Below are 72,089 nucleotides of genomic sequence, written 5' to 3' on the forward strand. Positions count from 1 at the left end.
AAGAAAAAAAAAAAAACTTACATCAACTAAACTGCTTGTGTGTTCAAAAATTCATTTCAAATGGTTCACCCGTTTTTCCCTGATAATGAGACTGACAATCTCGGTGTCATTTCTATTATATATTGAGGGAAAAAAATACAAATTGCCTCTTTTCCAAGGACGCCGATCCTAAGTTGCCGGGGGGCCCGGGTCCCTCAAAGCTCATGTGGACTCCCATGTATTTTTTGTGAATATGTATTTTTTTATTGCTACATGTATTGTTATATGTATTTTTTAATGAATATATAATATTTGGCATAATTTGAACTCAATTTTTCTTAAAATACTCATATATGCTTTCTTAGATTCTTGTCTGCATATAAACACACATTCTGAATGCCCCCTCCCGCCAAAGCTACAGAGAAATCGACGCTTTTGCTCCCTTCCCTCGTTAAAAGCGGAATTTCCGGAAATGCTGTAGCAAATGCCTCTTCTTTTGAATAAGAATTTTATACACCAAGTTTCATATCTGTAATTTGTTTTTAATCTTAAGGGATTTCTATATATGGTCACTTTATTATAGCAATTGCCACCCTACCCTTTTTACTTCCCGCCTTTTCCCTCCCTTCTAAGGGAAACAAAACAAGCTGAAATGTGTCTTTAATTACTTAAAATTGAAAGCCTAAACACCAATAAGGACTTTTGAGATATAGCCATCTTATTTTATCCTTTTTTCCTTCCGCCTTTTTCTCCCTTTCCAGGAAATTATATCAAAAAACGCTGAAAAATGTGTCTAATTATTTTAAATGAGAAATCTATATACCAAATTTCATATTTCTGCTCTTCAGGGATTCGGAAATATTGACATTTTACTATGATTACTACGGCCAATCCTCCCCCTTTCCTTCTCTGTCGAATTTTCAAAAAGTTCTTCCGTAATAGTTCCTTATATCTCAAATCCTATCCCTAGTCAAAATTTCAAGTTCCTAGCTTAAACGGTTTGACTTGAGCGTTGTTCAGTCAGTCAGGACTTCTTTTATATACAGAGAGATTTCCTGCATATAACGAGAAACAAATGCGGAAGAAACATCATTAGTGACATAGAAGTATTGATATACATCGTTCATTTCTGTTTATGGGAAAACTGTCTTCTTTGTGCTTGTTTTATGTATGTCATTAAGTGAGCACGTTTCTAGCATTCTCTAAATGCAAAACAGCGTAAATGAGTTTTACTGGTGTGGGGATTATTCTTCTGAGCTTGTTAGTATTTACTTTCAAATGCTTGGTAAAAAAATAATCGAAAAATGGAACAAGAGGTCACTAGACAATATTATTTTGCATAAGGTACCGTTATCACGAGTCACCTAGTAGATTTCCGTTTGCAGTCATTTAGAAACGCGAAAATAAATGCCAATTTTCTAAATGGCTGGAAATCGAAAGCAGATAAGCGAGTCGTGATAACCGAATCTCATGTAAAATAATATTGTCTAGGGAGCTCTTGTTCCACTTTTCCATCATCTTTTTATCTATTTGAAGATGTCACATAACTAACTAACTAACTCTATGGCCTGTGGAGCCCGGAGGTTCAATACCGCGTTCACAAAAGCTCTCCACTGACTTCTATCCTTAGCTAACTACATCCAGTTTCTACTTTGTATTCCTATCTCTGAGAGATCCATCTTAATATTGTCCTCTCATCTGCGCCTAGATCTTCCTAATGGTCGTTTTCCGATTGGTCTACCAGTCAAGACTTTGAAAGCGTTTCTACTTTCTTCCATTCTAGCTACATGACCTACCCACCTAAGCCTCCTAGACTTGACGACCCTAACAATGTTGGGTAAACCGTAAAAAATATGTAATTCCTTGTTATGAAGTTTACGCCATTCCCCATTCCCGTTCATCTTGGGTCCGAATATTCGTCTCAGGATCTTGTTCTCAAATACTCTCAGTCTATGTTCTTCCCTCAGAGTAAGCGACCATGTTTCACAACCATACAGAACAACAGACATGATTATAGTTTTGTATATTTTAAGCTTCAAATTCCTCGACAGAATTCGCGACGACAAGAGATTTCGAACCGAATAGTAACACGAATTCCCTGCTTTTAGTCGACATTTAATTTCTTCGTGAATATGATTTTCATCTGTTAATATTGATCCTAAATATTTGAAAGTATCCACTTTATCAAAAGTATTATTTAATATTTTAACGCCCCCACAATTTGCCGTATTACGGTCCCGACGCACTTCCATGTATTTAGGTTTCTCTGCATCTACTTCTAAACCCATGTCCCTGCAAGCGTTTAATAAGATCTCTGCATTTCTTTCTATTGTTCTCCTATCATCCCCTATTAAACTTACATCATCAGCATATGCCATAACCTGGTGAATACCATTCAACTCTAGGCCCTGGTTGAGCTCTCTCGTGGCTAAGCGGTTAGCATACACGCCTTTGGCGTGGGAGATCCGGGTTTGATTACCGGCGGGAGCTCATGTGGTTCGGATTCCACGTTAATCAGTAGGTCCACGTCTCATATAGCCTCGCTGCTGAACGGGACGCTAAACTAAATCAAGTCAAGTCAAGTCAAGTCTAGGCCCTGGTTGCTATCTTTGATTTTCCTTATAGCATACTCCAGAACAAAGTTGAATAGCAATGGCGACAACGCATCTCCTTCTTTCAGGTGATTTTCGACGTGAAAGCTCGTGGACAAAAATTTTCCTACCCGGACTTTACTTTGGGATTCACTTAAACATATCTTAATTAATCTAATTAGCTTTCTCGGTATTCCAAGTTATGTAAGAACGTTGTATAATGTTTCTCTCCTAAACAAGTCGTACGCCTTTCTAAAATCAATAAATAATTGATGTACCGGGGTATTGTATTCCCACTTTTTTTCGAGTATTTGGCGAATGGTAAATATTTGGTCGATAGTTGATCGATTTCGTCTAAATCCGCACTGATAATCTCCAATAATTTCATCTGCGTATGGGTCAATCTTGCTAATAGAATATTTGAAAGGATTTTATAGGACGTTGACAGAAGAGAAATGCCTCGATAATTATTACAGTCAGTTTTGTCGCCTTTCTTGTGAATTGAAACAATGATTGATTCTTTCCACTCTTGTAGCAATTCTTCCTTGTTCCAGATAAGGAGAATGAGTTTGTGTATCTTGTTCCACAATTTTTCGCCTCCAGCTAAAATTAACTCAGCCCGAATTTCGTTTACATCCGGAGATTTGTGTTTCTTTAATTTCTTTATAGCGGTTTCTACTTCTATTCGGTTATGTTCCGGGATATACGGTTCTGCGGTGTGTATCTCCTTTTCTCCGCACATTAGTTTTTGGCTGCGTGTTCAGCAAATTGTCAAAGAAATCTTTCCATCTATTTAAGATGCTATCCGAATAAGTGAGAACTGTACCGTCAGCTTTCTTTTATATATAAGCACGAGGTTGATAGCCTTTCTTAAATTCGCTGATCCCCTTATACATGTCCCGAACATTTTTATTTTTACTATTATCTTCGAGTTCCTTAGTTTTACCTTTCAAAAAATCGTGTTTCTTTGTTCTAAATGTCTTGGAAGTTTCCCGCCTGATATCTGCGAAATTTTGTGTAGTTATTTCATTCGGATTTTGTAGCCAGCGTAATTTTGCCTGTTTTCTCTTCTCTGCTAGTTTAATGCATTCCTGGTCGAAGTATGGTTTGTTCCTACGTATTTCCGCATGTCCCAATTTTTCTATTGCTGAACTTTTAATGCTATCTCTAATTTTAATCCAAGTATCCTCAACACTAGTGCACTCCGAGTCTTCTAAAAACCGAAAATCTATTCGAAACTTCAATCTGGTATTCCTCTCTTACCTGGCTCTCTTCTAATTTCTTTAAATTGAATCTCTCCGTTTTCGGACATTGAATATTACCTTTATTGAACGATAATCTCTCTCATATTATCGCTATTATCAGGTAGTGATCAGTATCACAATCAGCCCCTCTAAACGACCGGACATCAATTATGCTAGATTGTTTTCTTCTATCTACTAAAATGTGATCAATTTGATTATGTGTTTTTCCGTCTGGTGATGTCCAAGTGTATTTATGAACGTTGCGATGTGGGAATTTTGTACTCTTCACGATTAGGTTTTTGGATGTTGCAAAGTTCACGAGTCTAACACCGTTGTCATTACTTTCCTTATGCAGAATTTCGTTCCCTATAATCAGTTTGAAAATATCCTTTCGTCCTATCTTCGCATTGAAATCCTCTATGGTATCGCGGGAATTGGTCAAATATTTGTTCCACTTCTTCGTAATAACTGTCTTTTATATCGTCACCCTTATCTTCAGTTGGAGCATGTACATTTAGAACAATAATATCACACCACCGTCCCTTAAGAGTAATAAAAGAAAGTCTGTCAGTGACAAATTCAACCCATTTAATTGCTGGTAATATTCGTTTGTGAACGAAAAACCCTGTTCCTAACTGGTGATTTTTATTTCCTTCCCCGTAAAAGAACGTAAAATTTCCCGAATTCACAGATCCATTTCCTTCCCACCTAACTTCCTGAACTCCTACTAGGTCCACCCTGTATTTCTCTAACTCACTCGTTAACGATTTTATCGCGCCTGTTCTATAAAGACTTCTAATATTCCATGTTCCAAATCTCATGTCCATTTTCTTTTGCTGAGGTCGTGCCAAGTTATCAGTCTTTGTCCGAGGCTTTTGTGAATATTTCTGAACAAGTGCTTTTTTTTTTTTTTTTTTTTTTTTTTTTTTTTTTACAGGATGAGGTTGTTAGCCTTACCCAAACCCCCAAGCTGGAGGACCACTCCTAGTCGGCTGTCCGCGACTGCTTATTCAGAATATTCGCAGCTAACCTCTATATCTAGAGGTCTTCTCCTCGATCCGCAACCTGAGGACGCGCCATGCCGTGGTGACAGGAGAAGATGTGACATGGTTACTGTAAAATTAGTGGTATTTTAATTTCGCCGTGATGGGGCCCCTTAAACGTGCAAACCAAAAGAATTCAGATTTGACTGTTTTAAAATCACAAATATATTAACTCATTAAAATCCTATATTATACATCTTCGAGAAACATTTTTATGATGCGCACTTCTTTTATACTAAACCCCTATCTAGTAAAAAAAAAAAAAAAAAAAAAATTAAGAAAAAAATTCTCAAGCAATTCGTTAAACAAGAGTCATAGTATACAGGGTGTACAAAAAATTGTCACAATATTTTGGGAATAGAATCTTGACATCAAAATAAGAAAAAAAAATCATAAGGACTTGTGGTCGAAAGTGTATAGTTTCGTAGTTAAATGTGCCGAAAATGTGAAAAATTTAACTTTAAAGATCTATCGTTCCACATTTTCGGACCAATCGTAGTCGAGTCAAGATATCATTAAGGAACTAGTATATGAACTATCCAAATATTCATCTTTCAGATCCTACGATATTTGCACAATCATTTTTAAAGAAGCTGTTTGGGAGTTCTTCATCATTCTCCATCTACCTGTCTACAAATTGGTGTGCAAGTACTGGAGCATTCTTAAAGATGGATATTTGGATAGTTCACATGCCAATTCCTCAGTGATGTCTTGACCCGACTACAATAGATCCCATAGTAGTGGACAGTGTTGCCACAGTCCTAGCTTTGAAGTGGGCTGAAAAATAGTACCAAATTGAAACAAAAAGGGCTGAATTTTATACCAGTGTAATATACGACTCTATAACACGAAACTGAAAGAGATAATGTTCTAGAACAACCCCCCCCTTTCCAAGAGTACAAATCAACGTGTCGATATAGATCTATAAAACGCAGAAATGTTCGGATATCTTTGTATTCGTCAATATGGCGTTACTAGTAAATAACATAGCCCGCTAAGCCAGTAATTATGTCAATGTATTTTTCGTGCTATTATCTTTTGCTGTAGAATCTTTGCAATGACATAAATTATAGACTTATTTGAGCACACGCTGGTCTTCTTCAGAATATTGAACACGAATCAACGTTTTTTTCTTTTTTTTTTTTTTTTAAAGATTTGAAGATAATATTTCCACCACACTGTTTCCTTCTTGTCTCCTTCATGCGCGGCGCGGATGCGCCCATCTAGCGTCATTTGTATGCCAGTATGGTTCGAATCTCGAATTTTCTACACAAAGTTCCTGGTGTTAAGCGGTCCAACGCCACAGAATGCAAGTTCAACAACATTTTTTAAGAGTCCATCACACAGTATAAATAACGTGAGATGTAGGAAAAATCTTACGGACACTTTTGAAAATATGACAAGTATCTGTTAAATGGTGCTGAATTGTGTAGAATTGTACCAACTTTTTCACAAAAGGGGCTGAAAATGCCAGCGTGGTACCAACGGGCCGATGAATGACTAAAAGGGCTGAATTTGGTACCATTGTACCAAGTGTGGCAACACTGGTAGTGGAGCTATGAATTTTTTAGTGTTCATTTGTTTCACGTTTTCGACACCCTATAACTCCGAAACTATCCATTTTCGAGCACAAGTCCATATGAACTTTTATTCTTATCTTGATGTGAAAAATCTGTTCCGAAAATATTGTGACATATTTTTGTAACACCCTGTATATGGAATGTGAGTACCGATGTTTTGTGTCTTTTATTTTGAACTACTCGTATGGGAGTATATTATAAATGAAATGTACCCTGTATAATATAATTATTCCTTAAGAGTCTTCATCCCGGCGAAATTAAAATACCGCTAATTTTACAGTAATTATGTGATATCTTCAAATAGATAAAAGATAATCGAAATATGGAACAAGAGCGCCCTAGACAATATTATTTTACATGAGAAACCGTTATCACGACTCACTTATCTGCTTTCTATTTCGAGCCATTTTGAAAATCGGCATTTATTTTCGCGTTTCTAAACAGTTGAAAACGGAAAGCCACTAGGTGACTTGTGATAACGGTACCTCACGCAAAATAATATTGTCTAGGGCACTCTTGTTCCATATTTCAATTATCTTTTATCTATTTGAAGATATCACATAATTACTGTAAAATTAACGGTATTTTAATTTCGCCGGGATGAAGACTCTTAAGCTGTGAGAAAAATACGTTTCTTAATTCCGGTAAATTTGAAAGCGATCATTAGCACCTCGTTGATTATTCCATTATCAGGTTTAGCTGGAAGCTGTTTTATTTACAATGGTGGCAGAACCATCAGGTTTTATGGCCACACTGATCACAATAATAATGATTGAAAGAAAGCAATATGACTCATACGTGTGTGAGGGAGAAACACATAAAATATAGGAGGCTTCCCTCCATCTCTTCACTTGTTAATTCATGTCAAAACGGCCATAAAGGTCACTTCAAACACGGATTCTTCTGCCATAAAGCTCAAATATGGAATGGCAGGGCGACTAATAAAATGATTACGCATTGTGATCCGATGAGGCGTCGTTTCTGAAACGTTAAACGTATTCCATATTGTAATTATGCGTACAGAAAAAGTGAAAGAACTGAATCATTTGTAACTAAAACCCAATGAGTCGTGTTTCACATTGTGAAACTACGGTATAGACTTGCAAACTTTGTGAGAAACAGTTAGTGACTTATCTTATATGAATGCAAATTAACGTTCGATTGCATATTGACAACATCATTAATGAAGGGCATAGAAATCTTGGATTGATACTTAACAACTGGGCCAGAATTAAAAAAAAAAAAAAAAAAAAAAAACCTGGAAACCTTCAAAGACTTTATGAAGTTTACGTTCGTTCCAAACTGGAATGGAAATATTATTTGGAATCCGCTCTTCAAAAGAAATATTGCCAAACTATATATATATACAGTGGCGTATTTACGATTTTGTTTCGGGAGGGGCTTTGCTAACTTTCGGGGGGGGGGGGCTTTGCCTGAAAATGTGAAAATTCTGCAAGATATTTCATATACTTGACTATAGTAAGTAAGATTTCGGGGGGGCTTAAGCCCGGAAGCCCCCCCTAAATACGCCACTGTATATATATATATATACCGGTATATATATATAAAACATTCAATCAAAATTTATAAGGCATCTAATGTACAAAGCAATACACATATACACTCATGTCCAAAATTATTGACGCATATCTATAACTGTCTTCTTGTAAGAATATAATTTGATAATGATTTTGCAGGGTACTTTTGATACTGATACTAAGCGTATAATTGGAAAATGTATATTTGTATTAAATTTCATAGGAAAAGAATTATAAATACAAAAATTAAAAGGATGTAAAACAAAATGTTGCTAAATGGAGAAGAAAGTTTTATTTTCGTTTTATTGTTCTTATTTACTGCTCTCTTGACATGAAATTTGCCACATACATGTCTTTGCCGATTATACACATAGTAACATTGTAAGAAATACCGGGCAAATTTGTTATCAAATTACATTCCTACAACAACATATTTATAGATATGCGACAATAATTTTGGACATGAGTGTACCCAAAGACAGATAACAATGACTCTCTAAATACTAATTTTGATATCATGAGTATACTACAAAGAAGAACTCTACTTGACATGGTATTCTTTATAAAATATTTAATGGTAAAAATCACTTATAACGAGCTTATTTCATCTTTTCGTATCCATATTCCACCTCGAAACACACGACAAACATAACTTTAATATATTTTATTCCAGAAAACCAAGGACTAATATACTCCAGAAGTCGCCAACATGGAGAATCAATACAATTTATAATAGTGTAAGTAAAAGGAAATTGATTTAGTTGTAAGATAGAAACATTTAAGAAAATATAGTAAAAGGAATTTGTAATAATGTATAATATATGTAAAAATGGTGTAAACAATGTATGAAGACTGTAAATGGGTTCTAATCTGTTGTGTTCAAAGCCAATAAAATAAAATATAATTAATAAGTATCCTGCCTGTTGGCAGGTCCTGAGAGCCTGGAAATGTTTCTTCAACGTTTCTCGATTTTTTCAGCTTCCTCTTTTAACTCCCAATATTTTCTTCTATTTTTCAAATCATCGATCAGTTGTGTTCTTCTTCTTCCTATTCCTCGCTTTCCTTCCATCTTTCCTTCTATGATGATATGAAGAAGACAATTTCTTCGCAAGATGTGTCCAATCGAGTTGGCCTTCCTAGGAAGGATGGTGGCTAGAAGCGTCCTCTTCTCTCCTATCCGTTTCAAAACACCTTTTTTTCTTAGTCTTTGTATCCAATTCATCTTCTCCATCTTCCACCAACACCACATTTCGAATCTCTTTAAATATTTCTTCTCTAACTTTCGTAATGTCCAAGTCTCTGAACCATAAAGTCCAATGCTCCATATATAGCACTCGACCAACTTTTCTTAGTCCAATGTTAAGGGTGTTAGTTAAGATTGATCTTTTCTCGTTGAATGTTCTTTGGCTGTGGCAATTCTTGGCCTGATCTCTTTGGTGCAATAAGTCAATAAGTGTCAGTGTTCGAAATAATTATGAAACCGGAAGAAGTAGATATATAACTTCCGGTTACAAAGTTGGAGATGAAACCCATTTCTGCGGTACTGAATTCATATCAAGAATCTGCATCTCGCTATAAATTACTGTTTGGTCATTATGGTGATCAGTGTTATAACCGGAAATCATAATTTTTCACCACTTCCGGTTTGAATAGAGAGACAAAGCTCCAAATGAAACTTATACCTGGGATCTTGAATCCATATCAGGAAGTCATTTCTCCCTATCTCTAACTATTTTAGATGCATGGAAATCCATATCGAAACCAGAAAGAGTAGTTGTTTTCTGCCATTTTCGGTTTCCGTAAAGAGATAAGGGTAGACATAAAATATATTCTTGAGACGTTAAAACAATTTGAAAGAAACGCTTCTATAGTGAATGCGACGACTTGTGAAGCCTAGTCTCTACACGAATCATAGAAATGCTTTCTCTCACCTGTGATACATCGGGAAAATTCGGTACGACTCGTGGAGCAGCCTTCCGAACGCACACTAGGGAATAAGTGAAGCAGCAGAAGTGCCCCAACAGCGTTGTCAAACTTAGAATACATGGCAAACGAGCGACAAAAAGCGAAGCTTAAGAGTCTTCATCCCGGCGAAATTAAAATACCGCTAATTTTACAGTAATTATGTGATATCTTCAAATAGATAAAAGATAATTGAAATATGGAACAAGAGCGCCCTAGACAACATTATTTTGCGTGAGGTACCGTTATCACAAGTCACCTAGCGGCTTTCCGTTTTCAGCTGTTTAGAAACGCGAAAATAAATGCAGATTTTCAAAATGGCTCGAAATCGAAAGCAGATAAGTGAGTCGTGATAACGGTTTCTCATGTAAAATAATATTGCCTAGGGCGCTCTTGTTCCACATTTCGATTATCTTTTATCTATTTGAAGATATCACATAATTACTGTAAAATTAGAGGTATTTTAATTTCGCCGGGATGAAGACTCTTAAAGAACTACATAACACGAACATTAATAAATATTCGAATTAAATAGTAGCAATAATAACAGCAAAAATATAAAACAATAATAACAATAACACGAAAGTTAGCGGCTTTCAGACAACACTTTACTGTCAGGAGATGTTCTCCGTATAGTGCGAGAGACCTCACTGGCAAAATTTTATACGCGAAGGTTTGACGATCTGGACACACTCTCGCAGTCTATTGGGTGATGAAATTAGTAAATCTAAGTCAAGCTTCACGACCCCTTGCGATCACTATAGCTATATATTACCGTTTTCGCTCTATGATGATCAATGTTGAAACTGGAAATGGTTGATTTCTATCATTTCTTGTTTGAATAGTGGATTAATGGAGGAGGCTCTGATATTTCGCCGTACTATAAAACTTCCTATGTATTTGAAAACATAGTTTGTAAATGCAAAAAAGGAAAGAAAGGTATGTGATGCATTCACCACAAATGGTATAAATGAACAATTTCCGGTTTTAATTTCGACCACTTTAAAGTAACAACGGTAATAGATAGCGAGAAGCGGTTTTCTACTATCGATTAAGCATCTCAAGAATGCATTTCATTTCCATTCCTAACTTTCTACTTGAGAGCCGGGGAAGCTCAGTGGGTGGGCATTCACCTCCGATGTTTGGGATCTCTGGTTCGATCCCAGCTTGAGCCAAGTGGCCTTTGTGGTGGATAAACATGGTGTGCATGAATCCTCTCAGGGTTCTCTTGCTTTCTTCAACCCACCATTTTATTCATTCTTATCATCACCGTCCCTTTAGACCTCAAGGCACAATGGCGGGACGTAAAACTGAAAAGATTTACTTTCGTTTCTCTATTAAAACTGACAGTGATAGAAATTCGCTACAAATCCCGGTTTCAATATTGATCTAAGCCCAATACAGTATGGCGCTAAATTCGTTGTATAAAAGCAGACGAGTGATTCCTACGAGTAAAACAAACAAAAAAGTACCAATAAACATAGGGCGAAAACCCCATCGTTTACGTGTTATAGGCTACCAAAATAATGAAAAAATGATTTTCAAAATTTCATAGCACCACAACTATGGGATCTACCTTGGTCGGGTCAAGACTTCACTTAGGAACTAGTATGTGCCCTATCCAAAAATGCGTGTTTCAGAATCCTGAGGTGCTTTCACAACAATTTTTATAGAGGGAGTTTGACTACGGGTCAATGATATAAAGTACTCTCCAACTACCTCCATAAAAATTGTTGCGTGAGTACCTTAGGATTCTAAAACATGTATTTTTGGATAGAGCACATACTAGTTCCTAAGTGAAGTCTTGACCCAATCAAGGTAGGTCCTATAGTTTTAGAGCCATGAACCTTTAAAATTCATTTTTTTTCATGTTTTCGGTAGCATATTACACGTAAACTATGAGGTTTTCGCCCAATGTTTATGGGAACTTTTTTTGTTTGTTTTACTCTCAGGAATCACTCCTCTGCTTTTGTACAACGAATTTAGCGCCATATTGTATAGAGAAGAAACAATAAGAGAAAGAGAGAAGCGTCTTTTAAAATCGATTTAGTGTTTTAAGAGGAGGTAGTGCCTTCTCTCTTAACCCTCTATTTAAGCTGGAAGTAGAGGGAATCAACTACTCCCGGTTTTAACGTTGATCCCTATGGAGTAAGAAAGATAATAGATAGCGAAAAAGCGGTTTTCGATACAGATTCAACCTTCGGATAACGAGTTTCATCTCTGATCTTATTATCCTATTGTAACCGGACGTGTTATGTCTACCACTTCCGGTTTTAATATTTAATTCAAATAGTAGTGCAGCACACGGTACGAGAAAATTTTCTAGAAGTCTTGTTTGCTCTGAATTTTCGACCCAAAATGAGACAGTAGTTGTTATATTTCTTGTCCTGTGTTGATTTTTTTTTTTTTAAAAAAGTGCTTCTAGTCTTACTTTCGAGACGAGGATAGAGACGAGACCAGAAATGTCTCGTCTCGTTATTTTCCCTATAGTTTGTAAGTCTGCGGTAGTCTCAAATTATCAAACGAAAGGCACTTTTCTGGCTTGGTAGTTCATGGCATAAACTTGACATAGCAATAACACATTCTAATCAGCAGAAACGAAAAAAAAATGTATATTCTAGCTTAGGATTTCTCAACGTGGGGGTCTCGAGAGGGTTTCATGGCGGTCGCGTAGATAAGCGGAAGAAACAAATATAATTAGAGTCTAATACTCTAGAGAAAATATTTTTCTAGAGTAATGCTCTAGAATAATACTCTAGAAACAAATATAATTAGAGAAAATATTTTTGAATATTATTTTGAATTTTGTTCTGATAGGCAATTTTTAAAAATTTTTATACATACTATTAAGAACAACAAAAATAGGCCTATTTAACATTTTCAACTAGGTTTTATATCATATGACCCAAATTAAGGGAAATGTGAAGTTTTAGAATTTTCAAATAGCCTTCATTTTGAAACAGTATGACGGATCGGATTCGATATTTGTAATTATGAATGAACTGACCAAATTTGGTTTTAACCCATTTGCTTTTAGGGAAGTTTTCTGTATCCACTATATACAAGAAATGGATTCTACTATTATAGAAATAGATGGATATAGTAAGATCTCTGTAATAGGTATACTAAAAATCCCACACAAGCTTATTACAAACCAGAAATTATAAGGGGGTCGCTGGCAAGAGGATGTGATAAAATAGGGTCGTGATAGAAATTAGGTTGAGAACCACTGTTGTAGATTTAGGGACATGACTCAGGGTAAAATGTTAACAAATACAGTTAATTTTTATAATTACGATTTTTTTTAAGAAAGTGAATTATGAGTTGGAAACCTTAGAAATGAGCTGGAGAAATTAAGGGAATATTCTGTAAGAGATTTGACCTTTGACCATTAACAAGGAAAATTGACTTCCAGCTAATCAGTAGATTTCCTCGAGCGAACAACCATAAAAAAATCAATCTATAGTAATTTGATTTATATTCTGCAGCAAATCGCAGGCGAATATTTGCTCTTCCTTTTTTCTTTTCTTTTTTTTTTTTTACTATATATACACACTTTGGACTCCCAACACCACGCTATCAAGTACGTCCATTAAGAAAAAAAGGAAGAAAAATGGAAAATGGCGCAAAAAGAACAGAAAGAGCCTAAGCAATTTGTATTTGAGACATGCTTAGCATTCTGCTAAAGAAGGGACAAATGGAATAGAGGAACAGAGAGAGAGAGAGAGAGAGAGAGAGAAAGGAATGTGAAAGAATCTTTGGAGAAAACATTCTCACTAATTAAATTGGATAACGGCCAAAAAAATCTTTTGTAGATAATGTGTACCCATTCTTCGTTATGTTTCTCTTTCAAGACATACAGCGTACGTTGCATAAATGACAATACCAACAAATGATCATAAACTGACTGTGCACGTATTCAAATTAGACATTTCCATGGTGGAAAAATCATGAAGGTTCATCGCCACAGAAGCAAAAATTCTAACAGTAAATTCAATTCATTAATACTCGAAATCAACCACAATAATTGCCTGTGGTTTAGAGTTGAGTTGAGTTGATTTTGAGTTTAACCGTCCCTTTCAGCAGCGAGGCTATATGAGATGGGACTTACTGATTAACGTGGAATTCGAACCACATGAGCTCCTCTCGGGAATCGAATGCCTGTGGTTTAGGAGCTATACGGAAGTGATACATAGATTTTTAAAAAAAGAATTTAGAGCATTTAGATAGTTATAATAATTTAGAATCTTTTACATTTTAATGTCCCACGTTTACACCCTTTAAGCCAAAGGAGATGGATGAATAATAAATGTTCGTGATTATGAAACAATTGGTGGAATGTGCGTGGGGAAGGAAACGGTAGGACTCCGAGAAAACTCAAAGACAGGGCGTTGTTCTCTATAAATTTACATGGTCTGGAATCAACTCGGTGATCCCTAGCACTCGAGATGAGCGCTCTATTACCAAGCTACCGTCCCCCACTTTTAGAATTAAAATTAGGTGTGCATTGAAAAATTGAGAGTGGAAACTGAATAATTGTGGCTCTATTACATACACATTCATTCATTTATGCACATCAACTAATATTTGTTCGACAATAGTGTAATGTACCACGTGCTTATGTTTATTAATATTACATATACGCCTGTTTGTAAACAACAACCACATGTATTTACGATGGAGTATTACACCTTACTTTGGATTACTACAGACGACCAGCACCACCTACAAATCACTGGCGACAAGGGAGCAGCAGCGCCACTGTCGCTCTGAGCGCCTATAAAACGAAAAGGATTCAACGGACAGTCACCGATCTGCGATTGTTTACTCGTCTTCTAGCTTGCTTGGAGCTCTAGGAGAAACCCAACCTAAAAGCCTCTGGTTTGCTGGGGAACTCGAGGCTTTCCTTCCTACCGCCTTAGCTTGTCCGAAGCTCTTTCGGGATCCCAACCTCAGTTGCTTAGCCTACTCCGGGGCTCTATGACTCTTAATCTTCTCAGTGCTTGCTTCGGAGCATTGGGATCCTGGCACTACACCACTCTACCTAGCTTGCCCGGAGCTCTATAGAGATCCTGTCTCAAGGCTGCATGATATTGGGCCACTCATTTTCTACCTTCTATTAGTGGAAGTTCTATTATAGTATTTTGTAAATACTGTTGTATTTTATTAAAAGATTTTTGTATAAACCGTAGTGGGCATTGATTCCGGACTCTGATTTTCTTAACCTAGCTCTACCCAACACTTCAAAGGGAGAGGTCATGATGGAGGCTCAGCTTAAGCGAAGGCAGGAGGACATTCATCCATGTTGGTCTAGTGGCTAGTGCGTGTCTTTGGTGTACGTGGTACCGAGTTCCATTCCCGGTAGGAAGTATTGAAATTTGAACCCATTATACTTAGTAGTTTGGATTCCACTTTAAACTGCAGGTCGACGTTCCACGTAGCATCGGTGCTGAAAGGAGACGCTTAATCAACCAACCAATGCGCAGATAAGAAATAAAAACTTGACCACTTAACAATTTAAAGAAGCTAATCCTTTGACCGTAATGCAAAATTACGCTAAATTCCCTGGCAAGAAGTTTCCTATGGTATAAAGCCGACTAGTGTGTAATTTTAAGTTGGAATGTATGGTCAGCACATTGCGAATCCCATCGGCGCTATTGGCAGTTTTCTCAATCTGAATATGCTTTTTCTTCTATTTAAGCCCATTGATGGTTGGGGAATGGCCACTCTGTGTGTGCAGTTACCCTCAGAGCATATTTTCGCTCTTCTTCAACGTGGGCTAGTAATGTTATCTTCACATTACTTCTTTCGCTTCGCATTTATTTAAAGTACCCTGCCCCAGGAGAAAATCACTACTGTTCAAGCCCTTCCCAAATGTGCTCACGACGCTGAGTTAACACTATACTTAACAAGAAAAGAAAATCGAACAGATGGAAATTTATGTTTTTTTTTTTTTTTTTGTAATGGTGTTGAGTGCAAACACTTTCCATGTTTTCTTTTACTGTCTCCCCTTTACTTTGTGTTGTATCTGCATTTTTTTCCCAGCCTCTCTTTGCCTTCTCTTTTGTCCGAACAAAGAATTCGTGTTGATGGGCGTGAATAACAAAAGAATGCTGACAGTGTTGCCAATGCATATATGATGGTTTTTTTTTTAAAAAAAGGTATTCTTTGTAATTGCGAGTAAACATAACCAGACGGTGTCTGCCAGCGTTCTCAACATTGGAGAGGGGGATGGAAGATGAAATAGAACATCGTACAGGTAAATTGTCGTATAGACTAAATAAAATAATGACGCAGAAATTGCTTAATTCACATACAATTTAAATAGGACTCAGGATCAAAAACAGCAAAGATATGTGTGATAATTAGCATTCGGATTTTTTTAAAAAAAAATCCATATGCGCATATGAAAATGCACGTTTTAAAGGCTCGTGAATATTTAAAGGGTATTCACATATTTTTTGCATATATTTGAGTTACTAATCACTCAACTGGTAGAGTGTTGGCTTCGCATTCAGAAGATCGTGGGTTCGAATCCCGCTGCCGACCATCCTGACTGAGGTTTTCCAGGGTTTCCCTCAGTCCTACCAGGCAAATGCCGGGATGGTACCTACTAAACAGGCCCTGGCCGATACCTTCCCAAATCCTTTCCATTGTTATTGTTGTTGGATATCCAGTGTAAAATGGCCTCTGAGCTGTATCTGGTGGTTGTTTAATAAATAAATAAATAAATAAATGAATAAATATCCTAAAGGGGGCACAATTGCTCAGTGGTATAGCGCTTACCTCTGGTGCGGGAGGTCCCTGATTGGATCCCATGCCAAGTAAATGTGTGGTGGACAACATCGTGTCCGTGGGTTTTCTCGAGGTACAACCGTTTCCTCCCACATTATTATACTACCAAGTTTTTCTATCATCTTTCACTTGTCGCAATCATCCGTCTCCTTTAGCCTAAAGGACATATTTATGGAATCAAGGGCGCCGATCTTGGAGGGGCGGGCGGCTTCCCAAAGCTCATGTGGCCCCCCTATTGTATTTATGAATATACAATATTTGGCATAATTTGAATGCAATTTGTCTTAGAAATCCTCATTAATTACTTTCTGCACCTGAATGCCCCCCCTCCAATTTACGGAGAAATCGGCGCCCTTGTATGGAACGTTAAACTGAAATATTTCATTTTATTTTGACATCCTGAATCGGTAGTTTCTTGTGTGTTGAATACCGCTTTATAAAGTATTTTTCTTACCTTTTTTCAGTAATAGAAAATGGTACTGTCTATCAAGATATTAACTTCATTTATGTACACTTTTCGACAATTGAAGCATTGGACCGAATAATGCGGTGTGACACATTTTGGAATGCTTTGCATTATGAGTGCAATTATGCTATACAGAATATGGCGTACATGTATCGAAAGGCTCGTTTTCTCATTGTCCACGATATGGCACTAGCACACTGGCAAACTGTGAGCGGAAGAATGCTGTATTTGGAAGCATACTCTAGTTTTCTTAGTTTTTTCCCCCCGAATTTACTGAAATAAGTCATGCAGTGTTATACAGTGGAATGCTTCAATTGTTGAATCAAGTATCTGGAATTTTAAGCTGCATCCCTCTATACAAGTTACTCGAACTTGTTGAAGTTTTTTTTCTTTTTACAGGTGAAACTGGATTAAAAGTTTAATAAAGAAGTTGGATTAGATGCTTAGTTCAAATTCAGTTTTAGGAAAAATTAAATGACTCAACCAGTATATGTGTAGGATCGATAAATCTTTGTTAGATGAATATTTCGAAGTTACTGTAGAAAGGTCATTTTCAGGCTATAATATTATTTTAATAGTCAATAGACAAAATTTGAAACCAGGAAATGTTCAGAGTCATAGTACCGCATTGTGAAAATTCATTGTGCAAGCAGCAAACATTCTAAATAAGAGAATCTGAAATGACTAAGGTATTTCTCAAGTTTATACGATTTGTATTTTATTTAGAGTGCATATTTTCAAACTTTTTTCTGTACATTTAGGTATATATTTTTAGCACCTTTATTTGCATATAAATCCAGGTAATAGTGATAATCTTACATCAACGAATAGAATATGTTTTAATAACAATAAAATAATATGTCTGTTTGCCTGTCAAGAGCTTTCCGCATAGAGAGAAGTCAACTAGAACCACCAAATTTTGTGATCATACAAACCTTTTCCAGATCTGATCCTGTAGGAGAAGGTTTTTTTTTTCAATTTTTAGAATGTCAACTAAAAGCAGCGAATTCGTGTTATCATTTAGTTCAAAATCTCTTGTCGTCGCGAATTCTGTCGAGAAATTTGAAACTTAAAACATATAAAACGATAATCATGCCTGTTGTTTTGTATGGTTGCGAAACATGGTCGCTTACTCGGAAGGAAGAACATATTTTGAAAGATCCTCAGACGAATATTCGGACCCAGGAGAAACGTGAATGGGGAATGACGGAAACTTCATAACGAGGAACTACATAAGTTACGGTTCATCAAACATTGCTAGGGTCACCAAGTCTAGGAGGCTCAGGTGGGCAGGCCATGTAGCCAGGATGGAAGAAACTAGGAACGCTTCCAAAAGCTTAACTGGAAGACCAACCGGAAAACGACCATTAGGAAGGCCTAGGCGCAGATAGGAGGACAATATTAAGAGGGATCTCGCAGAAATAGGAATAAAAATTAGAAACCGGATCTAATTGGCTAAGGATAGAAGTCAGTGGAGAGCTTTTGCGAACGCGGCATTGAACCTCTGGGTTCCATAAGCCATAGAGTTAGCTCAGAAGAAAGATGAAAATGTATGGACCTTTTCCGAGGTTTCTAAGAAAACCTTGCCTGTATGCAACCAAAATTTCATTTTGGTTATGCGGGCTTACATAACAGCAGGGGATAAGTATCCGAGTAATGGTATAAGGAGATTTTTTTTTTTTTTAATATCCAGGTTCTGAATGAAGACTCGGTAAAAACGGGTGCTTAATCTTGCATACGGTATAACTAAAAGTGTTTTGATCGCAGAATTCTCAGTTGATGTATTAATGACAAGGTAAGGAAAAAATTACAAGAAAGTAGAGCAGAACTAACATACTGTAATATCTTACACTTGGTTTATATTTACAAACATCAACATATGCTTTTATATTTAAAAACAAAACCACGTGTTCTTCTAATACAAGTTGGTACAAGGATCAGACGACAAGAATTCTCGTCACCATTTGGTCATGTGACAGAAGAGGAACACCAGCGCCATCACTGCTCAGAAGAAGGTATAAAGCTCTAAGCATTGCCTCAATCAACCTCAGTTTCAGCCGGTCAACTTCCCTCTCTTAGCTTGTCTGGAGCTTTTAGAGATCCTAACGTAACCCAAGCCTCCTAGCTTGCCTGGAGTTTTGTGGGAACTCAATCACCCTCCTAGCTTGTGTAGAGCTAAGAGAGATTCCTAACCGCAACCACCTAGCTTGCCTGGAACTTTGTGGTTTTCTTTCCCGCCTGACTTGCCTGGAACTTTGTGGGAATCCAATCTCTCTTTGCTTGCATGGACTCCATGGAGAACTGAGAAATCCTAAACTCCTTCCACTCAGCTTCTCTGGAGCTTTGTGGGAATCGTTTCTTTGGCTTCCTGGGCTTTGGAATACATATTTATCCTAACTACTTAGTGAATTTTGTATTGGTCTTACAACACACTTACAGTGATTCTGTGTTATGTTGTTTTATAACAGAAACTATAATAAGAAACGGTTGTGGGGAAAAAATACGTATTCCCTATGTAAATTTCTCTACCTTCTACCTTAACTAAATAATTTTAAAATATTAATGTACTATTCCAATTCCGGTATCAAAACTAAAGAAAATCCTGGAAAATGTCACTCAGCTAGGGTTACCTCAGGATTGAAACGTCAGACTTTGTGAGTGCGAAACGTCAATGTCAATCATCCAGCTGCCCTTACGTGATCAACAAAATTAAAACGTTTTTAAATCCTTGAAAGATAATGCTACGTAAATGAAAAAAAAAAAAAAAAGACATTCGGAAGTTATGTACTAGGTCACTGATTCTCAACAACCGTGCCGGACAGTCACATAGATTGTAACACGAAATTTTAGAGTTTAAAATTCATAAAGCATTGTTAATTTGTTGAAATCAATTTTCCGACTGAGTGTGTCAGTCAACGCCTCCCACGGTAGCAATAATGCCCAATACTATATAGTGTCTACTTTTTTCAAAGTTACAGCCTTACACTATTCTAATTTATATTTTTGTTATTATCTATCTATTAAAATGCTACAATAGCAATTAAAAGCGCTTTTTTTGTGTGAGTGACTAGCCGGTCCGGCTAGAACCCTGTTAGTGAGTTATGTCTTCTCTTAGGAAACTGAAGTATGGAAATAGTAGCTGTGTGTGACTTTGTGAGGGTCTCAGAGTTCTTATTAAGAGCGCCTGAGCTCCAACCTATAACTTTGGCTTTCAAATTTTTCATTTACGGTTATGTGTGATTTCACGTTTAACAGAGACAAACATTTTAAGTGTGTGTACTTTAAATAAAGTACTTAAATAGATCTTTTTCATAAAGTTTACGTTTTAAAATTATTGTTCAAAGCCTTTGTATTTTAGTAAACCTTCTCCAAAATCAATGCAAATGAATCGTGCTGCCATCTTGGGAGTTCTTTCAGACTATATGTTTGTGGACGTTTATATGTTTGTGGCCAATCCTTTCGACAATGAGATCTCGGAAACTACAGGCTCTAGAAAGGTTACGTTTTCACAGATCGATTACAAATATTGCGTGGATTGTCCAGTTCTAACTGAATATTTTAAAAACATGGTCATTATTTCTTTATTACATTTTTACGGGTCCACTGGAAGTGTTGAAATAATAATAATAATAATAATAAAACTAAGCATCATATCCTCTGCATTATATATTCCAACACCACATTTGTATATTGGAGTTGTATATGTCTCATGCGTTTGTTCCATGGCCAAATAATGGTGAAAAAGGAAGGATAACCATTTCTCGAGTCTAAGATAAATCTTTATTTTTTGAGTGTTTTGCCCAATGAACACCATATAAAACTGACATTATAATTAATTGTATATGTAATAATGTATTAGCTTATTACATACTTCATGCAAGAAGAAAGAAAACACTGCTCATACATGAATTAGAAACTCCAACTGGAAGTAGGCTCAAATCTTGCAAACGGTGCGAGATATTGAGAAAAAATAATCGAAAAAATCTCCCCTTTATGATAGCCCTTGCAGATTTTTTATTTTTTATTTTTTTAAATCAAGACGTCTTTCACTTGTGTCTGTAAAGAGACATGTACCTATGTTGTGAGGAATGAGAAGGAGATTCATGTTCATATGTGAATGATGCGCTGTGAAGAGAGAGCAGGTCCAGCTAGTTTAAAAAAAAAAGTCGCCGTGTCGTGGCTGTTCAGGTAAACGTGTCGTCATTCAAAAGAGGTTGGGAACCAGTGTGTTAGGCAATGTACTAATGATCAGAAATGCCCACTTTGACGTAACCTCACGCTCACGCCATCAATCTGACATCACGCTCACTCAACCTCACGCTTTCAGCCAGTACCACTGACATCACTCACTCTACAAATGTGAACAAAATCGTTGTAATGGTCTTTGTGATAATATTCTAAATAACTGTTTTTGATTTTTTTTTGTTTCCTGACCAGCAATACCCTTAACACTTTAAGGTTATGGCCTTTTTTAGGTAGCATCCCTATTTATTGTAGGATCATGGTTCATACCTCGTTTTTTCACAATAGAGCAGTCTTTAAAACAGTATCATTCACGTTTCTCTGTCATGTAACTGAGGCGGGAAATTTTGGGACAAATTGGGATTTTCCTCTGAAGTTTTTTTTTCTTTTCAAATTTTGCACCCCTCTAGACCTCCGTGTGCTAACGCAGAGATCTGAAAATCAACCGAAAAATACTAAGGCATGTACTAAATGTGTGTACAAAATGTCAAGCTTCTATCTTGAATAGTAAGGACGGGAAAAATATTTACAAATTATTCCCACACTGCACCAGATTTCCGCAAAAGACCCTCATCCCAGGTAAAAAAAATTCTGGGACATCCCTATTTATCCTAGGGTCATGTTTTGTATTTTATTCTCTTCAGAATAGAACATCCTTTCAAATGATACCATTCACATGTCTTCATCATGTATCTGAGGCGTAAAAATTCCCGAAAAAGAGATTTTTGGTACCTTTTTTTTTTTTTTTTTTTTTTTAGTTTTGCTCCTCTGGATCCTCCCTGTATTAACACAAAGATATGAAAAAAATCTGGTAAATACTATTTGGTGGACTGAATGTTTGTGCAAAATTTCAATCTTCTAGGTGCAAAAGTAAGCCCGCCAAAAATAATAAAAAAGGCCTAACGAAAAAATAATTTTTAAAAGTTATGACGTCATTATCCCTATGCCTCGACACAGGCGTGAAACCATACGTAACGTGTTCTACAATAACTTTATGCTTGAAAAAAAAAGTAAAAAGCTTTATTGGTACTTTTTTAATCAAATAATGAAGACACTACTTTAGTGCCTAAAAATAGGTACTAGAACCTAATATGGATTTTTCCCACCCACTCTCTTAAGAATTCCATGAAAACGTTAAGGTTAAAATCTGATCTTGATACTCTGAACGGTGCGGTGTCAATCATTCTGCGGACAGATAAACAAATCAACATATGAAGATAAAGAAAATAAACGTTGTAGTTTCTATACGGATGAGAAAACATGTAAGCTCGTATCTCGAATTCATTTCTTTCTTTCTTCTTTTGGTATTTCAAGATTTTCTTTTTCTAACTGTATCAAAAGGTATCAAGTATATTTTTGATGTCTTACGAAGTAGGAATTAAATTCGTGGGCTTTTAGCACCTATGCCCATATTTGCCCGTCACGTATGAGGGATAACGTCTCTTGGCGAGCACACTATCCGGGGAAAGGGAAGGAAAAAGACATTGGGAGAGGGAAGGAAGCGGCTTGGTACCACCCCGGCATTTGCCTGGTGTGAATGAGGAAAACTCAGTAAAATTTTATTCAGGCTGGCTGACCTGAAAAAAGTTTTATGCTTTTTCGACCGAGTGCTGCTACGAGGAATCGAACCCGGGACCGTTTGCATCAAGGCGAGAGCGTTAGCGACTACGCAACACGACGCCACATTTTTGATGTCTTAGTTCGCTCAAGTCGTCCTAAACCATCACATCGTAAGAGGTAGATTGATATTAACATTAAATGGGGGGAAAGTAATTGAAATCTTTCAGTTTTAAGTCCCGGCTAGGCTAAAGGAGATGGTGATGATGGGAAATGAATGAAATGATGGAATAAAGAAAGTAGGAAGAATGAGGAGAATCCCGAGAAAACCCACGCACACGGTGTTTGTCCACCCACTACAAAGCTCACTTGGCGCGAGCTGGGATCGAACTAAGAACCCAATGCATCATAGGTGAACACTCTACCATTGAGCCACCGCGGTCCAAAATTAGAAAGAGGGTTCGCGTTTAACTTAATATGAACACTCCTATATAGACCTATATTTGACAAGAGCGGGGAAGGATATTGCTAATTTATTTGAGTATCGAAACCATCTTATGGTGAATGAAAAATAATAGTGAAAAGTAACGGTTTGTACTGAGCTTTTTATAAGGATGGCAACACTGATGTGCAGAGAGCTGAATAGAAAATAAAACAACTAAAGCAAAGAGAGTTGAAAAAAAAAACAACAACTTCGAGAGATCTATCAATAAGAGGAAAAAAGATAGCCTATTAATAAATGACCATACGAAAGCAAACATAACGTCATTTTTTGCAGCGACGTTGCCATATTTAATTTAAAAAGCCATTAGGAAAATGCCACCAAAAAGTGCCTAAAGTTGTATATTATATACACTTTTTGAAACTAACGGAAATTTAAATATAATGCACTATATAAATAATTTTCAGTCGGTTTGTCGCGGAGCTTTCGAAGCACTGTGACAGTGATGGTGGGAAATAAATAATAGTATCATAATTCAGTATAAATTTGAAAGAAAAAGAAGAAGAATATTCCAAAGATTTATAAATATTACAGTGGTGCCCACCCCCCTTATGTCCATGATGCACCCCCCCCAATTGTCTACTCGTAGGTGTTCTTCCATGAAAAAATCTTCTTTTCGATTAATTTTTACACTCCCTCAAACATATTTATACAGATTTTTAACTCCCCCCAATATTTCAATGACGCACTTTGCGTCATAGCCCCCCCTTGTGGGCACCTCTAAATATCCACTTTTCAGAGATGTTCGAGAATGAGCACTGGTCATTGAGGAGAATCTACTGTAGTATTGCCAACACGTACACTCATGTCCAAAATTATTGTCGCATATCTATAAATATGCTGTTGTAGGAATATAATTTGATAAATTCGCCCGGTATTTTTTAAAAATAATGTTAGTATGTGTATAATCGGCAAAGACATGTATGTGGAAAATTTCATGTCAAAATAGCAGTAAATAAGAACGATAAAACGAAAATAAAACTTTCTCGTCCATTTAGCACCATTTTGTTTTACTCTTTCTAATTTTCATATTTATAATTCTTTTCCTACGAAATTTACCACAAATATACATTTCCCGATTATACACATAGTATCAGTATTAAAAGTACCCTGCAAAATCATTATCAAATTACATTCTTACAAGAAGACAGTTATAGATACGCGACAATCATTTTGGACATAAGTGTACATGCCGTATCTTTTATTTTGTGTGTTTTCCAATCAATTCTCCACATTTTATTGCAAAACTGAAAAGTCTATCTTTATTCTTTGAGAAAATACGCATGTTGAAAGACAACGTTGCAACTTCTGGTGGCAGCCATATTGATGACGTCATAACTCCAAGACCCGTCATCGGATTTTTGAGGACTTTTCAGGGAGAGATGAGAATTGACCAATGAACATCCACACAAAGTTTGAGTTTTATATAAATTACTTCAAGGTTAAACCATAATTTGACTGTACTATTATCTTCGCGACCGCCATGAAACAAAACCCTCTCGAGACCCCCACGTTGAGAAACCCTAAGCTAGAATATACATTTTTTTTTTTTTTTTTGTTTCTCTGATTAGAATGTGTTATTGCTATGTCAAGTTTATGCCATGGACTACGCAAGACACCAAAGTGCTTTTCGTTTGATAACACAGGTCTGCAAAAATAAAACAATGCTAAGCTGTTTCTGTTTAGTTAACTGATTCGTATGTGTTGTAGGGATGGCCCGATCCGGATCTGATTGGGTCCGGATTCTTTAGATATGCGACAATCATTTAGATATGCGACAATCATTTTGGACATGAGTGTGCGTTAGTGGTCCGCGGGTGCATTCAACAAAGAACACTTCCTCATGACCTAAAAAAAAAAAAAGCTGGGAACCACTGCACTAGACTTATGGAGGAAGAAAAGCGAAAGATTGATTTTTTAAAACTTGAGAAAATTTACATGCTTTTTCATAGCGAGGAGGGTCAGTGCACCAGTAATACAGTTCTTACTCTGTTGATTATGGTCTATGATTCGACCTCACTCACTGCATGTAAATTTTTTGATGAACAAATTATTTTTTCGGGAATTTTCTTTTATTTCTACATTTTCATTCCACTAATCCTTCTTCCATTTTAATTTATCATTATTTATCATCCATGCATCATTTTCAGTAGCAAAGCTATACACGACGGACCTACAGCTTATTGTAGGATCCAAATTACATGAGCTTTGGCCAGGAATCGAGTTCGAGTATCCCACGTTAAAGGCGCGTACGCCAACCACTTAGCCATGAGGGTGCTCAGGTAATCTTCCAGTCAAATTAAAGAGTTCTGTGTTGAAATTTTAGCCAAAGAATCCAAGGATAATTCCCTCATCAAATTTAAGAGGTGCATGTTCAAAGACCACTCATCAGAGGTTAATTTTTTTTTTAACTCATTATTAAGAGTATTTTACCTCACAAACTATTTTAAAACTGAACAAAACAAAACATATAAGTAGGGGTGTTCCAAAACCCCGAGTACAACCGTTTCTGGTCGGTTTGTAGTTTAAACCGAATCAGTCAGTTTGGACTTCAAACCGTTTAGGTTCGGTTTGGGAAGGGTTCAGGTCGGTTTGGGAAAGTTTCGGTTCAGTTTCGAAAAGGTTCAGTTCGGTTTGTAGAATGGTTCGGTTTGGTTTAAGAACTGTTGGACCCTGTTTGAGGAATGTTTTGTTCGGTTTCAGTTCAATATTCCGATAATAAATGAAACCATTATTCAAACCCTTTGGCTCGGTTTGACGACAGTTTAGTTCGGTTCAGTTTGGGAACGGTTCGGTTCAAATCGGTCTGTTAGCGCTTCGGTTCGGTTCGATTTGGGGAAAGTTCGGTTCGGTTTAGGAATGGTTGGGTTCGGTTCCGGTTAATTGTTTCAACCTGGTTTAAGTGGCAAACCGAAAGCGCGGATTACGTTTCAGGAATAGTTCACCTCTACATATAAGGAAATATTCTCTGATTATATTGATTTCTATGAGTTTGCACAAAACTTCAACGCTAATCTTTCAAATTTGACTGGATTATTGTGAATTTTGTCGGTCTATAAAAAGTAAATAAATATCTAATAAAACATTTAAAAAATACAGGAACAGTGCTGCCATCTGACAATTCGCGTGTCAAAAAAGGAAATCAAATTATGAGGTGAGACGGGGATTTTCATTGAACCTCACGCTGTAATCCGCAATCAACCTTAGGTTGACATTACCGTTTGACTCTCAGCAGGCGTACACCCAGCAATTTTTGTTGAGAGGGGTCTAAAGTTTGTAGGGGGCTCCAATACTGCAAAACGCTACGTCTGTGTTGTGCTGAATCGGTACATTCGAAAAGGCGGTAAGTAATTGTTAAGTCATCATAGATATTTTGCCATTATTGGCTGGTCACTTCTGCAACTGAGAAGCTTCCATGCTCCATGGTTTTTCACTAATCTCTTCGTGTTTATATACGACTTCTCTGATTCGATATCATTCATCAATTGAGGAGTTTGATGTAATAAAGGCAGTGGTGCCCAACCCCTTATGCCCATGACGCACCCCCCGCAATTGTCTATCCATAGGTGTTCTTCCATGAAAAAAAATATTTTCGATTAATTTTTACATCCCCTCAAACATATTTATATAGATTTTTAACCCCCCCAAATACTTCAATGACGCAGTTTGCGTCATAGCCCCCCCCCTTGTGGGCACTCCTGATAAAGGCGTAAGCGAGTTTACGCCCTTTTTGCATCAAACGCATTTGTGGTGTCTGCCATGCTTGTTTAGTCTCCTGGTAACGTTCAATTCAATATCGGAATAAAATGCTGCATATTACATTGTTTTATGCAAGAAAAGAAAAACACTACTTAAATTTTCAAGATCATTTTTCTCCAACTGCATGTTTCAGACTTACGCGCTTATTGCATCAAACTCCTCAATTGAAGTCTCCTTCGTCCTCTCCCTATCTTTCCTGCCACCATACTCTCTAGCACGTCCCTCATAATTAGAGATGCAAGGGCTCGGAAAAAAACCGGCTTTTTTGGAAAAAAACTCAGTTTTTTCTGCTTCGAATTTTTGCTTGGGAAATTTTGGGCTTTTTTGAAAATTTTGCTTTAAACTGATAGAACAGACTTTGTTTCGCTTCTCTACAACAAAAAAACTCATTTAAATAGTGGCTGATGCAGATAATAATATGAAACCTCGAAAATAAACCATGAATTTCAAAAAGATTTTTTAAAATTCTTAACATATTTACATTATGAATTCCGGGGGATTAACCAATATATGTAATAATATTTTAACCTCGTATATACTATAAGTACTTTAAAAAATGATACACAAATAACTAGCAAAATTGTATGTAGTATTTTTACTTTAAAATATCACACACCCTCTTTTTGCAGCAAAATAATGAAAAACATGAGAGAAATCTGCACATCAAGAGCTTCGTTTCGGGTGGTTCTGTACATGAATATGTATGAATATTTCGAACAAATTTTTCACTGATTGATCACATACGTAATAATCTGTTACCACCTATCAGTACTTTCGGATCAGCAAAATCGGTAAAGTTCCAAATTCTGTAATGCACTGACTGCTCCTTAAGCTTGTTCAGAATCGGGAAAGTATCGAATTTTCTGTTTATGCATGATATACGTAATACACGGTTCATCTGAGCGTATGGTTTCCTAGGCTGTAGAATATATAACCACCATCACGGTTTACCCAATGCTGAAGGTTTCTAAATTTTTAACGAGAAAATTCGATTAATTATATTTGCGATTTTTTTTTTTTACAAAAAGAAAAACTATGGAATACATTTAAAAAGAATGGAAAAATCAATCACTCTTCTAATTCACAAGAAAGACGACAAAATTGATTGTAATAATTATCGAGGCATTTCACTTAACATTCTATTAATAAGATTGACCCCATACGCAGATGAAATTATTGGAGATTATCAGTGTGAATTTAGTCGAAACCGACCAGATATTTACCATTTAACAAATACTCGAAAAGAAATGGGCATATATTACCCACTACATCAACTGTTTATTGAATTTAGAAAGGCTTACAACTCGGTAAGGAGGGAAACATTGTACATTCTTACAGAATTTGGAATACCGAAAGAGCTAGTTAGATTAATAAGTATTTAAATCAATTCCAGAGTAAAGTCCGAGTAGAAAAATGCGAGCTTCCACGTCTAGATTGGCCTGAAACAAGGATATGCGTTATCGCCGTTATTATTCAGCTTTGTTCCAGAGTACGCTATAAGAAAAATCAAAGATAGGAACCAGGGCCTAGAGTTGAATGGTATTCACCAGGTTATGGTGTATGCTGATGATGTAAATCTGATAGAACGATCGAAACAAATGCAGAGGCCTTATTAAACGCTTGCAGGGACATGAGTAAATGCAGAGAAATCTAAATACAAGGAAGTTACGGCAAATTATGAATGCGTTAAAATGTCAATTAATACTTTCGACACAGTGGATACTTTCAAATATCTTGGATGAGTATTACCAGACCAAAATCATACCCACAAAGAAATTAAATGCCGACTAAAATCAGGAAATTCTTGTTATTATTCAGTTCAAAATATTTTGTCGTCGCGAATTCTGTCAAGGAATTTAAAGCTTAAAATATATAAAATGATAATCATGCCTGTTATGCTTTATGTTTGTGAAACATGGTCGCTTACGCTGAAGGAAGAACGCAGACTGTAATTATATGAGAATAAAATTCTGAGACGAATATTTGGACCCAAGAGGAACGGGAATGGGGAATGGCGGAAACTTCATAAGCAGGAACTACATAATTTATACGGTTTACCAAACATCATTAGAGTCATAAAGTCTAGGAGGCTCAGGTGAGCAGGTCATGTAGCCAGAATGGAAGAAAATAGAAACGTTTTCAAAGTTTTAACTGGAAACCCAATCGGGAAATGTCCATTAGGAAATTCTAGGCCCTAGCAGAAATAGGAATACAGAGTAGATACTGGATTGAATTGGATAAGGACAGAAGTCAATGGAGAGCTTTTGTGGCCATTGAGAAAGAGAGAGAGAGAGAGAATACATTTAAATTAAGCACAAGTGCACAACAAACACGAGTGAGTGGTTATCTTTCGCGCTTCTATCGTGAAGTCCGGGATTCAACTCCGCATTCGACCATTTTGACAAAAGTTTTTCTTAATTCCATCTGTGAATGTAGAGATAGTGCGTGTACTGTGAATCCTGGCCGACTTACTTTCTAATCGTTTTTAAATCTTTGTTATTATTAATTAACAGCAGTGATCGATTTGCGAAGAGGGTTAGGGTGGGGATGTCTTTCGGATTGAAGCCTCTACCCCGAAATTACGGAATTTCTAAAACAAACTAAATATTTGTTTTGCCTGTATTCATGAACTTCAAGCTGTCCTCAAATAAAAAATTAGGAATTTTTAGAAAAACTAATCATTAAAAAGAAACCCTCCCAAAATACTTTTCTAAATCCGGCACTGATTATCAGTATAAAATGGTCTTCAAGGTTGTATCTGGAAGATTATAGTTGAATATATAAACGAAACGAAATATTTGTTATGCCTGTACTCATAAACTTAAGCTCCTCTTAAATAAAGTTAGAAATTTTTAGAAAAAACAAACATTATTGAGAAAAAAACCCTCCCAAATATTTTTCTAAGTCCGATACTGATTATTTCTATCAAACAGTATTCAAGGTTGTGTCCGGAAGATTATTATTAAATCGTTGCACAGCTACAGCATAACGAAATGTGGAAGTACGCTCTGACAGATATATTGAAAAACGCACGCTCTGATGTTTATATTGAAAACCATAAGTTTAATTATGTGATAGAAGCTAGAGTACTAAGCTCTAAGAAGTGAAACACGGATGACTAAAAAGAAATGATCTAGAGAAGAAAAAATGTCGATAATTCAGAAGTTAAAATCAAGTTAAATTGCTTCTAAAATTGTCCTCAAATACTACGTACTTTATTTTTACTTTAATTCATAAACCATGTGCTCCATCCATCCTGATGGTGAATTACAGAGCGAAATATGGCATTCAGGTCATTAATTCTTATTTAACTTTAGAGTATACTATAAGAAAGCTATTTAAACAGAAAAATCATGAAAATGAAAAAAAGCCAAAATTTCCAAAATTCTCGTTTTTTTTCCCAAAAAAGCCGGCTTTTTATGTGCAAAAAACCATCGATTCAAAAAAGCCTGCTTTTTTTGCATCTCTACTCATAATACATTCCCATTTTAGCCAATGTCTCAACCAGTTCCTCTTATCTAAAATTCTTCTTTCCTCCCCCATTTCTAACATCCTCTAATTCGTTCTCCTCTCGACTCAGCTAATACTCTCTATTCTTCTCCACACTCAGTAATTGTTAAGTGCTGTCACCTATATTCTTTAAAAAATATAATAATAGAACTCCATTGTTTTTATAAGAAAACAAATTGCACAGATAAAGTATAAGAACAAACCTTTATGCTACATAGTATTTTTTTTTTTTTTTTTGTAAAACAAGTAAAGTGTTATTACGAATGTGTACAATTGTATGTCGAGTTACGTAAAGTAGGGAGGGTTCAGTTGATTTTGAGTTAACGTCCCTTTCAGCAGCGAGGCTATATGAGACGGAACCTACTGATTCAAGGATCTTATAACATAGAGGACCTGCCCTTACAACCAAATCTTGAAGCCATACGTCACAGTTTCGCCACCCCTACTCTGCCCACTCCGCCTAATAGGATCGCAATGTTTTGAGCCAACAATCATGGCGGAAACGAAAGTAGCCAATCAGACGATGGCGGAAACGAGAATAACCAATCAGACTTGCCGATGTTCGGTTGTTTTTTTGGCTTCATCGATTTAATAGGATGACGATACATATGGGCAGATCCTCTATTTATAACGTCCTTGTACTGATTAACGTGGAATCCGAATCATAGGAGCTCCCGCCGCGAATCGAACCCGGGTCTCCCATAGAGTAGGGACGGGTCCGGACCCTGTGGACGTCCGCGTGGGTACACCCCTGACTCTCAGTACAACTCATATATGTCCTTTGAACCTCACGAACGTTGTAAGCCTCTTCTTCCCTAAAAGGAACTATTCGGAAGACCGTACAGCATATTTACATGTGAGAAAAATGGAATTCATTTAACGCATTACTGAAATAGCTGAGTGGGAAAAGCGTTTTTTCTCATTCTACCAGAGAAGAGAAGGAGAAAAAGAAAGATAAAAATACCGTCCATGTGTAGAACTAATGCGTACATGCAAGCTAGCGTGTTTACATCTGCACAGCCTTTGCATTAATAAGTTGGTTCTATATGATTCAAGCTTCGAAAGAAATGTGATTTTAAATTTATTCTATTTTTTTTCTTTCTTTGCGAGGGAATGAGGAGATGGATTTATGGTATTTCTGTCTTGTGAAACGTATACATAGCAATTTAATCTGTTCCTCATACATAATGCATATTTTACGTCTACAACACAGAAAATTCATTTTCCTTTAACTGGAATACACGGCGTAAATCTTAATTCACAAAAGACCATGCATGGAGCAAAGGGAAAGAAGACCAGGGTGGTTAGCGGTTTTTTTTTTAAACTCGTATTCTAAATATCGTCTGTTCAATCCTCGAAAACTGTGTTTCCGTTTCATGCAGATTTCCTGATGCAGTAACGTCAATGGTGCACGTTAACATTTCAATATTCTCCCATCGGGAATCGAGCCCAGGATCCCGTGTACCAAAGAAGCTCGTGTACCTATAGCCACGTCTTTTTTTAAATCGTCCCAACCGGGATATTTGTTTTCATTATCTCGTAAGTAATTTCATTAACTATTCTACTTAATCCAATACGACAAGGATACAAACACAGGAACTTCGAGCACAGTTAAAACTATGCTCATGCCACTAAGAAAAATCCGTTCTCCGGATAGCGGTATATTGTACAAATATACGGACTCCTCTTGCTTACTACAGAAATCAGTACGGATAATACGCTATCCGTATGCTACATAGGCACTGCCCTTAGATGTTACATCATGCCGTTGCAGGATGTCTGACATCTAACAGTTTTCTGTATATCACATGCATATACTTATGTTACCTTCGTTAGCTATATGTTATATACGTCCATTTGTATGTGAGATCCTGATCGCCTATGTTGTTTCATACAGAATGTACGTATAGATGGAACACTTATACAGACAGTATTATAGAACATGCGTACGTTACGTTTTGCAGTACGTTAAGTCCAAAAACTACAGGATTACAAATGTAACATACGATTTTACGTACGCCACATACAATTATTTTCTCAGTGTATATACATTTCTTTCGTTCGTACGGAAAGTGCGTTTATTCGGAACACTTGCACGGAAAGTACGTACAAAATATACTTTTTCAGTTATACGTTTGTGGTACGTTAAGTCAAAAAACTACAGGATTTACACGTGCAACCTACGTTTTTACGTACGCCACATACGATCTTTTACTGAGTGTGCTCTTCAGAGAGAATCGAACCCCAGATGGGTATTACATGACAATCACAGCCAAACGCATGAAATTACTCGACTACACCGCATCCCCTAGAAGCGAGGAGATCTGAAAGTGCTCTCTCGTCTCACGAGGCAACCTTAGAACGAGTTATTAGGGCAAGTGTTTACGCATTAGATTCTCACTGAGAACAACATTTGTCGACATTCACCTTGCGTCGAGAGCCAATTGGTGTGTAACTTCGTTTAAGAAGTGGAGGGATTCTAGCTAAGTGGCGGAACCGATATACGAGGTGCACCCAGAAAGTAAGTTTCCCACGTGCCCATAGCTAGGAACCTGTATGTTGCATGAAGTAACTGCATGTACATAAGAGAGTAAGGTCCTGGCATGGAACTTCTCTAGTGCTCTCAGTGGCGTCGTGGCAGTGGTTGAAGATGGACGTCCGTATCTCAGCTCCCGCCGCTTGTGAAATGCGAGCAGTGATAAAATTTCTGAATGCACAGGGCATAGCGCCCATTGAAAACCATCTTCAGCTGTGCCAGGTATATGGGCTAACGTCGTGAGCAAGCAGTTTCCGTATATTTTCCGCTCCTTATTGCACACCATTGTCACGGAGCTCCTGTTGTTCAAGAAGCTGTGTGCCAGGAGGATGCCGAAGCAACTGACTTCAAAACACAAAGAAAGGCGCATGAGGTCAGCATTGACATTTTTGCAAGGATGCAGCTGATAATAGATTTCAATCGGCGCTATGCCCTGTGCATTCAAAAACTTTTATCACTGCTCGCGCTTCACACGCGGCGGGAGCTGGAATAGGAACGTCCATCTGCAACCACTGTCACAACGCTACTAAGCTTAGTGTTCGTGGGATACGGAAAGAAAATTTCCCTCGACTGACATAAAATTTTTCCTTTTCTAAAATCAAATTTTCCCTAGTTTCTTGATTGTCCAACTTCTATGGCAGAAGTTACGTGATAAAATCCATTAACCTGTTAAGTGGGGAATTTCCAAATCAGAAAATTGAACCTGAATGCGGAATAAATTTGGTAAAAGTACGTATTATGAAATGAAATGAAATCTTTATGAGTCCTACGGAAAATACGTATTAATTCGTCACGCCCAATACGAATTCTATTATGACGAACGTAGTCGACAGACTGCAAATACAAGCGAAATTCTCATGACGAATTGAGTCGCCATTGGCAAGTAAGCTGTTGAACGAAGAGCCAACTACATTTGTTTTATTCATTTGCTTTGTATTTCTGTTCTTTAGTGTTTCCTTCATTTTTTAAAAGAAAAAGTACACACAAACACACCGAATCAACAATGGATGCAAATTAAGCTACTTTGAACAGACGCATATAAGCATACAAAAACTATCACTATTGTATTTGTTTAATTCTGAAGAAGAAGAAAAGTTAAGCATTTTTATAGTGGTCATTTAGTCAAAGCGGGAATTTCCCTGGATTTTTAAAGTTTTATCGAAAAATTCCCTTTTTGCCAAATTTACCTATGAAATTTCCCTGAATAAGGGAAATTTCCCTCAAACTACGAATACTGACTGAAATCACTAGGTATTTTTTGCTGGCCCATGCGCCATGGTAAGACCTTAATCTCTCATGTTTCTGCAATTACTTCGTGCAAATACAGGTTTCTAGCTATAGGACGCATGGGAAAGTTACTTTCTGGATGTGCCTCGTATTTAGTGTGAGGACTCCTTCGTTTGATCCTTGGTCATGTACGTGTGGAGGACAAAATTGTATCTACTTTGGATTCTCCCACACTCTCATTCCAATAATTCTGTCAAAATCATTCGTTTTCATTAAGCACCAGTCTCATTTAACCTAATGGGCACAAGAGTGAGACATTAAACTAAAAAAAAATATATTTTATTTTTCAATTAAAATGTAGTGAACTCGGTATAGAAAGCCATAGAGGGACCGAATATGATCTGTCCACGAATCACAAACTAAAATTGGATCGTAACGTCAGACAGTTACTTTCCTTTCTCCCTGAGTTGTGGCGGTTTGTGGTATAAATGTCATCTTTTGTTTGCACCCCTCTAGAATTGTCTTTCATTCTTGCTTCTCCTTCGTATTGTCTCTTGATGTGCTTTCTTTCACACACTCCCCGTTATTATTCTTATTCTTTGGTCTTTTTTCTAATTTATCGTTGCCTTTCCCTTTTCTTTTGAGGTATTGTAGTGCGGTTCTTCTCTCCTGTCACAAGATGGACTACAGACGGCGCGGCGGGAAGATAATTACAGCGGAGAAGAAAGAGTGCCTAATTCTTTATTTTGTGGAGAGAGAGAACGAACTGATGGAAGCTGGCTCAGCGATCCTATTAAATGGTTGAATGAATCGACTCTTAATGTTTCCTTTGCGTCCCTTTTCCCCATTCTCCCCGTAAAGAAAAACAACATTTCCTACTAGTATTACTTTCGGTAACTGTATCAAATAGACTTCGTTGGATTACAAGTGAAACTGTGGATCCATGTGTCATATATTCTCCGTTCTCAAAGGAGAAACTAACCAATAAAATTACTTTTAAATCAACTAATCTTCAATTTTACCAACAAATGTCAATCATGTCACATTGTGTTTATATTATAAAAATAAAAGTGACTATGTTTGTAACTTAATGATTAGAGCAACCCAAAAGCATAAAAAGCATAACAGCAATTTACACATATGGTTGGTACCTTGAACATGGTTGTGGTCGTCTAAGGGATCAGAAGAAACTAATTTTAAAAGCATAATAAAGCATAATTTTAGAAAATAAAGCATAAAGCATAATTTAAAATATATAGCACAATTCTTGGACAATTCTGTTTAACTGTAAGTTTAACATACTGTATTAATATTTTCTTTTTTTTTTTTTAAAAAAAAACAATATTTACAATGCAAAATTATTGAGAACATAACAATGCAACAATGAAAAGCTTATTTTTATTTCTGTAAACTTTTCGATGTAATCCTTCGATGTGGAGAAAAAGAAAAGAAAAGAAAAGAACAAGAAAACTTTCCGCCAACAATGAATACTACACAAGAGCTCCACACTATATTGTTATGTGTACCTGTTGAACTTGACCACTTTCTGTACTGTTTGGTGGCATCTTTTACTTTCCCTCTTTGTACATATGCACCTCTAAGGTGCACAAAAGTGAAGAGAAAAAAAAAACTGATTTGAGTGAAGCATATCTTTTTACAGTGCATTAAGTAGAGTGTTCATTAAATATGAAAGAAAGTGGTTGCATAAAATATTAATAAATAGATCAAGATATTTAGAATATTTAATATATAGTAAATATTATAGATTATACACAATTAATGTAAAACAATGATTGAAATTAACAATAAAGCATAATAAAGCATGATTAGGAAAAAAGTAAAGCAAAATTAAACAAAAAATAAAGCAGAATGTGAGTTGCTCTATTAATGACTCTTGAATCACCCGACCGATCTCGATCAAATTTGTCACATAGATGAGCTTCTGGCCTGAGATACTTTTTTTTTTTTATATATATAATTTCACTTTGATGCTGCAACTTAGAGGAGAGGAAGGGAAAGATATTTAAAAATGATAGAAAATTACTGATATTAGTGTCGAATCCATAGTTTTCGGGGTCGCTGAGACGAACAGTGACACTTCCGATGCCGTTTAAATACAAATTAAGCCCTTTATGTCCAAAAATGAAACATATTCTCCTCGTGCGAAGAACAGGTATTCTGTTAGTAGTTAATAATGACTTAATTAACGTCACAAAGAACAACCTTTTGTATTGCGGCAGGTTTGAAGTTTCCTTGCTAAATCTTCATGTCATACATCAAAACGGAAGAGTCTTGATTATTGATAGCGTCTGTTCTTTTTAAACCAAAACCGAAATATCGCTTTACTTTCTGTCACCCTAAAACAACCGACTCCACCCCTCTTATAAAACTGTACCGCTCATCGCTCAATTTCTAAATAAAAATTAACATTTTGCCAAAAGCATTGGCTTATTTTGTATTTAACGCTCCTTTTCAACACTCAGGATATATGAGACGAGATTCTGACTGAGGAAGCTGCGGTAACCCAGTGGTAGAGCGTTCATCTTTGACGTAGGGAATTTTTGGTACAATCCCAGCTCTCACAAAGTGAGTTTTGTGTTTGTGGTAGATAAACACTCTGTGGGTGGGCTTTCTGGTAGACAAACACTATGTGCGTCGGTTTTCTTGGGGTTCTTTCGTTCCTTTTACTTTGTTCATGCTATCATTTCATTCATTGTCATTATCATGGGAAAGAAAGTCAATGAAACAGCTCTCACTCATACAGATAGCATCATAACTAAATTGAAAGATTTCTTTCAGAGTTTGCTTAACAAGCAGCCCAAAACTAATGTTCATGGACAAAGGGAAATGCACACAGCAGAACCATCTAACCAAATAGAAGTAGAAATCGCCATATAGAAATTAAAGAAACACAAATCTCCGGGCGTAGAAGAAATTCCGGTTGAGTTAATTTTAGCTGGAAGGGAAAAATAGTGGAACAAGATACACAAACTCATTCTCCTTATCTGGAACACGGAGAAATTGGCATAAGAGTGGGAAGAATCAATAATTTTTCCTATTCACAAGAAAGACGACAAAACGGATTGTAATAACTAAGGAAGCATTTCTCTTCTGTCAGCATCCTGTAAAATACTCTCGAACATTCTATTAGCCAGATTGATCCCATACGCAGATGAAATTATTGAAGATTATGAGTGCGGATTTAGACGAAATAGATTAATTATTGATTAGATATTTATCATTCGACAAATACCCGAAAAAAATCCAATGAAAAATAAAATTTAACGCTTACCATAAACTTTCAAAAGTGGGTGTAAATAATGCTTGAATTATTTTTTTTTATTCAATAACCTGGTGGATGTAGTCCCCCGGCCCCGGGATAGATCAGCTTCTGGATGGTCCGTGGGCTCTTTAACTGTGCTGGCTTCAACTCCTGATCGAAGTTGGGATCCCACGTTACTAGTAGGCCAATGTGTTTCTTTCATGAAATGAAAATGAAATATTTAACGTCCTACGATTATGCGTGGAGGGAGACCCTCCACTGAAGTAACAGTTTCACGTTTTCTTCAATATATTGATTAAAATGTACCTAGGTATATGTACAATTGCCACCCCTGACCCATAAATAGCGCGTCTGTCATAAATTATACAAGAATATCTATTACTTCCCTTTAGAATATACGATGTTCCTACTTTTCCCCGAACATTGAATTTCTTTCTTACTTGTTTCTAAAAATTTATCGTCCCTTTGTAGCACCGAAGCAATACGAGAAGTGAATCTATAGTTTAAAGTTAAACATGAACCACTGTAAGGCGCTCAATGCTCTCACGAAGCAAATCGAACCTGGGACTATGCACACCAAACGCGCGCGCGTTACCCACCACATCAGAGGCAAAAGTTTTTCCTCCAGTTGAAAACCAAAAAGGTGTATCATGATTTTGTTTATCTGCCAAGGATATTATAAAATAGAGGATCTGACCATACAACAAAATCGTGTAGCCATACGTCACAGCTTCGTCACACCTACTCTGCCCACTCCGCGCCACTAAGATCGCAATGTTTCGAACCAACAATCATGGCTGAAACAAGAGTACCCAATCAGAGGTGCCGGCTCAGACGATGCTCGGTTGCTTTTTGGCTTCCTTGAGTTTATATGTTGAAGATACGTATGGGCAGATCCTCTATTTTATAACATCCTTGAAGGAAACATTCTTTATTCATCACTAACATTGACATAACTTGCCGTAAATCAATCAAAGAATCACATATAGGAGGGCTGATTAGAAACTAAGGTTACAAAGCCTGCAGTGAAACGTGTATGTATTATTTCATAGAACCAATACAGGTCCAAGAGATAGTACATAGATTAGGTTATTTTTCGATAAAGTTTCCATATCAGTTGAAGCACTTGTCACATCATGGGATGAGTTTGAAGATTCCCTTCTCTTAAAAATCCTGTCTTTGCGTGTTCAGCCACCTTGTCACGAAACGTTTCATCTTCTCGTCTGACGCGAAGCGACGGTCACCTAAGGTCTTTCCAGCCTTAGAACAAAGTAGATGTAAACAAAGCGAAATGTATTACTCCGCGGCTCACACGTGCTTCGGCAGCGAGAGATCTGAACAGCAAGATCTTCTGCTAGCTTATTGTCGTCGCATAATTTCCAAAGTGTAAGGCTCTGTTGGTTGGTATATAATTAAACAACCGACACTGATTACTGTTGTGTTGGAAATACATATTTTCTTAAATCGTTATATAAACGAGATTGCCTCTGTTCCTATTGTTCTCTTTTGTGTTTTATAACACGAGAGGAATGGATTATTGTAACACTTTTACGCCATGGTACTTTCTGCATTCTGCAATTTCAAATGAGTGGGGTCGGCGCGCGAACGCTTAAGAATGCGCAGTAAATACTATATGTCGCACTTATACATATAGTATTTACTGCGCTTAACGCACTTACAGAATAAACGCATTTATCGCAAGAAATACGTAATTAATGTGAAACAGTAAAATTACGCACCTAAGTAGATAACCATGTAATTATCTAGCTTTCCAGTTTCATCTACAAGAGTTATCTAGCTTTCCAGTTTCATCTACAAGAGTTATCTAGCTTTCCAGTTTCATGTACAAGAGTTATCTAGCTTTCCAGTTTCATCTACAAGAGTTATATAGCTATCCAGTTTCATCTACAAGAGTTATCTAGCTTTCCAGTTTCATCTACAAGAGTTATATAGCTTTCCAGTTTCATCTACAAGAGTTATATAGCTTTCCAGTTTCATCTACAAGAGTTATCTAGCTATCCAGTTTCATCTACAAGAGTTATATAGCTTTCCAGTTTCATCTACAAGAGTTATATAGCTTTCCAGTTTCATCTACAAGAGTTATATAGCTTTCCAGTTTCATCTACAAGAGTTATATAGCTTTCCAGTTTCATCTACAAGAATTATCTAACTTTCCAGTTTCATCTACAAGAGTTATATAGCTTTCCAGTTTCATCTACAAGAGTTATCTAGCTTTCCAGTTTCATCTACAAGAGTTACATTTTAGGAATACCAGGCTCATAGCTAGTGGGGGCCAGGGATCTCACCCTTTCTGCGACCATTTTCAAGCATACTTGGAACTTTCAGTTGCTTATTTTGATCAAATCTTACTCACGAAAATAAACAGTTAAGAAATTCTTATAACTTATTTTGTTAGAAGCAGAAAAAAGTTCCAATTTGGTTAGGGAAATAGGGGACCCAATTTAAAATTTTAGTATTTTCTGCATATTATTTCTTGAAGACAAGGTAACATTTTTTGTGTAATAATTCGACTGCTATGTTATTATAGAGGTTTCTCTTCTGTTTGACATGACAACGATTCCTTGTATGGCTGTAGAAGGGATGGATTTTATCACCCCGCCCCCCTTTCCAGAAATTCAAGTATTTTGTCGGTGGCAGCAAACGTTGTTGCTGCTGGCCACTCCGGTATTTCTTTTCAGGTCAAAAGATCCAATATATTTCAACAAAAATTTTTTTGTAGGCCGTATATCTGGAGAGCTAAATATAGTGGAACTACACCCAAACTATCAGTTAATTCAGTATGATGTGGTTATTCCGTACAAAATACAAAAAACTTGATTTAGAGGCCGATCAAAAATTTTGTGACCCCTGGTCAAGGGCGCCGATTTCCCTATAACTTTGGGGGTCCATTCATTAAAAAAATAAATGTAACAATATATATAACAATAAAAAATACATATAAAATATATATTCATAAAAATACATGGGAGCCCACATGAACTTTGGGGAGGGGGGTGCTCGGCCCCACCAGGATCGGCACCCTTGCCCCTGGTCCAAAAGCTAATTATTGGCCAAGATCGCAATCTTTTGATCCATTTTTTTAGCTTTCCTAAAATTCTTTTTTATTTTCGTGAACATTTCAGATGGCTTTTTCTTTCTCAGGCAGGTTTGTTTCATATTCACTTTGCAGAATTAATTACATATTCAGTTTGAAATCAACTTTGAATTTTCAGAATCTGATAAAATCAAATTTAACGATGCTAAACATTCAGTGCACTTTAGATGCTTTTTGATTCTACGTGGCTCACTAAGAAAAATTGTAATTTATAATAATGGTATGTATGTACTAAGAAATTATGAATGTAACGTGAACACAAGTTAGCTCCACCCCCCAAAATATCTCCTCTTCCTCCACTCCCCTGTGTTAATGTCCTTACTACAGTACGGAGGAATGTGTTAATATTGCGGATGAAATACTGAATATCTAGATTGTGCTAGAATATATTAAAGATTTTTATTTTATTTTATTTTTTTGAGACAGCAGATGGAGAATTTGAGATGCTAAAACATTTTTAATATGGAAGGTTTGCCTTTAATTAAAGAGTGTCCTTCCATGTTGGAAATGTTATCACCATGGAAACTCCAAGAATGAAATACGATGGCTGTCTATCTTGAAATTGTTACTTCTTGCGTGAAACTCAACGGTGTATCTTCTTAATACCACAAGATGGCAACTTCCATATTTGTTGTTTAGTCTAGCATGCAAGTATTCGTAATTCCTTGTGAATAGGTATCTCCCATGGGGAAATATACATATATAGTCTCTCGCTTCCAGTGGCGACGCGCGTTATTCACTTCACATGGTTCATGACGGAATACTTTCGTTCCGCTATGACGCACATCACAAAAGGATGCTTCAATGACTTCAAAGAGATGGCGATGCTATTCAGTCAGCGATGAAGATGTAGAAGTTCGGCGAAATGGCTGAAACTTTGTTTTAAAAAAAAGGATAGAGTTCTATGTAAGATCAGTTGTAAAGTGCTCATTTTTGGATCACAGCTTGTGGAGAACCAGTACCTGAGTAGTCGTGCAGTTTAGTGTAGTGAATTAAAATCTAATGATTTCACGGCTGCCACATATTGCAAAGCAACATACTAATAATGAAAAAAATAAATAAATAAAATTCTTAAGTTTTACGTCCCACGGTTATACCAGCTAGGATAAAGGTGCCGGCGATGATGAGAAATTAATGAAATGGGGAGATAAAGAAAGTGGGAGGAAACGGGAGAATCCAGAGAAAATCTATGCACACGGTGTTTGTCAAACACAATCATTTGCCGCGCGCTAGGGTTGAACCGAGAACCCCATACACCAGAGATTAACGCTCTACCACTGAGCCACCGCGGCCCCTAATAATGAAAGTCGCAGACTCATCCTATATTATCAACATATGCTCATAAAGAAAAAAGATGTTGCCAGTGCTCAAAACGAAATATTCAATCTGCGCTCATCTTGTTCGAATAAATGGCTACTATGTATTGTGAATCACTTTGTTGTTACTATAAATGAGTGGGAAAATGGGTCTAAAGTAAAAATTATAAGTTCCTAGTTATTTTCTATCTATTTTAACTTAATAACTAATATGCCCTTCTTGCTGGTCTAGTGGCTAGCGCGTGCGTCTTTGGTGTATGTGGACCAGCGTTCGGTTTCCGGTGAGGCAACACATGAAACAAAACTTGATCATCATTCACTTTTATTAATTATCCGTTTCGTTTAGCGTAAAAGGCATAACCGTCGGAAATTGAACATAATAATAATAATAATAATAATAATAATAATAATAATAATAATAATAATAATAATAATAATAATAATAATATGTTATCTATATATTAAAACGCTGTGATCAATCCTTTCGACAATGAGATCTCGAAAATCACAAGTTTTCACTTGTCAATTCCAAATTTTGTGTAGATTTGTCAATTCTCATTCAAATTTTCAAAAAGAAACTTTTATTCATTTTTCTATTTCACATTTTATGTGTCGTTTTGTCTCTATTAGTTTTATATTGCTACTAGGACGTTAAGGTTGATACCCTTGTGAAAGGCAACCAGTAGAGGAGCTACTATAGCGGGTTGATGGACATTTCAGGCGCTTTGCTTTAATCTGAATGACAAAACCTATTGCAAGTTGACAACTTCGAAGGCTTGTGAACCTACAACGAGGCCTACTCGGAGATGGAATTATAAGAAAAAATAATTGCATTTGGTTACTTATCCAAGTTTCCCACAAACTCCCACCAACATTCTATATATTAAAATACTACATTTATATGTTTGTCTATAACACTTTACTCCCTTTGAGAGTCTTCCTGCCCTGTTCGTAAAGGAACTTTCACAGATATAGTGAGAAGTGGGAAGGAGATTCACGCTCATATTAGAACAGTGCGCTGTGTAAATATCGCAGGTTCAGCTAGTCCATTATGAAAAATCATATTCTAATTATACCTACAACTTCAGTCTTGATTGTTCTTTTTCCAGTGCCGTTCATAAATAATGATCAGGCATTCTCTTACCTACGCGTCCAAGGTAATTCTGTTCTCAAAACGGAATTTAGTTAAAACACGAGAAATTAAAACCATAGTTCGGATTCTGACACAATGGAGGATTACCGTAAATTCTGTTTTATTTTTGTAAAAGTATTTTGATCTTCAAAGTTTAAGTTTGAGAAAAGAACAAAGAAAAGAAGATCTGCTATTGAATTATAAAATTAGACTTTTTGGTTTAACTTCAACGGAAAGATTTATTAATAGTTATAAATGTCTACTTCACAAAGTTTTAACAAGTAGTTTAGTAGTGTAAAATATTCCGTCACGAGATACCGATTTTGCTATCCTATCCATAGCTCGTACGAATACCAAGTGGGTAAAATAGGAAACTTTGAAAACGAACTTACAAGGTGAAGACCACGTTCTATAACATCTTCCTTCGGAGAACTGCTAATTGTAGAGGAAAGTGATGAGGTAACGACTAATTAAAATAGTGATGTCTGACTGATGTCTCCGGAGCTTCCACCTATCTTATTTATTTACAAACTTTATCTTTCACTTAAGCATATCCTCAAGAAATGAAATCTTTGAGTTTTACGTCAAAGTCTTATGCCTGCTAGGCTAAAGGAGACGGTCATGATGAGAAATAAATGAAATGGTGGAATGAAGAAAGTGGGAGGAAATGGGAGAACCCCGAGAAAACCTAAGCACACGGTATTTGTCCACCACAAAATTCACATGACGCGAGCTGGGATCGATCTACGAACCCCATCCACCAATGGTGAACGCTCTACCACTGAGCCACCGCGGCCCCTTAAGTATATTTTTTCAGTTTCAAATTTTATTTTAATGGTTAATTATTTAAGATTGGGTCTCAGTAAGCGGGATCATGGTCACCAACCAAGTAAGTTTATGGTGGACAACACCGTGTCTGTGATTTTTTTTGGGGTACTTCTGTTTCCTTCCACTTTCTCATTCTACCAATTCTTCTGTTATCATTCACTTGCTTTAATCATCGTCTCCCTTAGCCTAAAGAGCATAATCGTTGGACGTTGAACCGAAATATTTCATTTCATTTCATTTTTTAAACCACAGTATCTACCACCGAGAATCAAACCGGCCTCCTGCATAGGCAGCGAACTTCTAACCAATTAGCCACGAGAAATCCCATCGATGTATGTTTGGTTCTGTCAACAACATATTACCCTCCTTTACTTCTTTACTTAGTGGTTGAATAATAATAATAATAATAATAATAATAATAATAATAATAATAATAATAATAATAATAATAATAATAATAATAACTTTATTTTCAGTGCCGTGAACAGTTCATTGGCAAAAATACAGCATTATGTTAAGACCATTACACAATCATTTAAACAATCCTGAAAATTTGGGATATATGATAATAATAATAATAATAATAATAATAATAATAATAATAATAATAATAATAATACATCCGGAAATGGTTCATTTGGCAACCACGGATAGCTAGAAATCGGATGATTAATATATATAATTAATATACAAAGAACAGAACATAATAGTCGACTAGTTAGCTTTCATGGATACGTTGTACGTTACAGAAAGTTCAGGATTATAAAGGTAACTTGGAAGATGATGGTATGTATAAAGAATGAGGCAACAATCTGTTCTTGGTATCTTAGCGTTCATCACAGGAATGATACCGTATATTAGGTAACATAAAATATTCTATAGCTGTTTCAATATAGTCGAGAACTCCAGTATATGGCGAAAAGTAAGGTAAATTTTAAGAATAAACAATTGTGCATTTTTTATCTCTGATCAGTAATCCAACTAAGTTTATGTTTATATATATATATATATAAAAGATACATTGGCAACCTTGTGCAGTGGTGGCCACTTCAGTGTTCTCGTACGAAAGCTTCCATTTAAAACAATGCTTGTTCACAAGTGGCAGATATTGAGAGTTGCTCGAGACGGTAGCGCTCGAGCGGACGGTGGCGGCAAATATTTTAGTAGAAGTAACTGCGGTTGCCCCATACGAAAGTTCCAATTTAAAGCAATGCTTTCAGGGGCGGACCAGAGCAAAATTTTTACCCGGACAAAGTGACTTTTTGGCGCTCCCTATTTCTAGCTTATATTTTACATTTTATTCCAATAATTTTAATATTTAAAACCCATTTTCCGAAAAGAAAAATTGATACTTAAGTACATTATATTTAGGTACTATACTGAGTACTTAAATATATACTTATGGTATCTATTACATTGTGTTTATTATTATTATTATTATTATTATTATTATTATTATTATTATTATTATTATTATTATTTATGTACTAATATGTATAAACAAAAAGTATCGATCAGCAATTATTGAACACTACTAATGGTGACAATGCTGTATTATATTTTTTTTATATCTAAATCATCAGGAGTCATTGTACCGTATATCTGACTATGTAACAATCTATTCTACATAATCTATTCTATGGTATAACGTGAATTACCAATAAATACATTTCACATATGTTGAACGTGTTTTACACACAACAATATAAACAACCCTATTTATGTAGGTCCTAGTAGTTGAAGTCCATAGCATTCATAAAACGTATCTCATGAATTTGCACAAAAGCTGAGCACTCTTACAAGACTAAAGCTTAATAACAGGTCATTATCAAGTGTTAGAAATCCTCTAACTTTCGTAAGTTTGATAAGTCACTATGAAACCATACCAAAGTCAATTTAGGGAACTGTGTGAGAAGGCGTCTATATCTTTTTTCTTCCATAAAAATAGTAATTACCTTAAAATCTAGACTAATTTACGTAAATTGTTTACCTAATTTTGCAACCTTTGGCCTCAAGCGTGATAATTAATAGTATAACGAAGCTTAAGAAAAACTAAATAAAGACTTAAATTCCAGTATTACTGAAAATTAGCAACAAATTAAACAATTTTAAATACCTATTGAAGCTTTCCTGGCGGCGTATTGTGAACAGGTCTTCTCGGGCTAGCAGCCAGGTAAATAACGTTATATTCGCCTGAAGATGCGGACGATGTCAGCCCTCAAAACGTCACACAATATAACGTTATTTACCTGGCTGCTAGCCCGCGAAGACCTGTTCAAAATTTTAAATACATTTGTTTTCAGCACCTCACAACAATTACAATGTAACCTTACGAGCTTTTTTATCTGCAAAATCTCTGGCATCTATGTCAGTGTCTTCCAATAACATTCATTACCTGGAAAAAGTTCACAAAGAACATGGCCCGCTATAAACAATACCAACTCTCGTTCCACTTTTTTCTACATACCATATTTACATTTATCGATACAGCCCCCTAGTACTATGAAACTCTCTTCTTCAATTGTGGAATAGAAAAAGATGACGTAGTTGTCGCTACTTTACAAGAATATAGACCAAAAAGTCAGTAGAAAACACGTTAAGTTATAAAATTTTAATTTTTGAATTTCGTTTTGGCGCCTCCTGACTTTAGCGCCCCGGGCAGTCGCCCACACCTTGGTCCGCCCCTGAATGCTTCACAAGCAGTGGACTAACTCGGTTACACAACACAGTGGCTCCAAGGTATATAAAATAACAGGTAGCCCCAGTTCGCGATTAGCGTTCTGATTGGCTCCCTGTCCGTTACGTCATGTGGAGGTATCTGTGAAGATTGTTTTCGCTTGCCTGCTTGTTACACGTTGCGTTTTATTCGTAAAACTTGATTCAAAACATAATTATGATATTCCTTGTCTTTCCAAATACAAATAATGAGTTATTTCTACTCACAGATGAGACAATATAATGTAATAAATATACTAGGAATGCAATGGATGTACCCGATTGCAATGAAATGAGCTGAGCGAGCTTAAACTACGTAATCATTCCTGGCCATTATGCAATAATAAATGCCATTTTTAATTGTTGACAAAAAAATCGCGTGAAAACTTTTTCCCCATGTTAAGTCTATGCAAGCGTTTTTCGGTGATTATTCCTCGATGGTACATCGGATTTTTGATTTCGACCTATGTTGTCACTCAGCACGACATACTCTATCAGCGTGCTAAGTTTGGTTGAGATCGGCCAAACGGTCTAGGAGGAGTTCGCGGACAACCAAACGGCTAACCCGAGTATAAGAGCTTCGCTTCGCTCAGCTCAATAAATATCGTCCATAATGATTAATTATCTATACAAATAAAAATGAATATAATGTTTACTCGCTAATTCATTATAGAGCTTTGGATCGATTTTTATAATTTTTAGCACCATACATGAGTTGACCTGGCCCTTATTACTTTGATTAAAGGGCAACTCCTAAGGGGTAGAAGGGGTTCAAAATTTGTACCTAAAATACAGTATCTCACGAACCTATCAAGTTAGAAAGATGAAACTCGGTATATAAACTCCTCATTAAGCTTAAAGAAAAACATGTCTCATGGTTTTTGAAAATTTCCGTTTTAAGGGGAAGAGGGGGCATTTTTCATTCATTGTAACAATGCTTGATTGCCAACTCTCCTCGACCAACTTGAACGATTTTTGGTACTTTAATGCAGCCAGGACTAACTAACTAAGCCGAAATTGGTGGCCAGTCCATAATTTTCAGGGTCACTGAAATGAATAGTGTGACCTTCCCAATGCCGTTTTTAAACCAAATTCATCCTCTTTAGGCGTGGGGAAGGGGTGGCATTATGGATTTTCGTCATTGCACTTTCATTGAAACGTAAATTGTAAGGGTGGAAGGAGTTCAAATCTTTCCATAAACGAATCCTGTCAATAAGAGCATTTCAGGTAGTAAAATACATAAAGCAAACATTATTCAAAATTTCAGAGATTCCGGGTATGTAATAATAAATTAGGTTAGGTTGTGTTAGGATAGGTTAGGTTATGTTAGAAATCTAGTCTACCCTAACCTAATATAACCGAATCTAATCTAACCTAATTTGATTAGGTGAGGTTAAGTTAGGTCAGGTTAGAAATCTAACCTAACCCGTTGTATTTAGTGTGTATTATTAACCAAATTGTCAGAAATCGTGACTGCAAAATATTTCCTTTACATTACTAATATTTGTTTATTACTCAATATAACACATTGTACAGTATGTATTACAGGTTGTAAGTTGCACAGATATCTATAGAGTGGTATACATACATAAAAGAAACACTTTCATAGGGGAAAATTTGCAGTTATTTGACCTACACTGTGCCCATCGATTTATCGGAAGTTAGTTTTTGTGGCTTAGCCCCCTCTTTCGACCAGCGCTTTAATTATAAGGATATGGTGAGAGTGCACTTTGGTCAGAACAAATGATTTTGTCACACGATGTGGCATTCGAGAAGGAATAAAATCAATGTGATTTGTACGTAACAGGTACGGTTCGGTTAAACAAGATTAGATTAGGTATATTAGGTAAAGTTAGGTGAAGTTTGGTTCGTAATAGGTTACTATGAATGTTCTGCTCAAAGTGCACTTTGAACTCTTTGCTGGAATAATGTTTCAGATACTTAACAAAACTTACGAATATCATTTAAGCTAAAGAATATATGAGAGTAAACATTTATATTCTCGTTGATACCCCCTTCCACTTCACTTTACGTACATAAACTTCTTAAGCTTCAAGCCCTCAGAAACAAATGTCATAAAAGTAAAATTAATTATTGCTGTTACACACCTGTTTTTCAACATGACTAGTGTCTAGTTTATTTTCCCCCATGCCAGTTTGTTATCAATAATGAAGGAACAGCATCAGATCTTAAACATTAGTTTTGCAGGAAACTTAGAAGCTCGTTTTTTCAAACTCTTTGATAATCCTCTGGTGAAAAGTGAGCAGAACGTACTCGTGCGTTATCCACATTAAAAGTGTTCTTTCGCTTACAGCGGGAAATTTATCTTCTTCGAAGTTCATCATTTTTAGGGAATCGATGGAACATTATTTCGTTTGTATTGCTTCCTATGTTATTAGAATGAGCTACTGCACAAGTAAGATAACTTTTTCCAATCTTGAAACAGTAGTGTTATTGTTTATGCAGAATTTCACTTATTTTGAAAAATACCGCGATACCTCCACGTGACGTCACCGACCGCAAAGTATCCTGGGAAAAATGAGAGCAGAAAAGCTATCCCGAGAGTCCCCTGAGTGGCTCTGTGTGGAAAGGATATAAGTTCCCTTTCTGATGGTATTTTCGTATTACAACCGGAAATTATTGTTCTACTACTTCCTGTTTTAATAATGGATTTGCATAGTTTGGAAGTCCACTGTAGTTTCACACTATAAAACGAAACTTATTATTATTATTATTATTATTATTATTATTATTATTATTATTATTATTATTATTATTATTATTATTATTATTTGAGATTTTTTTGTTTAGGTTTTTAGGTTGTTTTTCTTGTTCTCTCTTTTAACTTTTTCCTGTTTTCCTATCATCTTTTTCTCTTTTACCATTGCTTTCTTTGTTTTGGATACTACACTTCTTTTTTTCTTTTTTTTTTATCTTGGTTATGATTTTACATGCCATATGCTTATTTTGTATTCTTTGGTATATTTATTTTATTATTTTTCATTTCTGTCTTTTGAATTAGTCTACTTTAATTAAGGTGTCAATTGATTTGAGAATTACGCTTATATTCTTTTATGATTTTCATGTATTTTCAATTGTAATTTTATGACTGTATGTATGTTCCTTTTTAATATGTTATATACTTTTTTCCTATTGTATATTCATATTAATATGTTATTATTTTAGTCTCATGATTGGGTGTACTTTGTTTGTGATGTACTTGAGATGATAATTATGTTTATTTGTTTTTTCATTATGATTTTCATTGTATGTTCATCTGTAATAGCCATTGCATGTTTCTTGCATGTTTCATTTTTATGTTATTTAAATGTAAGCGCCCTATATTAGTATAATCCTTCTTGGGGGCACTTTGTGGCTATAGCTGTTTCTCCGTAATAAACATTTAAACATTATTATTATTATTATTATTATTATTATTATTATTATTATTATTATTATTATTATTATTATTATTATTATTATTATTATTATTATTATTATTAGACCCTATTATTTTGCAATATCTTGAGAAAAGTAGAGAAGTGATTGCAACGCTGATGATCAATTTTAATTCGTAATGTTAATAAGGTATTTTAAAAGCACAAAATGAATTGCATTGTGGTATGTACTGTAAACGAAAGCGTTATAAATATCATAAATTGTATTCCATTGTTACACACAATTATTGTTGTTATTATGATTGAAGATAGAAAATGTCGCAGAGAGTAAACTGCAACATTTTCCTTTCGGTTGTAAAATGTCCGTTTATGAAGGCTATTCGTTGCTCTTGTTTGTTGTGTTTTGTGTGTGGCACCATTTTCTAAATGGTTTTTCAGGACAACACAATAAGGAAGGATGTTTATGTTGCTTTTATAGCAATTGCCAGTTTCAAAACGCGGATTTATGACAAACACTGAAACCCCCGTTCCACTGGCAAAATTTCCACATAAACGTTAAAGAAGAAGAAGAAGAAGATAAGTAGCTCTTTCGGTGCATTGCAATATTCTTGTAATGGATCACGAAAATTGCAACTTACAGAATATTCTATTGTTGTCCATTAAAAAGAAAAGAACCTTAAAAAAAACTGAGGTTGTGATCCATTAATTCACTGTTTATTTTTCTTTCTATAAACGTATTTTATTAGATCATTTAAGAACCAAGTGAAAAGTTACGTCAGTTTCTAGCTTTTTCTATTATTTTTACTTAATCATGACAGCTTTCTTTTCTAGGTTCCTCTATCTGTTCGAGAAAGATATACTGTAAGTGGTAAAGCTCTTACTTCTAGTCCGTGAGGGTCCCTGGTTCGATCCCCTGCCAAACAAGCTTGTGGTGGACAACTTCGTGTCCGTGGGTTTTCCTGGTGTTCTCCCGCTTTCTCTCACATTTTCAATCTATTAATTCTTCCATCATTGTTCACTTGCCCTAATCATTGTCTTACTTATCCTAAAGGGCATAAACGTGGGTCGTTTACTTAAAAAAAAAAAGAAAGAAAGAAAAAGAAAAATCAAAAAAGAAAATAAATGAAGCTTCTAGTGTAACGTCCCACGCATATGCCCTGTAGGCTAAATGAAAGGGTTCGTAAATGAATGACTAACGGCGATTTGTTGGAAATTTTACTGGAAAACTTTAAAACTGTCAGAGCCATATTTACACATGGGCCACAGGATTCCGGGCCCAAAGCGGCAAATTGCCAGAGGAGGCATAATTAAAAAAAAAAAAAAATGAGAGTATGGTATGCAGAAAAAAAAACAGGCTGTCCACGGAACATAGGCCTACATTTAAAGAAAATTCTAAAGCGGAAACGGAATTATTATTATTATTATTATTATTATTATTATTATTATTATTATTAAAGTATTGTGCCTTTTGGCAGGTTACGGGACTAATTAGGTTTTTTTCTTCTTAATTTTGAGTTTAGGCTTGGAAATGTTTCTTCCATGTTTCTCGATTTTCAGCTTCCTCTTTTAGCTCCCAATATTTTCTTCCATTTTTCAAATCTTCGATCACTTGTGTTCTTCATCTTCCTATTCCTCGCTTTCCTTCCATCTTTCCTTCTATAGCGGAATGAAGATGACAATTTCTTCACAAGCTATGTCCAATTTGATTGGTCTTCCTACGAGGGATGTTGGCTAAAGGTGTCTTCTTCTCTCCTATCCGTTTAAAAGCATCTTCGTTTGTTACTTCCTCTGTCCATCTTCTTCCAACACCACATTTAGAAGCACTCTAAATATTTCTTCTCTAACTTCCGTAATGTCCAAGTCTCTGAACCGTATATTCCAATACTCCATATATAGCACTTCAATTTTTTCCTTAGTTCGATAGTAAGGCTGGTAGTTAAGAGCGATCTTTTATTGTTGAATGCTTCTTTGGCTATGGCAATTCCCGGTATAATCTCTGTGGTGCAGTACGTGTCGTTCGTCAAAACACTTCCCAGATATTTGAAATGACCGACCTCTTCAGGTACTCTTTGTCTTACTCTGACTCGTAAGGGCGCATTTCCACGGGATATTCTCTTGACTTGATTTTTCGATGTTGATTTCCATTCCAAATAATTTCCTAGTGTCAACTATTTTGTCAATCATCTCCTGTAGTCCTTCTTCGGTTCTAGCTATAATAATTGTATCATCCACATATCTGATCTTCTTAATGATCGGATTAACTATATATATGGTTTAACGTCCAATGATTATGGATTGAGGCTAAGAAACACAATGATAGCGAGGTGAATCATAATGGTAGAATGATGAAAGTGGGAGGAAATGGGAGAACTCTGAGAAAACACGCACACGGTGTTTGTTCATCACAAATGTGCACCAACATGGTGTTTAATAGGTTTAGTGATCTTTGCTTTCATTTTGTATCCTAGAGGCACTTTCTTTTGCCTTTTTTTTGGAGGGGGGAGGGAAGAAGAAGGGCTTACACACAACTGAATACGAAAAAGGACGCAAACTTCTCTTGGGCTCATAGATGTAAAATACCTAAATACAGTTCTGAGTGTATCTATCACAAAGATATTTATCGTTATCAGGAATATCGTGTCCCGGCGGGAGCTTATGTGGTTCTGATTCCACGTTAATCAGTAGGTACCGTCGTCTGATATAGCCTCGCTGCTGAAAGGGGCACTAAATTCAAACTCAGGAATATCGCGATCTGTAGTTGTGATCATGCATATCAGTTTGACAGTTTAAAAAGAGTTCTCTTAAAATATTTTTGTTTTAACTTCTCCAAAATTCTATAATAAATTTGTTCTAGTATTGTTTTTATACAGGAAATGAGAAAAAAAAATACGGAAGACAAAAGAAATAAAGTAAGAAATATGCTTTGTTTTCTTGATTGTCAAAACTTTTTTTCTAAACAGTTGAATTGCGTGAGCATTATTTGGGAAAGAAGCAAGAAAACTGAACGCTTCATTTGTGAGAGGAACGAAGAAAATCATGCAGCCATCTTCTCTAACAAACTACTGTCAACTCTTTTAAAACGAAGTTCGCGTCTCCCAACCCTTGCAGAGAGCATACATACATACAAGTAGTCAATGAACCAACGGGCAATTCGATTTCCCAGATACAAGATGTCACCGATCGATACAGTTCTTTTTTTTTTTTTTTACTTCCTTACTTTCCCCACCCTACATCACCTCCTCTTCTGGATTCCCCTTTGCGTTTAGTCTTTCCATTTCTCCCCTCCCCCTTTCCTTGTTGTTTGATTCGTTTTTTGTTCCCTTCCTTCCCCCCTCGTCTCTCTCTTGTAACGCTCTAAGTCAAAAGTGCATGCGAAAAGATCTTCCGGTTCAATGACGCATACCCTTCACTACGGATGGAACTTTGGACGGAAAAGTGCAAAAAGCGTCTGAAATTCTATCTTCGATTCTGCATAGTTTCATTTAAAACCGTTGGCCCGGACAAAAGTACAGCGGTTTCTGGAACTGCAAGTATTTTCGTACATTCTTTTCTTACATTGTAGGCAAGAGTTTTAGTTTTTCTTTTCTTTCTGCAGATTGCTTATCCTAATGGACATTCGCTGCCATTTTTTTTTTTTTTTAAAATAGTCACTTACAAGCAGGAGCGAAAATGTGAATATCAAAGATTTTTGAATTGTGGGAGGCTTTCATGACTTGAAGAAGCCCTCAGGAAAATAACTAAAGATGAAAATTGCACCAATGTTAGCTTCCAGTCCAGTTCTTTGGCATACACATTTATTTGAAATTGTGGGGGGGGGGGGGGCAGGTGCGGTGGCTCAGTGGTAGAACGTTTACCTCTGGTGCCTGGGGTATTTGGTTTGATCCTAGCTCGCACCAAGTGAACTTTGTGGTGGACAAACACCGTGCTCGTGGGTTTTCTCGGAGTTTTCCTGTGTCCTCCCACTTTCTTCATTCTACCATCTCATTTATTTCTGATCATCATGGTCTCCTTTAGCGTAGTCGGCATAACCATGGGACGTAAATCTTAAAGACTTCATTTCATTTTCGTTTCCATAGCTTTAACTGCTCTTAGGCCCCTATGTATATTACTTATCATTTTTACAGCAAAACGGAACACCGCTTGACTTGTGATGTTTAGTGAAAACTTAGTCTTGATTATCAAGAATATCTGCATCTAATTCTACGAATATAGTAAATTTGGTTATTTTTCATGTCACATCGGAAAGCAAGTGAAAAGTTGTTTGAATTAAGAGAAAACGAACTCTAGTCTAGAAAACCCAAACAACGATTATGACAGGGAATGTGCTCATTACAAATCACCGATCTAGAAACAGTCTGACCACTCATTTCATTGGCGAGTTATGTACTTTTCAATGAACTTAAAAAGTTCGTTACTGGATTCTCTATGTCTGTGTGTGTCTGTTATTTGCGAATTTTTCAATTTTGAGTCCTCCATTCGATAGTGCATCAAAAACTGAGAAAGCGATGGAATTTTTCGCGTCACTCTTACCGTTCCTGAGATATTGGCAAAAAAAAAAAAAAAAAAAAAAATCCGATTTCGAGAGATTTAAGGAACCATATCTAAGGAACAGTAAGTCATAGAGAGATCATATTGGCGTTGATCAATACCTAAGAGGATGGTAAACATTTTGATACTAAATAGTAACCGATAGCCACTGGCCGACTGGCGACCGTTCCACAGATATTGGATATAAACTTCGGATTTCGGGAGATTTAAGAGTAATATCTCGGGAATTGTAAGACATAGAGAGATTATATTTTGCTGTGTCTTCGTTAAACAACATATCATAGAATGTTTTAACGGAACTCAAACAAAACATGTGGAAAAAGTTCCGTACTCAAGGATAGCTATAGCGGCCATAGTGCTATAGTGCCATAGTGATAGCTATAGATGTATAAATGGATAGCTATATTAGAAGAATTGTTTAATGAGTATAATAATAAAGTACATTTAAACAATTGGTTTAAAGACTGTAGAACTTAATAAGAAAAATTAATTATTTCTAAGTTCGTTCTAACAATGCTCTTGGAGCATTCTCAACTGGTTAAATTTAGATTTAATTACTAATTTACATGGCAAACCATATGTAGTACATTGAACGTTAATTTACATTTGGAAACATAATTCAATAAAGCATTCAAAAAATGTATTACTATTCTTAACATGGAAATATTGACATTCCCAATAGCGAACTCCTAAAATTGATTTCTGAATGGAAACTTCGCTAAAATAGTTATTTCCCGTGGTTGTAGTTCTATCCTTAATGTTATGCAAACATAGAAACATTGGTGCATTCGTGTTTGCCTAACGCGTAGGCAGTAGGGATGACCGCGCGGTCTGCTGAGCCATGATTAAGCGTTCGACTGCAAGAGGTAGAACAGAACCCAAAATGCAAACGATGCCAACCTCGACGAGAGCAGGGCGGGACTCACTAATCGATGGAGAATTCAATTTCAGAGCCAGGATTGTCAACAAACGGTCTCTCGTTATTTCTTCCTTTAATTCGCCTGCTCCGGTTACCACAGCGTCATTCTTCTATACGCTTGGCTAAAGGCTTTCGATTCTACTTCAGTGTTACCAACTGGTGAGTTTGGTATAAAACATCTCCTTCTGCATACATCTTTGTCGTGTTTCTCTTAGAGTGTGACACTTGATTCTGTGTGTTATTATTATTATTATTATTATTATTATTATTATTATTATTATTATTATTATTATTATTATTATTATTATTATTATTATTATTATTATTATTATTATTCGTAGTAGTAGTAGTAGTAGTATTGATTTGGAGTTTAACGTCTCTCTTCTTCAGCCTAAACTCTATATAAGACTACTACTACATGGGAGGGTAAAAGAAAATAAATGAAATGAAAGTTTCGTCTTACCATTACGTCATTTAGGATAAAGCACATATATTATTTAATGAAAAGGAATGATTATGAAAGACTTAGTGGAATGGAGATTAGTGGAACTGGAGAAGACAGGAGAACCCTGAGAAAACCCACGAACACGATGTTGTCTACCACTAACTAACTTGACCTGGGATGGAACAAGGAACTCCTAGCTCCAAAGATGAGACGTGTCACAATCCGCGAGCCTGCTGAACTGTGCTCTCCATATCATATAGAAGATGGTGGAAATCTCGCGACATTGGAAAGTATGTGCGAAGTAAATACGTCATCAATTAACATCCGATTTAAAAGAGAAAAGGATGAAAATCTGATGTGATGTTCTTGAAGCGTTCGAAGCCAATGAAGGCATATTCTCTTTCGATCTAGAACAGGGGATAAAAAAACGTGGGCGTGTCTGTATGGGCAATGATTTGATGACACATTCGAGGTAAAGGTGGTTGTGAAGAAGCAAATACGATAGTGCATACTAAACATTTTTCAAAGAGGCTTCGAGAGTTAGGTTCCACAATGTCTCAAATACATCACTTTTGATGGAGACTATATTGAATAGCAACTTTGTATAGATGCAGAGACAGTACTTTGTACCTGTATATGCGCATTTCCTACGACCTACAACAGTTAAAAAGGAACATATGACCACTTTTGATTATTTATAGTATGTGCCTCGTATTTTTTCTTAATTTAATATTTTGAGGTACAGTGTAAATTAAATTAAATAGGAATTTCCTCTTACCTTTGAATACAGAAATGGCGGCGCAAGCAAAACAGGGTTACGCATCGTGCTTATTACTTTGACAGAACAAATCCCACGTTTCTTACCTACAAAAAAGAAAAGAAAGAGAATAATTAAAAATGTTAAAAGTAATCCAGACAAATCGATAGAATGAATTAGCTTACCAAAGGCGATGAAATTTTGACGCTCACATAGTTAAGTTTTTCTCACAACGCATTCTTCCCTCAGTAATTTACTACATAGTTAAAAGAGGAAATTTAAGGGGAAAATAAATCAAAAGATTGCGATCTTGGCCAATACTTTGTTTTTGGATCAGGGGCCACAACATTTTTGAACGGCCCCTAGATCGAGTTTTGTATTTTCTACAGAATAAGCACATCATACTGAGTTAACTAATAGTTTGGGTCTTTCTACACTATATGTAGTTCTCCAGATATAAGACCTACACTGTAAAAAATGAGGTGTTGAAACAACCCAAAATGACTACCACTTCAGAGTGTTACTTGTATGTTAATTCAGTAGCAAGTTTTTTTTTTTTTTGTCCCAATGCTGGCGATCAGCCAGCAACCGTTAGAAGGTTGCGCCTTCTGTGCGGTAATAGATTTAAACGTGTTATTGGAGGTCTATAATTTTCGATGGGCTAAGAGATGTCACCAGTAGCAAGCACATCGCCTTCCGGGCATAGAAATAACTCTTTACTACCTGGGAGAATTTTCATTGATATTTATCGTTTAATATAAGCAAGGCTTTGCGAAGTACATTTGGCACTTATGCCAAGTAACGAATAATGTTCTATGCTTTCTGTAATCGGTCACAATAATATTGTTGTAAACCTGTAAATTGTCTGGCAAGAGTTACATAGGCAACAGTTCTGTCATCTTGTGTTCATACGTGCTAAGACACAAGAATAACACATAAAGAAAACAGATGGAAGCACTGCTCTTTGTGTAACTGTTGTCAGATGATTCAAAGGTTTACAACAATATTATTGTGACTGATGACAAAAAACATAGAATGTGTTTAGTTACTTGCCACGAATGTGAAATATATTTTACAAAGCTTTGCTCGTACCAGCCCCCCCCCCAAAAAAAAAGAAAAAGCAAATACAGCCAGTAACGAGGTATTTTTGATATGCCCGAAAGGCGACGTGCTTGGTGTTGAATTGACATACAAGTAATACGCTAAAGTGGTAGTCATTTTGTGTTGTTTCAACACCTCATTTTTTGCTGTGTAGAGGAAAATTTTTGATTAAAATGTGTTAGAGTTTTTGACCAAAAACTGAAATGAAATCTTTGAGTTTTACGGTCCTCCGATTATATCAGGTAGGCTAAAGAAGACGGTAATGATGAGAAATGAATGAAATGAAGAAAGTAAGAGGAAACAGGAGAACTCTAAGAAAATCCACACACATGGTGTTTGTTCATCACAAAATTCACTTGACGCGAGCGGGGATCAAACCAAGGGCCCCATGCACCAGAGGTGAATGCTCTACCACTGAGCTACCGCGGCCCCCACGGTTAAATTAGTTTTAAGTGTTTTCATAGGGCGTATATCAAATATGGATGAATAAGATAACTGAAAATAGGACATTACTTTTATGCATTTTATATACTTTGAAGGCTACTTTCGGCAATTCGTAGCTCTTATGCCCAATGCCATGTTACTGTTTACCACTTTTTGAGGTGTGTGTGAAATTGGCTGCTCCACCACTCCGTAAAGGGTTGCAAATACTACACGAATCAGTTCTGAATTTGTGCCGTAAAATTTAAAATTTCTGCTCCATGAACAATAAAGAAATTCAACAAATTTGGTGTTAGGCTAACTTTACACTAACTCCCCCACTAACTTGAACTGGATACAAACCTATGTCAACATTTAATGTTCAATTACTGCTGATTTGTTCCGCATATTTAAGAATTTGTGCTATCTCCAGAAAAAGGAAAATCAGTGACAATGCACTGAGAAAAATCCATTCTGCGGACAACGGTATATTGTATATAGAAATATACGGTATCCTCTTCCTTACTACAGAAATCAGTACGGAGCATACGTTATCCGTATGCTACATAGACACTGTCCTTAGATGTTACATCATGCCGTTGCAAGATGTCTGACATCTAACAGTTTTCCGTATATCACATGCATATACTTACATTCGTCAAATATATGTTATATACGTCCATTTGTATTGACATCCTGACCGCCTATATTATTTCATACGGAAAGTACGTATAGATGGAACACTTATACGGAAAGTGTTATAAAACATGCGTTCTTAGTTATACGTCTGCTCCAAAAACTACAGAAATTACACATGTAAACTACCTTTTTAAGTACGCCACCTACATTTTTTTTTAAAAGTGTGGTTTGGAGATGGTATGCAGTTAGCCTCCACCGGTTAGAATTTGATTAAAATCCATTTCAAAATTTAGTGCTCAGTTTGTGCTAATTTATGGCCCATGTTTTTAGAATTTGTGCCGTATCGTACCTACGACCAGTGAATGAGTATCTTAGTTTTGGGGAATTGTGAATCTAACCCTTCCCAATAAGTAGGATTGAATTCAAACCATGTCAATATTTATTGCTCACTTTATGCTAATTTGTGGTAGAGCGTTCACCTCTGATGCTTGGGGTCCCTGGTTCGATCCCATCTCGCGCCGTGTGGACTTAGTGGTGGGCAAATATCGTGCTCGTGGGTTTTCTCAGGGTTCTCCCGTTTGCTCCCATTTTCTTCATTCCACCATTTCATTCATTTCTCATAACCACCGTCTCCTTTAGCCTAACCGGCATTACCGTGGTACGTAAAACCTAAAGATTTCATTTCATTTCAAAATAAGCTTAAAAATTAAAATTTTTAGTCGTGACTAAAGCATATTTTTTATTTTATTTTCTGTATGCAATGCTGTATATCACAGATATACAGCGAAATCGAGCAAGCATTCGAGAGAGTTATTTATAGTTCAATTTTTTGTTTACTTTTTCATTTCATACATGATGTTAAATGGGGAATCTTACTTTTTCGTGACACTTGAACGTCTTCTATCAAAATAAGGTTTGCGGATTAAAGGGGCAACATTTGAAAGTACCGCCCAGGGTGGCAAATCTGCTAGCGCCGTCCCTGTCGTTATGCAACATCCATTTATCATTCCCATTATTTTGAAATGCTCTGTACAAACATTTGAATCTAAAGTAAATGTGTTAGCCAATCATTAAATTCTATACGAATGGTGAAAGCTAAACGAAGAAGGGGGTGAGTAATATTAGTATTTGTGGATGGTGTTAACCCTTCCTCAAAACTACCGACGCAAAAGACTTATTACTCCATTAGTATAGACAGAAATATCTCTTTCCATTATTATCTTTTTTTTCTCAGTGCTTGTAAATAGAAAATCCGTAAAGAAGCTTTCCCAGTGTTTATATCTGAGTGAGCACCAAGTCTCAACGGAAGTATTAAGTTCGCATGGGAATTAAGGGATCAGAAAAGATGGGTTTGCAGTCTTCTAAATCCTAGAACTGCAAAAGTAAATTTTTTCCCGTATATCTTCTTTTTGCATATCCCATTGTACACGCAAGTAGTAGTCCCCCGTTATGCCCGAATGACTCATCCTCACTCTCTTTTATGACCGGGGTGAAAGGTCAATGACCTGGCCCGGGGTCAATGACCTAGGGGTACCTAGGACCACCCCCTCTAAATTTTGGCAGGGGTACCTTGGCCCACCCCCTAAATTTTGGCAGGGGTACATAGGACCACCCCCCTTAAATTTTGGAAATTGCCAAATCTAAAAATTTGGTATGGTAGCCTAGGACCATAGTATGTACCTCTATCAGTATTGGGTGTCTATGTCGTTCCCTTTTATGGGTAAAAAATTGCCAAAAATTCAAATTTCGGGGTTTTTTGACCTAATTTATCCCCTTTGATGAGGTGTTATTACCCTATATAGTTATATGGGCGTATACAGGGGTCCATTACCTTTCATAACATATGGGTATATTAATGCACCCCTTTAAATTTTTGGGAGGGGTACCTTGGCCCACCCCTTAAATTTTGGAAATTGCCCAATTTCAACATTGGGTATTATAGTATAGGACCCTAATATGTATTAGGTTAAATTTGGGCGGTCCACCTCATTCCCTTCTAGGGGTACAAAATTGCCAAAATATAAACGTAAGCAATACGTTATACCACGTGTTTGGTTTTTGGTCGATTTTATCCCCTTTGATGAGGTGTTATTATCCTATATAGTTATATGGTCATGTATAGAGGTCCATTACCTTTCATAAGATATGGGTATATTTGTGCACTCCTTTAAAAATTTGGGAGGGGTACTTTGGCCCACCCCTTAAATTTTGGAAATTGCCCAATTTAAACATTTGGTATTATAGTACCGGATCCTAACATGTATTATGATAAATTTGGGTGGTCCACCTCGTTCCCTTCTAGGGGTACAAAATTGTCAAAATATAAACGTAAGCAATACGTTATACCACGTGTTTGGTTTTTGGTCGATTTTATCCCCTTTGATGAGGTGTTATTATCCTATATAGTTATATGGGCGTATACAGGGGTCCATTACCTTTCATAAGACATGGGTATATTAATGCACCCCTTGAAAAATTTGGGAGGGGTACCTTGGCCCACCCCTTAAATTTTGGAAATTGCCCAATTTAAACATTTGGTATTATAGTACTGGACCCTAACATGTATTATGATAAATTTGGGTGGTCCACCTCGTTCCCTTCTAGGGGTACAAAATTGTCAAAATATAAACGTAAGCATTACGTTATACCACGTGTTTGGTTTTTGGTCGATTTTATCCCCTTTGATGAGGTGTTATTATCCTATATAGTTATATGGGCGTATACAGGGGTCCATTACCTTTCATAAGACATGGGTATATTAATGCACCCCTTGAAAAATTTGGGAGGGGTACCTTGGCCCACCCCTTAAATTTTGGAAATTGCCCAATTTAAACATTTGGTATTATAGTACCGGATCCTAACATGTATTATGATAAATTTGGATGGTCCACCTCGTTTCCTTCTAGGGGTACAAAATTGTCAAAATATAAACGTAAGCATTACGTTGTACCACGTGTTTGGTCTTTTGGCCCAATTTATCCTCTTGGATGAGGGGCTATTACCTTATATGGTTATATGGTTATGTATAGGGGTCTATTCCCTATCATAAGACATAGGTACATTTGTGCACTCCTTTAAAAATTTGGGAGGGGTACTTTGGCCCACCCCTTAAATTTTAGAAATTGCTCATTTTATATATTTGGTATTATAGTACTGGACCCTAACATGTATTATGATAAATTTGGGTGGTCCACCTCGTTCCCTTTTAGGGGTACAAATTGCCAAAATATAATCGTAAGCAATACGTTGTACCACGTGTTTGGTATTTTGGCCCAATTTATTTCCTTGGATGAAGTCCTATTACCTTATATGGTTATGTATAGGGGTCTATTCCCTATCATAAGACAAAGGCACATTTGTGCACCCCTTTAAAAATTTGGGAGGGGTACTTTGGCCCACCCCTTATCTTATGATAGGAAATGAACCTATATACATGACCATATAACCATATAAGGTGATAGAACCTCCTCAAGCATTTGGTATCATAGTACAGGTCTCCAATATGTACCACTATAAATTTGGATGGTCCACATCGTTCCCTTTTCATAGGTAAAGAACTACCAAAAATCAAATTTCGGAGGTTATTGACCTCTATTTAGCATGTTATATGGATATGTACAGAGGTTTATTACCTTTATATGTTTATGTTCCCTTTTAAATTTGGGAATTATCAAATAACAAAATTCGGTAAACGTTTTCTAAGCCCCATTGTAGATGTTGATGTTCCTCTTATGGCCAAATATTCAAAATTTAAATGTTATTGACCGGCTTTATTATTGAATAAGTACAGGATTTATTACTTTTTCATAAGACACAGGTGTATTTGTGTACCAATCTTAAATTTTGGAAGGGGTACATTTCTTATTGTCGTATCAATAATTGGTAATTGGATAGTATCTCATTCATTGGGTAAATCATTAGGATTACGTGATCGGTTATTGACCTATGATGGGATTAGGAGTCCAGGACATTGGTACATTGAAACTTTGTAGGATAATTTGATAATGCGTCATTGGTTTTGATTATTCCCGCCAAATATAAACGTAAGCAAGACGTTGTACCACGTGATTGTTCTTGATGAGGTAGTGTACAGGGATTCATTTCCTTTGTTGTGGTACTTCTTAAGTTTGAGTACACACACACACACTTCTAGAAAACAGTTGGTTCTACTCAGGTAAACAATTGACGGACATTATTGACCTTATTGAACATATAATGATATGATTAACTCTAAGACTTAGGTATATCAAGAGAAGTATTCTTTAAATTTGGGAATGGTGATAAACAGAATTTTAACATAAGGTGTGAAATTTGAAACAATACATTGAACTTTAGTCACAGCTCATAGTCTAAGATCATTGGTGGTGATTGATTTGAAATCTGATAGCTAACCTTATTGAATCTTATGATTCATAGACGAAAGGCAATACATGCTACAACAGTTTAAAATTTAATCATAAGGTGATGTAATCTGACACTAGCAAAGTTATTGTTAATGCAATTTGATTGGATGATCACTATCTTTCCTGCAATCTGATTGGTTGATCACTATCTTTCGTGCAATCTGATAGGTTGATGAGTTTTAAATCTTTTTCTGCATTCAGTTTTGTTTTAACATTTAAAAAATTTGAAACTTTGGTTTATTTTTTCGTTTCCAAATTTTTTGTTTAAATTTTTTTGTTTCGAAATTTTTGTTTGTTTCAAAATTTTGTTTGAAACTTTTCGTTTGAAATTTTTGTTGGAAAAATTTTTGTTCGAAAATTTTGTTTAAAATTTTTTGTTTGAAATTTTTCGTTTCCAAATTTTTTGTTTGAAATTTTTTGTTTCAAAATTTTGTTTGAAATTTTTTCGCTTCAAAATTTTGTTTGAATTTTTTTCGTTTGAAATTTTTTGTTTGAATTTTTTTTTCGTTTCAAAATTTTGTTTCAATGATTTTTGTTCTAAATTTTTGTTTTCAAAGTTTGAGTTGACATTTTTAAAAGTTTGTGCACTTATTAGTAAAGAACTGGAACTGTTTAGAGCAAAAACCTTTGACAACATTGTGGTGCAATAGTACACGTCAGAATATGGGTTTGTACTTGAAATGAAAAAACACAATTCATTGAAATGGATCATTTTATTACACTCCACATACATCCATACCAGATAGTGGTTCTGGATATTGTCGATACAATGTATTTTGAACTTCTTGCACTAGTTTGTCTTTAGCATATAATTTTAATTCCAGTTGAAGTCTTTTAAGGTCTAATGCAATATCAATTGATGGAAACTCAATGTCCATTTGATCACAAATAAACTGTTTATCAATACAGTTATGCACCCAAGAACGATGTTGACAACCATCACAATATCTAGATACATGTTGTACAATATGCATAACACATTTTTCAAAATAGTACTTTTTCAGGAATATACTAGTTTTGTTGCACACTTCCACTGCATGTTTCACACACTGAAATACGCTGATGAATTTGTTCCATTCCGTTTGTGTTAGATACACCATATTGCGAGGGACATGAAATGTACTCTTTTTACGTAACAGCACCATCTTCTCTTCGAGGACTGTACGCAGCACCACTTCATGATTTGAGCCTAATGATTTGACTATGGTCACATTTAGCTCATCATGAAAATAATCGTTCATTTGGTCGATTCGTGAACATAATATTTGCCATTCTTCACAGGTCAGTTGTACACCAAATTGTTCTGCTTTGCCCAATCGAATCACTGGTTCAAATGTTTTAGCACTGATACCAATCATCACATGTTTTGTTTGAAATATATTTATTGGATAATAGCTTGCGAAGATGAACTCTTTATCGTTAGAAGTACACATCTTTCCTCCTGAAAAGCACTTGCTCAAATGATTTCGTGGGATGACACTGTATTTGCTGGTTTATAGTTATTGCTGACGTCATTGGTAAGGAATGTGCTGACGTTTGAATTCATGATTTCATCACAGTTGCTGACGTCATGCCGACCAACCAAATTCATACAACTACGGCTGACGTCATTGGAAAGAAATGTGCTGATTCATGATTTCATCACAATGGCTGACGAATCTGGCTGTGTACTAAATTCAAGTTGATGACTTCGACCCAAGAATCCTTTGTAACATAAAGATACAGATCCAGTATTTAAGAAACGCAGCAGTTCTTCTTGTTTTGATGCTTCCATGGGTAAATATCTTGCTGGTAAAATTATATTCTTATCATTTTCAAGCTTCACTACGATTCTTAATCCAAACTTTGTAGGGATCATTTGGCTAGCTAAGATTCTATAAGGTACATTCTGTTGTAAATCGGTAATTTTGGTAAATGATTTCATCACATCACGCGTGTTTAGAAACTGCAGACAAGTAGCCATGATGACGTTATCATGAATACTAACTCGAACGATACTTATATATGATGCAAAACTGATGACGTTGCATTATCATGTTCTGACGTGTACCACAATGTTGCCAGAGGTTTTAGTTCTAAACAGTTCCAGTTCTTTACTAATGAGTGCACAAACTTTTAAAATGTCAAACAAAAATTTCAAAAAAAATTTCAAACAAAAATTTTCAAAAAAAATTTGAAACAAAATTTTTTAAACAAAACTGTTCAAACAAAAATTTTTTAAACAGAAAAAAATTTTGGAAACGAAAAATTTCAAACAAAAAAATTTTAAACAAAAAAAATTTTGAAACAAAAATTTACAAACAAAAAAATTTCAAACAAAATTTTCAAACAAAAATTTTTTCAAACAAAAATTTCAAACGAAAAGTTTCAAACAAAAAATTTCAAGCAAAAAAATTTCAAACTAAAAAAATTTTACGTTTCACGGTTAACCGTCAAACTTTATCCGGTTTTTAACTATTCGATTAACAAATAAACGGTTTTGATCATATTTATCAGTGAGTGCAAAATGTTGAACGAAACCAAGATTTTTAAATGTTAAACAAAACTTAAAACTGAATACAGCAAAGATTTGAAAATCATCAACCAATCAGATTGCACGAAAGATAGTGATCAACCAATCAGATTGCAGGAAAGATAGTGATCATCCAATCAAATTGCATTAACAATAACTTTGCTAGTGTCAGATTACATCACCTTATGATTAAATTTTAAACTGTTGTAGCATGTATTGCCTTTCGTCTATGAATCATAAGATTCAATAAGGTTAGCTATCAGATTTCAAATCAATCACCACCAATGATCTTAGACTATGAGCTGTGACTAAAGTTCAATGTATTGTTTCAAATTTCACACCTTATGTTAAAATTCTGTTTATCACCATTCCCAAATTTAAAGAATACTTCTCTTGATATACCTAAGTCTTAGAGTTAATCATATCATTATATGTTCAATAAGGTCAATAATGTCCGTCAATTGTTTACCTGAGTAGAACCAACTGTTTTCTAGAAGTGTGTGTGTGTGTACTCAAACTTAAGAAGTACCACAACAAAGGAAATGAATCCCTGTACACTACCTCATCAAGAACAATCACGTGGTACAACGTCTTGCTTACGTTTATATTTGGCGGGAATAATCAAAACCAATGACGCATTATCAAATTATCCTACAAAGTTTCAATGTACCAATGTCCTGGACTCCTAATCCCATCATAGGTCAATAACCGATCACGTAATCCTAATGATTTACCCAATGAATGAGATACTATCCAATTACCAATTATTGATACGACAATAAGAAATGTACCCCTTCCAAAATTTAAGATTGGTACACAAATACACCTGTGTCTTATGAAAAAGTAATAAATCCTGTACTTATTCAATAATAAAGCCGGTCAATAACATTTAAATTTTGAATATTTGGCCATAAGAGGAACATCAACATCTACAATGGGGCTTAGAAAACGTTTACCGAATTTTGTTATTTGATAATTCCCAAATTTAAAAGGGAACATAAACATATAAAGGTAATAAACCTCTGTACATATCCATATAACATGCTAAATAGAGGTCAATAACCTCCGAAATTTGATTTTTGGTAGTTCTTTACCTATGAAAAGGGAACGATGTGGACCATCCAAATTTATAGTGGTACATATTGGAGACCTGTACTATGATACCAAATGCTTGAGGAGGTTCTATTACCTTATATGGTTATATGGTCATGTATATAGGTTCATTTCCTATCATAAGATAAGGGGTGGGCCAAAGTACCCCTCCCAAATTTTTAAAGGGGTGCACAAATGTGCCTTTGTCTTATGATAGGGAATAGACCCCTATACATAACCATATAAGGTAATAGGACTTCATCCAAGGAAATAAATTGGGCCAAAATACCAAACACGTGGTACAACGTATTGCTTACGTTTATATTTTGGCAATTTGTACCCCTAAAAGGGAACGAGGTGGACCACCCAAATTTATCATAATACATGTTAGGGTCCAGTACTATAATACCAAATATATAAAATGAGCAATTTCTAAAATTTAAGGGGTGGGCCAAAGTACCCCTCCCAAATTTTTAAAGGAGTGCACAAATGTACCTATGTCTTATGATAGGGAATAGACCCCTATACATAACCATATAACCATATAAGGTAATAGCCCCTCATCCAAGAGGATAAATTGGGCCAAAAGACCAAACACGTGGTACAACGTAATGCTTACGTTTATATTTTGACAATTTTGTACCCCTAGAAGGAAACGAGGTGGACCATCCAAATTTATCATAATACATGTTAGGATCCGGTACTATAATACCAAATGTTTAAATTGGGCAATTTCCAAAATTTAAGGGGTGGGCCAAGGTACCCCTCCCAAATTTTTCAAGGGGTGCATTAATATACCCATGTCTTATGAAAGGTAATGGACCCCTGTATACGCCCATATAACTATATAGGATAATAACACCTCATCAAAGGGGATAAAATCGACCAAAAACCAAACACGTGGTATAACGTAATGCTTACGTTTATATTTTGACAATTTTGTACCCCTAGAAGGGAACGAGGTGGACCACCCAAATTTATCATAATACATGTTAGGGTCCAGTACTATAATACCAAATGTTTAAATTGGGCAATTTCCAAAATTTAAGGGGTGGGCCAAGGTACCCCTCCCAAATTTTTCAAGGGGTGCATTAATATACCCATGTCTTATGAAAGGTAATGGACCCCTGTATACGCCCATATAACTATATAGGATAATAACACCTCATCAAAGGGGATAAAATCGACCAAAAACCAAACACGTGGTATAACGTATTGCTTACGTTTATATTTTGACAATTTTGTACCCCTAGAAGGGAACGAGGTGGACCACCCAAATTTATCATAATACATGTTAGGATCCGGTACTATAATACCAAATGTTTAAATTGGGCAATTTCCAAAATTTAAGGGGTGGGCCAAAGTACCCCTCCCAAATTTTTAAAGGAGTGCACAAATATACCCATATCTTATGAAAGGTAATGGACCCCTATACATGACCATATAACTATATAGGATAATAACACCTCATCAAAGGGGATAAAATCGACCAAAAACCAAACACGTGGTATAACGTATTGCTTACGTTTATATTTTGGCAATTTTGTACCCCTAGAAGGGAATGAGGTGGACCGCCCAAATTTAACCTAATACATATTAGGGTCCTATACTATAATACCCAATGTTGAAATTGGGCAATTTCCAAAATTTAAGGGGTGGGCCAAGGTACCCCTCCCAAAAATTTAAAGGGGTGCATTAATATACCCATATGTTATGAAAGGTAATGGACCCCTGTATACGCCCATATAACTATATAGGGTAATAACACCTCATCAAAGGGGATAAATTAGGTCAAAAAACCCCGAAATTTGAATTTTTGGCAATTTTTTACCCATAAAAGGGAACGACATAGACACCCAATACTGATAGAGGTACATACTATGGTCCTAGGCTACCATACCAAATTTTTAGATTTGGCAATTTCCAAAATTTAAGGGGGGTGGTCCTATGTACCCCTGCCAAAATTTAGGGGGTGGGCCAAGGTACCCCTGCCAAAATTTAGAGGGGGTGGTCCTAGGTACCCCTAGGTCATTGACTCCGGGCCAGGTCATTGACCTTTCACCCCGGTCATAAAAGAGAGTGAGGATGAGTCATTCGGGCATAACGGGGGGACTACTACTACGCACACAAGACTCAGCTACATTGCCTTTATATATATATAAAAATGAATGTTGTATGTCACTACTTACTGAGAAAATTGCAGAACTGTTTGAAATGAATTTGTGACCATCGCTAATGCTATCCTTGAGCCAGGTTTTTATAACGTCGTTTTGATCGAAATGCATGTCCTAAGGGAGAGGAGGTTCAAAATGTATGCCAAGAACAGCCTCTTAAGCAGGGGCGCCTGAACAAAATTTCCTAGGGGGCATCTCCTTTGTTGCTATACTACGTTTGGTATTTTTATTTGTATTAAGAAAGTCTTAAGATATTTACAACTACACATTATACATATTCGTGAGGCAGTGGGGACCTTGCCTCTTCTTCGGGCGCCCATGACCTTAAATTAGGAGATGAAACTTGGCATATGAACTCATAAAAAGTAAGCGTCCACATGTCTAAGCGTCTTTAAAAATTTCTCTCCTAAAGAAGAGAAACACATACATTTTCTATAATATTTTAAATTTCCTATTTCGTATTCATAAAGGGGACTTTAGGACCCCTCTGGAGTTTCCCTGGGTAAAAGCACACAATCCAACTATATCTCAAAAAATAGTATAGGGGATAAGAAATGTGTATACCAAACTTTGTATTGATATACGGAATAGATGTGAGGGAAAAGGTTGTATACCAATAGCTTGGGAAGCTGAAGAGAATGAACTATAAACCATGACTTTCTAATGAACATTATTGATGCAATAGCTATTTCACTGCAAGCCTACGATGTTCTTTTCACTAACAAGATTAATGGGACCCAGGGACTTACTCCGTTGTCCATGGCACTTAATGTTTTGTGCATAAACACATCTTTGTTATATTTATCGAATGGATTTGGTTTGATTAGGAAATTCCGTTGACAGTTCATGTCCTTTCGTCCACAGAAATGGCTGCTGTTTGATATTAACTGTTACTGCGACTGCCAGGAGCGTCAAACGAACCTCAAAAAGTAAATTTTATAACCTGTTTTCTACTGACTTTCTTGATATATATATATATATATATATATATATATATATATATATATATATATATATATATATATATATATATATATATTCTTGTAAAGTAGCGTTAATTAATCCTCTTTTTCCATACAACCATGGAGTTTCATAGTATTAGGGGGACTGTATCGAGAAATGGAGAGATGGGATGTAGAAGAAAGAGTGGGTCAATATAATGTATTTGAGGCTTAATTTTTCTTTTTGAAAAATGGGTTTAAAATATTAAAACCACTTTAATAAAATGTAAAATATAGGCTACGACTAGGGGAGGGAGCACTAAAAGATCACTTTGCCCAGGTGAAAATTTTGCATTGGTCCGCCCTTGGACACCTCCGAACTTTCGCAGGGTCCCAGATGGGATATAGATATTGACAAAGATGTTCGAAGTTTTGAAGTCAAGGTAAAATTCCAGTCTCAGAGCGACATAGAGACAACGTATGATGTAAAATCCAGCTACACACTATACCATCCCGGAGGTATCTTAAGGTTGTTACTATCACTTTTACTGAGGTTGCTACCAAATGTGCCTGTGGTTGTGACGTAGAACCACGCGCTCGAAAAACTGACCCACAAGTTCGGGTTCATGTACAAATCGGAATTTGGCCAGACCGATGGAACAGAGATGGAGTAGGTCAGTGAGTCGGTGGTCAACATTTGTAAGTGGGTCAGTGGGTTGTGGGTCAACAGGATGTGATCCACTGCGATCCACTAATCCACCTTGACCCACTCTGTTCAGTGCATTGAAGATTGAAAGTTGATAATTGGCAGGCTACAATACCTTGAAACGTTTTCCATTACACTTATTCTTTCCATGTTAACCATGGGCATTTCTACTAGTACATTATATTGTTGAGCTCTGTATGCACATAAGAATCACAAATAGCGATTCTTTTTCGCGCCTAGATACAGAAAATCGAAATCAAATTTCAAGAAAAGAATAGTTTCTAACATACATCAAAATAGCACAAGAAAACATAAATCTTTTTCGCTCACAGAAATATTGATAAGTATTTTTTCTTTTATTTATTTCGAATCTTCTATCTCTGTCTGAACCTTTGCTTTGACTTCTTGCACAAAAGAGACTCAAAGATAAAGTTTTTATCAAGTTACAGATCACGTACACGTATCGAACGCTAGAGTTTTATTTTATGACAAAACCCTGATACACTTGCAAAACAGAATATTATTTTGCTTGAATTCGTTTTCTATTGTCAAGTTATAAAAATAGAATTCGAGTCTTTTTTGTGTTCATCGACTGTTAGTAAAGAGACCCGCGAGGGAGTCAGGGCCGTAAATAATGATGGTCAGAAATGAAATGAAATGAAATATTAGTTTAACGTCCGACGGTAATACTGTTTCAGCTAAATGAAACGGACGATCAATGAAAGTGAATGATTCTGAAATTACGAGGGTGATTCAAAGAGTAATGTTTTCAAGGTGATACCTTTATTTGTGTTTGACAGATAGCGCCGATACAGGTGTGGTAAATACATTAATAATTAGCAAATCAAATAATATAAATATATAAGGGCATTAACTTAAAAATCTCTTACATTGCTTAAAACCAAACTTCCGTATAAAAAATTCTATATACACACATTACTTCATAAACTTCACAATCAAAAAATATATAAAACACTTAATAAAAACCCAAAATCAGGTATTAAAAATCTTGCTACAAAAAAAATCACCTACAAAATAATTATAACAATAAAAATTTAAAATATTACAAAAAATACAAAAAATAATTTTCAACCTGCATATAAAACTCAAAAAA

The sequence above is a fragment of the Thermobia domestica genome, chromosome 15 (genome assembly GCF_964235325.1).
Source record: "Thermobia domestica chromosome 15, izTheDome1.hap1.1, whole genome shotgun sequence".
NCBI classification, from domain to species: domain Eukaryota; kingdom Metazoa; phylum Arthropoda; class Insecta; order Zygentoma; family Lepismatidae; genus Thermobia; species Thermobia domestica.